The sequence below is a fragment of the Hevea brasiliensis genome, chromosome 4 (genome assembly GCF_030052815.1).
Source record: "Hevea brasiliensis isolate MT/VB/25A 57/8 chromosome 4, ASM3005281v1, whole genome shotgun sequence".
In the NCBI taxonomy this organism is placed as follows: Eukaryota; Viridiplantae; Streptophyta; class Magnoliopsida; order Malpighiales; family Euphorbiaceae; genus Hevea; species Hevea brasiliensis.
In genome coordinates, this window is record NC_079496.1 from 113,459,611 (window position 1) to 113,531,699 (window position 72,089).

Here is a 72,089-nt window from a genome sequence, read left to right on the forward strand (position 1 = left end):
CATCTATTTAATAAATTTGACTCAATACAAACAAAGAAAAAGATCAAGTCGTCCTAAGTCGTGCGAAAATCCGTGAGTCTCCCCTGTACCTAGGACCTACCCAACTGCAAAGGGCTAAAAACGCACTTCTATATTCACAATCCATATATCTACAGTTCACTCATATCACACAGCCCCTCCTGGGCCCATCAAATCAATCACCCATCACACTACGAAAAATTTCATTTTAGTCCTTATTATTGATAATTTTTGCAAAAACTTCTCAAATAAGCTCTAAAAATTATAAAACTACTTGCGGTCCTTAGAAATATTACTAAGCTATTGCAAAAAGAATCGTAATTTTCTAAGCTACCACGAATATTTTATGGATTTTCAATCCTATTTAAGCACTAGAAAATTACGAAAAAGAAAGGTTCGGGTTTACCTTTGTCGATTCCGACTTCGGGAACGCGCTCGGGATGCTTGACAATGGTGGGGTAGCCAAAACCTCGATCCAATTCGGAGACTTTTCCGAGCTGGTAGTGCGGCCGAAATTCACAGTCCAGGACAACCGCCGAATTTCCGCGAATTGAGGATACCTACACGAAGCCCAATAATAATATATAAAAAATCAGGGGTGTTACATTCTTCCCCCCTTACAGAAAATTCGTCCTCGAATTTTACACAAGGCAGAATAAAAGCACATGATTATACATTGAACAGATAAGGGTACTTGCTACACATGTCCCGTTCTAACTCCCAGGTGCACTCTTCCACTGACTGACTCCTCCACAAAACCTTAACCATAGGGATCTGTTTTGATCTCAGCTGTCTCACTTGGTAGTCCACTATGGCTACAGGCTGCTCCTCAAATGTCAAGTTCTCTTTTAGCTCTATCACATCCGGCTGCAGTACATGAGAAGGATCGGGAATGTATTTCCTGAGCATGGAGATGTGAAACACGGGATGAACGTGAGAGAGGTTGGGTGGTAGCTCCAACCGGTAGGCAACTGCTCCAACTCTATCAGTAACCTCAAAAGGTCCAATATACCGAGGTGCCAACTTGCCCTTCTTTCCAAATCTCATGACTCCCTTCATTGGAGAAACCTTCAGGAATACATAGTCGCCCACTGCAAACTCCACATCCCTCCGTCTGAGGTCTGCATAACTTTTACGCCTCTTGAAAATTTTTTGATCGTTCCGATTAAAGGAACTATCTACGAAGTGTCTTGCACTAGGTTTACATCATGCACCTTCGCTTCCCATTTCTGTCCAACACAGAGGAGACCTACACTTTCTTCCATATAGTGCCTCATAGGCGCCATTCCTATCTTTGGAGTGATAAGCTGTTGTTGTAGGCAAACTCCACCAAAGCTAGCTGATCATCCCATTGACCTCCAAAATCCAAAACACTCATGCGAAGCATGTCTTCCAGTGTTTATATTGTCCTTTCGGACTGTCCGTCTGTCTGAGGGTGGAAAGCCGTACTAAAGTTCAACTGTGTGCCAAGTGCCTCCTGCAACTTTCTCCAAAACCGAGAAGTGAACTGGGGCCCTCTGTCAGATATTATGGGCCGGAACTCCATGCAATCGACTATTTCTCGAATGTAGAGCGGACATCTTGTGCCACAATGTATGTAGTCTTCTGAGTAAGAAGTGAGCTGATTTGGTCAAGCGGTCTACAATTACCCATATCGAATCATATCCTCGCGTGGTACGAGGCAACCGATCCACAAAATCCATAGTGATCGTTTTCCACTTCCATTGCAGGATAGGGAGCTCTTGCAACTTCCCTGACGGTCTCTAGTGTTCAAACTTCACCTTCTGACAAGTCAAGCACTTGGACACAAAGTCTGCTATGTCTCTCTTCATGCCATTCCACCAATAGCTATCTTTCACATCATGGTACATCTTGGTGGAACCTGGGTGGACACTGTACAGTGTGTAGTGTGCCTCTCGCATGATTTCATTCCTGAGGTTGTCCACATCGGGCACACATATCCTAGAACCTTGCACTAGGGCACCATCATTGGCAAATCCGAACTCACCACCTTCACCTTGCTGTACTCTTTCTATAATCTTCATCAATTGTTGGTCTCTGTGCTGGGAAACTCTAACTCTGTCCCTCAAGTCTAGCCTCACTGAAAAGTGAGCCAACGTATCCCTCATCTGAAAGATCTAGGATTAAACCTTGATCTATCAACTCATGTACCTCCTGAATCAACAGTCTCTTCTCTGCTGAAATGTGCGCCAAACTGCCAGAAAATTTTCTGCTTAAAGCATCTGCTACTACATTGGCCTTCCCAGGGTGGTACTGGATGATGCAATCATAGTCTTTCAGAAGCTCCATCCATCTCCTCTGTCTCAAGTTTAAATCCCTCTGTTGGAAGATGTACTTTAAACTCTTGTGGTCGGTGTATATCTCGCACACTTCACCATACAGGTAGTGTCTCCAGATTTTAAGTGCAAAGACTACAGCCGCCATTTCCAAATCATGGGTGGGATAGTTCTGCTCATGCCTCTTCAGCTGCCTTGAAGCATAAGCCACTACTTTTCCATTCCGCATCAAAACACACCCTAGGCCAACTCTAGAGGCATCACAGTACACGGTGTATCCTTCACCGCTCATAGGTAGTGTTAACACAGGGGCAGTGGTTAGACACTCCTTATCCTCATCATTATAACTGACTCTATCAAGCTCTCTTCCTGTCCTTTGCATCTTATCCACTTCCCTTTTCCTATTTTTGGTATTGTTGGTATCATTTCAACCTGCTGTACTTATTCCTTAATTTTAGTCCTATCTCATCCTTACACCTTTTCCTTCAAAGATGTCTATCCCATCATCAACTTTAACTTTCTTTTTATTTCTTAGTCTTATCTTGAATACTAGTTTCATTACTTCAAGAATTCTAACCCTATGATTTACTCCTACCAGCACATTCTTCACCTTATGTAACACTTATAATTACCCATAGAAAAATTTTTTTTTTCTTGTATCCCCTTTTTTCCAACTTAACTATCAGAACATTATCATTCCCTATCAGCCTTAGTAGGAAATTGCTTATCCTGGATGAATATGAGCCCCATAAACTATAAGTTCCATCTGAACTAACACGGCTGTAGGAAATATGTGTCATGCCTTAATTCCAAACAAGATACTTCACGTGTTCATTCTCCTTAATATAATTATATATACTGCCCATAGCTTTCTAAACTTCAACCTCAAATTACCCATTAGCAACAATTTCATCTATTGAATCTCAACCATAAATAGTACTTCCTCCAGCTCATAGTTTAAAACAGTTGCAAGCCTTAGTAGCTAACTCAATTTAACTCCTGTCATTACTCTGTTCGTCCTTTCATACTTAATACTAGGTATGCACTTACTGTCATTCTCATATCAGGAAATTATGTATGAATTCGTGCCTACTAAACTCTCAATAACTAGGTCTCCTTGACTCAGTTTTTGTTCCTTATATAACCTTCTAGAACCAAAAGCACAAGCTAAACTTGAAAAGAAAGAAAATATCCTCTTATATTCAACTACACCCGATTGTCATATTATAACGTTTCACCTAAGTTTCTTGGTCTTTATCTCCAAATTTCATTATCTCCTAGCACAATTATGCTCTACCTATAAGTTATCATCTGCATAAACCCTTTCTGCATACAATTTTGCTTCTTGAAATAATATTATAAAATTTATTAAGTTTACTTATACTCGACCTATGATTAATATCTATCATCGTTTTTATTGTGCCCTTAACTTTTGTTGATTCCTGAAAGATTTCTCTCACTAATAAATTCTTCCAACACTAATTCCACCCTTATCTAGGGTCATTAATTTGATCCCTTAGACTGACTTTTATTCAACTTACTGCTTACTAACTTCTCTTTCTCTACCTATTTAGGTAGTCCGCAATACCATCGCACACCTTCTAACATTTACTCATTATTATTGTATTCCATACCTCCATCACTTTTCTCACTAATGTGATCCCATTTTGGGTTTTCCATCCTTGTCATTCTCCTTGCCAAGAATAACACTTAGCCTATCCTATATCTTAACTTTGTTTCTTTTATTATGCGCTCTTTAGGTTGTCCTTTCATTTATTTCCTTTGTCTTACCCAAAATAGAACTTGACTATTCTATCCCTGGTTCCATTCTTCTTCCTAACATAATAGCTGTACTTGCTAACTATATCTTTCAGAGTCTCTATCGCGTTATCATATGTCTGTGCTACTCAAATTTGGTCCTTTGACCACTCTAGCTAGTACTTCCACTAGCATTTAGATTATATTGCATCTGCAATCAATTGCCCAAACTTTCATTCTGCACTTTCTTTATCCATTGGCCTTCTGTGATTTATCTTCGCTAATTTATTACTCTTAACACTATTATAATTAGATTATACTATTGTTTTGAATAATTTGAAATTAGAAAGGAACTCAAAGAAATTACTGATCATACTTTTATTGTATGATCTCTATTCTTATCCTTTAACTTACATAATACCCTTAATACCTCGAGAACTGATTCTGCAGTAATTTTATTTATTATTATTTTTATTATTATTATTATTATTATTATTTTCCATGTTTACTCAATTCCAAAACTTAAGATTTCGGGCACCCAAACCCGTCATCCAATTCAAAGGATTTACATCCATCGTGATCTGATTATATATGATTCCTATAATGGAACTTGTATCCTCTCCAGGATACCCGAGCCAACTACTCTCTACCACACTCTACAGTCCCATCTGAGACACTATTCCATAAGTCATCATTATCGTTAATAACCTTGATCCATTACGAAAGATATGACTATATCCTAACTTGTCGCAACAAAGGTACTACATCTACCACCTTGCGTAACCATGTCAAGTTAATGACTCTTTTATCATATCATAGCTCTATAAATCATTAATTCATAGTTTCGACCTTCTCTAGGTAGTAGAGTTGTACTTTATTCCATACTGATACACACAAGGTATACTATTCTCACTCTATAAGTGTCACCTTTACTTTGCAACTAGTCCGAAACCTCTGGTCTGATGGCAACTCTTGATGAAACTCTAGCTCATGCTGGGGTAACTGAGTCACTGACTCTAGTTATCACCCAACTGTGACCTTTCAATATTCTAACTCTAAACTCTTAGCCAGGAGTTCCCAACTCCTCTGCAAATATAGAACTATGTTCGCATAAGCGTACCAAAGCGAAGCCATCTCAAACACCCTCATTATGGAGCACCACGGGGATGCACGCAGCTCTACACAATAATCTCATGTCGGTACTGTAATCTGCAGCTTACAGAGCAGACATCGAGAATATTGTATAGTTACTACGATACGTCCTGACAGACTAGGTCTCCTAATTTCTTATCTCTCCTGAATCTTCTATTATCACAAACTTATTACATGGGTCATCTACGATGGTTGCCGATGATGGTATCCTCATCCTTATCTAGGGCAACTGTACTTTTAAGACTCACTTTTATGTACTCGTGTCTTACAGGAAATGGGCACACCATTTAAACCCATACTGACAAAAATATAACATTTCTTGGAGTACGTATCCTCATGATAGATCTCACATGTCTACTAACTCTATTTCACATTTCTGTGTACTCCACGAAAATCAAGACACTAACTGAGGTAATCTTATATTTCCCGAGGTATAACGTAGAATCTAGAAACAAAGAATTACAGGAAAAGACGAAACAGAATCCTATACTCCGCATGTGACTCCTAGTAGACTCTTCCCAACACTTAGATAATTTTTCCCTATGAATCTGGAGCCTAAGCTCTGATACCACATTTGTCACGACCCAACCTATGGGCCGGACCGGCACTAGGACCTGGGCCAGCCTAAAGCCCCCGAGGCCCGTAGTAAGCCTAACTGTTCATTTACCCAATGCTGAGGCCCATTTGGGCCCAATTTCAAGAAAACAAACGGACAGAGTCCGGCCATAAAATGGACTTACCAACGGGGAGTTTTTGACTCACCCGACCTGTAAACACAATAAACAATCCATTGGGGAGCTCAGCTCACCCTCCACATACTCATCAACATAATAATAAATGGGAGCTCAGCTCCCTCATCCAATCCATCAAAACAGACTTAAAATATTAAGTTTACAGGTCCAACATGATAATAATATTACAGACCAAATTCAAATAATTACTGCTAACACATGCGGAAATTCTAGGAGTAAATAAAATTACACAAATATCGATAAACAACCTGCGAAGTATAAAAGCAGGTTAACCCAGAATAAAATATCCTCCTGCGGCCTGTAAAAATTTTTGAACAGGAGTGAGCGTTCGACTCAGAGAGTAAAATATCAATTTTAACCATAATCTCTATAACTATCTAAAACTAATGCACCCTGTAGAGTGAAATGCAACATCCACATCATTTTCACATCATAACATCAAAAAGGAAATTTGGAGCACTCACACACCCTGTAGTATCAATCATAACATATGGGGCCGATCCCTATACGACTCTCTTAAATCCAACTGGTGCCGGTAATTACTCAAGCTCGGACTTCCACTTAATAACCAAATCGAGGGTCCCAGATTACTCAAGCCGTGACTACCCCTCGAAGGATCGGGTCCCAATTACTCAAGCGTGTCGCCCGTCCTATCCATAGTCCACACCACATCACACGCACGCCAACGCACGCACACTGCTCCAAATTACCACAACAACATTCATGGCACATTAACAGTTATGAATGCAACATAATTCGTGCCTAGAGTTTAACTACATAAATATATGCATATAAGTGATGCATGGGCATGCTGAACATATAATAATATCGAAATTACAATTAAAATTAATATTTTACTCACAAACTTGACGACAAATTACTGTGGCGGCTGGGCGGAGGAAGAAGGCTGTCCCGGCTCACCTGACAATTACATTACATCTATTTAATAAATTTGACTCAATACAAACAAAGAAAAAGATCAAGTACGTCCTAAGTCGTGCCGAAAATCCGGCAGAGTCTCCCCTGTACCTAGGACCTACCCAACCTGCAAAAGGGCTAAAAAACGCACTTCTATATTCACAATCCATATATCAACAGTTCAATCATATCACACAGCCTCTCCTGGGCCCATCAAATCAATCACCCATCACAATACGCAAAATTTCAATTTAGTCCTTATTATTGATCATTTTTGCAAAAACTGCTCAAATAAGCTCTAAAAATTATAAAACTCTGCCCCGCGGTCCTTAGAAATATTACTAAGCTATTGCAAAAAGAATCGTAATTTTCTAAGCTACCTGAATATTTTATGGATTTTCAATCCTATTTAAGCACTAGAAAATTACGAAAAGAAAGGTTGGGTTTACCTTTGCGATTCGACTTGAGCAACGCTCGGGATGCTGACAATGGTGGGGTAGCCAAAACCTCGATCCAATTCGGAGACTTTTCCAGTGGTAGTGCATGCGGCGTAAATTCACAGATCCGGACAACTGTCGAATTTCCGCGAATTGAGGATACCTACACGAAGCCCAATAATAATATATAAAAAATCAGGGGTGTTACATGCATGCCTTTGGATTTAAAATTCAACTAAAAATAAACAATTCTATCATATAATTATTGAATTTATTGTTCAAGAAATTGAGAGTTTACACGATATTAAAAATATCAACTTTATAATAATACCCTATTAAAGAGTTAAAGTGTCATAAAACAATTGCATTTTAAGTTTTGAGAGTTTGGATGTGCATAGGGATATTTTTAAATTAATTATTTCTTTAAAATAATAGTTTATAATTATTATAATAAATAATAACTTAAAATTTTGTCTCCATATGAATAAAATAAAAAAATATAATTTTTTATGCTACAAAAAATTATATTTTTTTGGCTTTTATATTTTATTTATTTTCATAAGTAATGGTAAAATTAAATTTAAATGTTAAATTTGGAAGAAAATTTTAGACATTAATAAAATTAATCACTAAAATTAAAATATTTAACAATTAGACTTAAATGAATTTTAGAAAAAAAAAATCTGAAGGTGCTTTTCAATAATATATATATATATATATATAAACAATACTTGAAAACGACAGAATGTATACCAAGCTATAACATTATTACAATATGAATTGGTCTGCACACGGCACCCTAAGTTGAGTGTGTAATTACAACCTTAACAATTGGACAACAAAGAAAAAGGGTACAAATGAGAGGCATCAGAATTTAATAAAAAAACAACTTGGTTGTTAAGAGCGACTTTTCAATAGAGAAAAATTATTGTTACTTGGTATATTATGAACATAAGATATAAATATGTGAAATTCATATATTTAATAAGTGAATTTCACTTGACGAACTGAAGTTAGATAAAAAAAATCTATAAATAAAAGAATGCATTAATGATAATATGTGTATATATCATTAATAAAAATTTAATTATACTCGAGCAGTTTTAATATAGTGGTGAACGTGCACTACACCTCATGAATTGATCAAATATTCGAGTCAACAATTTAGAAATTATCTCACTTTGCACATCTAATACTCGGGGGGATTAATTTTTTGTCAATCATAAAACGAGTCGGAGACGGAAAATACCCTGCTCAATGCATCTAAAAAAATAAAAATATTATCACTATTATTAGAGATATTTGAAGGTCAAATTATTGGTGGCCCGTGTAGAAGACATATAGTTAAGGCTGCAATAATTAAGTCAATTTCTTGGTTGTCCTGAGTGTTCTGTTTAGCAAACTTTGCATGCTAGGCATGGCAACCATGTTGTTGTTGTGATTAATAAATAAGTTGGTGGATTCATATATATACGCTTTAAGACACTGGCAATTCCAAGCTTGATTTTTCTTTTCAGGGTGGGCACTATTGCTTTAATGGCCGGCTTTTACAATTTCCAGCTGCAATAATAATGTCTACCTGGGCCACTCTTACCTCCACAACATGCAAATCCTCAATAAGAATGTGGAATACACACTTGTGTTATTCTTTTTTGATGGCAATGCACCGTTAAGAGTGAACCCATGATTAAGAGGGTAGGGCTATTTACAGGCCTACTTATGGGATCTATGAAGGAAATTAGAAAAACTAGAATTGCCCAAGGGCATCAGAAGAGGGTTGAAGCCCAGTCAAGATTGGGCTGTTAAATAGCCCATTCTGGAATTCAACTAAGCTATTTTTTTTTTCATAGATAAAAGAGATTTCATTAATATAATGAGAGAAGATGAAGTCTAAAAGTTAAAAGAACATCAATCTACTCATAGATTTATACTCATCAACGAAGTTTAAAGGAGTATATACGTGGGAGAGACAATCTCAAGGACACCCCTTATGAAGATTTGTATATAAGTTTTTTTTTGTTTTTTAATCTTTGCATATAAAGATGTTGTAGAAATATGAGAATCACATTGATCTTCGATCAAAATTGAACTAAAAATTCTCTATCATATGCAAACTAATAGCATCATGTATGTTTATCTTAATATTCATAATTACTTAAAAGGTGGCTAAGAAATTGTAGAAATAATTATTCTTTCAAATTAAGAAATCTTGCTTAGATGATAAAATAAAACCGATATAAAACCATCTCCATTAAATAAAGAGAAAAATAAATAAATCCATAAAAGAATTCATAAATGTAATAGAATTAATTAAGGAAAAAACAACTACAAAAACCAATAAAAGGAACAAAGTGCTTTTGCTGGGCCAAAAAAGTCCGGCAGTAACCCTTGAGAGTATAGAAAAGTGAGAGCTTGCAAAAACGAGAGGAGAAAGAGTGCTTTTTATTAACACATTTTTTTAACGTAAGAATATATAAAAAAAATATATTTTTTAAAAAAATATTTTTCATGAAATTAACAGAATCTTAATTAAAGGGTTTTAGAATATATATCCAATTGAGTTTACATGCACACAATGATGTACAAGCAAGATAAGAGTTAAAAATATTATATTAAATAAATTTATTGAAATATTAAAAATTAAATTTAAATTTAACATTTTTAAATAATATATATTTAAAATATTATATTTATATATAAATTATTAAATTATATAATTTACTAGTTTGATTAATATAATATGATGTATTTGATATCATTGTATGTTTTTTATTTTCTAAAAATTGAAAACTACTTTCAGTTTTTTGTTGTATTTTTTTTACGAACAAAAATATTTTAGTTTTTTTACAATGCATATTTATTTAAAAAAAATAATATCTATATTTTGAAAAACTTAAACTCTAATTTTTTAAAATAAAATATTTATTAAAACCTTAAACTCTAAAAATTATATACTCTAATATTAAATGTACAAATATTAAACTACTGAAAAATAAAGAAATATTTAAGAAAAAAAAATTCAATTATCAATTATGTTCATAATATTTAATAAAATGCTAACTAGAATATAATTATTTAATACATTTAACCTAAATAGTGGAAGTAAGTTAGAAAAAATGATAATAAACTAAAATAAAAATTCACTTTTGCTTGTTTTTCCTTTACCCTTTTTAACTGAACAGATTCTTAATTTTTTTACTCAAGAAAAGGATAAATTGTCCATTATGATTAGGAAACAGTGACCGATGAGGTGAAACTCAAATATTCTTGTAAAATGTGTAATAATACTTTTCAGATTCTTTAAATTGTCTACTAACATGTCCGCAAATGTGTTTCTATTCATCAATCTCTTCAATCAAGATAGCACCCTAACACTCATTACTGGCATCAGTTTAGAGTATTCTTTTATTTGGACGGGAAATCTTTAAAGGGGGTGGATGCTGAGCTATCTGTTCTTGAATAGCTGTGGTTTACTCATCTCTTCAAGGAGATGCCTGTTTCTTTAGCATCTTTGAAAACTGACTGGTATACTTAGAGACACGAGAAATAAAGTTTCTCAAATAATTGATAATACCAAGAAATTGTTAAATTTGCTTTATCGTCAAATTTTTATCAGGAAACTTGAGCAATTATTGAGCAATATACGGACCATCCTGATATTTACAATTTTTAAATTTCATGCCAAAAAACTCAATATCAGAATGAGCCATATAGCTCTTTTCTCTGAAAGCATTATACCATAATGATGGATCAAGTACTGAAATTGACCCATGAGTTTTTTATGGATCTGAACATCTTTTGAAAAAAAGTAGAATGTTATCGATATAGACAAGTGTACTATACAAAATACGTTTAAAATTGAGTTTAAATTAAAATTTATAAACTAATTTAAAAAAATAAAAATAACTAAATTGAAATTCTCAAATAATAGGTGAAATTGAACTTTAAGCTAGGAGATAAAGAAATCAGGACAGACAGTAATTAACTAACGAGATGGGTACTTGTGATAAGCTTATTGCCATATATTAGTGCCTTTGACATTAAGTTTCAGAGGTTTGTACTATTTTATTATTTGGGTATTTTGTAACAAAATCATCTCAAATTTACTCTTCTGATATGGACAGATATTAATAAATAATGGGCAGGCTCAATCCAATACATCAGCAAAAATTGTTATAATACGGGGTTCGAAGCCTGGACTTCCAGGTTGTTGTAAGATACCATAGCCACTGGACTTTCTCCACGCCAGCGCAATTGAGTTTTTTAATATTAAAGATATATCAGCGAGAGATTCCCATGTGTGTTTCCAGAATATTGTTTTTCCATCAGAAAACTTCACGTGACTAAGCATTGTTGTCTCACTCAAGGTAGGTGGCATTCTCAATCCCATCTAGATCATGAGAAAGATTCAAGCCCCCAACAATATAAGAAAAGCTAAGTTCTTGCAGAGCTCGCTGGCTGCACCAGATTTTCCATTTATTGGACATGGCCGATTATGATGCAGAAAAAATGTGGGAAGGCGCAGTTAGTGCCAAGCTAACCAGCTGCAGGGCCGATCAGATATGGCCTCTCTTGGAGGACTTCTTCAACTTCGGCAAGTGTCTTCCAGGAACAATAGATACATGTTATGGAATTGAAGGCATCTCAGGTCAGCCAGGCTGCATCAGATACTGTGCCAAGACATCCATCTCTGATGATGGTTCAGGAGAAATGACAACAATATGGGCAAATGAGAAGCTGCTTGCCATTGACCCCGATCGAAGGTGTTTGAGCTACTCGCTCCAGGAAAACAGTATAGGGTTTAAATCGCATATGGCTACAATCAAATTATTGCCTCTTGGAAGCCAAGAGCAAGAAGGGTGTGAAGTAGTCTGGTCCTTCACTCTGAAACCAATTGAAGGACAGACTATTGACCATATAGTTTCTTTGTATGATTCTTGTATACAAGCTATGGCAAAGCACATAGAGGACGCTCTCCAGGTTAAAAGCAATGAATAAATGTCTCCAAGTCTACAAATTCATTTCGTGTATGGGGTCTATAGTTTCTTTATAGTCAACTCATCATTCATGTTTTCGGTTCCAATCTAATTGCCAATCTAGATGCTAAGAAAATTTTTAATTATGATATCCAAACACTATGAATTTAGAGTATATTTCCGATTAAGAGATCATAAATTCAGAACCTTCCTATCCAAAGCATCAACAGAAATTCAATGATTTCAACCTTGTTACAATTTCAGTTTCTCAAGGATTCTATGGGAGGTTAAAAAAATCTGGCCGTGAGCCAGAACCTGTGAGGTAACCATTAATTTCAAGCAAAAAGATCATAGATGAACAATAACATACGACTATAAACAGCTACAAATGAATTATACAATCATTTACTCCTGATATAATGACACATCTATGGTAAAATTGTGGCAGTTTCCAGGGCCTTTGTCAGCTCAGGTTTTCGGTCAGCACATTAATCATCCATGAACGGAGGTCACCTGTACAAGGCCTGCCCATTGGAAGGGGCATCCCACCAAAAAAAAAAAAAAAGCATCAAGGATGAAGCAATTTATTCACCATTGGTCGAAAGCACAAGCATGGGATGTCCTTGGGGCCAAAAGTATGTGCTTGAAAATGCTTCATGCTCTCTTCTGTGTTTACAAAACTAAAAAATCTACAAGGTATCTTCGATTTCATCTGGTACATGAAGCTTTTCAATAGCAGTCTGCTGGAAATATAAAAGAAATTAAAATGTTGAACAGAATATAACACTGCACTAAAATAAAAGCCAAAAAAAGAAGCACATTCCATAATAAATGCAACCATAATAACTAGGATAAATTTTAACAACTGTCCCATAACTTATATAGTTGTAACACTACAGTCCTTTAACTTTAAAATGTAACATAAAACCTCCTAAACTTTTAAATTTTGCACAGCAAAATCTCTCTGATTTTCAATTACTGATTTTTCAATTAGAAATTGATGTGAATAACTCTCGCATGGTGTTTAGTCAACATTTCTCTCTCCTCTCTTATACAAAGTGTAAAATTATTCTCTTTATACGAGAAAAATTATTCTATCTATAGAGAGAAGAATGATTCAATTTACATATGGCCTGAGAGAAAAAAGAGAAATAATGACTAAGCTCCATGCTGGAACTGTCCAGGTCATAGTTAAAATGAAAAACTAGTAATTGGAGATTAGAGGGATAGGGTTTTATGTTACATTTTCAAGTTGAGAGACTGTAATGTTACAATTAGATAAGTTCAGGGACAGTTGTCAAAATTTATCCATAATAACTGCATATAAAGCGTCACCCAGTTTAGTTTAATGCAGAGACAAATACACAGGGTAAACATTTTCCAACCTAAAAATTTCATGCTCTGACCAACACATTCCTTAAAAAATAAAGACCAGGACCAGTTTCTAAGTAAGCTACATATGCTTCAATAAATAATTTCAATTACACTAAGAATTGAATTGAAATAAGCCAATCACCTTAATTGTAGCAACATCAGTTGCAGAAGGTTTCAAATCCAAAGCAAGACCAAAATGAAGCATTGCCTTGTCATGCATATTACGCCTCTTATAGATCTTACCCATCAAAGCATATACACTGCTTTCACGAGGGGCATACTCTTTGAGCTCTTCTAGAACTTCAAGAGCTTCATCAAAACTTTCCAAGCTCACAAGTATATTAGCCTTTTGATACAAGGGAAGAGGATTCTTCTTATCAGCTAAAATTGCCCTCTCCATCATCTCCAGAGCTTCCTCATTTTTCTGTCATATAATATAAAAATAATTTCAGACAGCTGCAGATGATCATTAGTTACGTATTCCAAAATATAAAAACTAATATACCAAGTGGCAGGACCTTTAAAGCGTGCAAAGCTGTCCCAAGATAAGACATTATAACAGAAGAATGTGGACTTATTTGGAAAGCCATCCGGAAGTGAAGCTCAGAAAACTCAAACTTCTCTTGCCGAAGATAAAGCATCCCCAGCCCATACCAGGAGTTATAATGTCTAGCATCAATCCGTAAAGCACTCAGGTAACTCTTAATTCCATTCTCAAAATCCTCCAAAGCTACATATCTGCAGCAGAAATTTAATTGTCAGAAAATATATAATAAACACAAATCAAATGTTAAAACACATAAAATTCTACCCTTCAAAAATTTCACAGATTAGTTGGATCATGATTGTTTGGGGAGTGGAAGAGAAAGTGACTTACTCATGACCACAAAGAGTGTGTGCATATGCAAATCTTGAATTAAGCTGCACAGCCCGCTGAAAACTTTTTAGAGCAGTTTCGTGGTCTTTTTGCAGACTATAGCAATTTCCCATGGCACACCTGCATGTCCATTCAAAGACCAAAAAAAAAAAAAAAAAAAATCAACAAAAAATGATGATCATTAAACTTCTACAAGTTGCACAATGAAGTCACTGATGCAGCCAGTCAACAAGCAGTACTGAAGCTAGTAATATTGAACATGGGTTTTTGAGATAGGAGGGATTTACTTGACATGACCTACCAAGATTGAGGAGCTAAGCGGTCAGTTGATATCAGTTCTTGAGCCAAGTAACTTAACTTCATGTCCTCCTTTAAATGCTGCAACAAATGTAAGAACAGTTTCTGATGAAGCAAGTAATTGATACACAGGAAATAGCAGTACTCCCAGCATCAAGCATCAAACTGAAGATAACTGCTTAAAGAGAGTTTTATAGGATAAAAAATTCATTATCATCTGGATTTTCAATGGTTGGCAGAGACCACACAGCAGGTATCCCCTTACAGTATAAGAATGTCACATCAGTGACAAGCTATAGCGGTGCAGCAGGGAAGGTACAGGAGAGGAGAAAGGGGGTGGGGTTGGGGATTGGTGGCAGCAAGCATTAAGCCAAAGTAAATACAACATGCTGTGTTAAGCATGTTTTGTTCGCTATAGTTAAGGCACAAGGAATGACCACTGTGAACCAATTTCAATTAGAGTACTGACTTTATTGTCTTCCCCTGAACGAGGCAGAGATAGAATCAAAATAACAACAGCTATACTAACATAAGCTCTTGAGGAAAAAGGATAAACAGAACTCACATATAGAACGGTAGAATATATATCAGATCCTTCTAAACTGTAAGGCGATGCTTGACGGGCAAGACTGAAAAAACTAGCAGATTCTAGATAATCTACTAACTCGAAATATGCTTTTCCAACCTGCATATGAACATGCCAATTAACATGTCAAGCAACACATCACATGCAGATAAGATGACATTATAGTACTAAAATCATTTGGGGAAGCAATGAATGAAAATGGAGGGAGAGAAGAAAATGAAGAAGCTGTAGCAGTGGTTCCATCATGATGTTATAACAAAATAATAAAATGGAGAAACAGAATTGAGTTCTAAAGAAATCAAAAAGAAAAGGACAACAATCTATTAAATTACAGAAAGGTAATTGATTTGAACAAAGTTTCATGTTTTTACACAAAAAATATCCAGGGGAATAGAACAGGATTAAAGCATAACAGCTGTTATAACCTGGGAAAGAACCCAGCCTGTATTATAATGCTTGTGCGGTAGTTTCATATAGATATCCAGTGCATCCTGTGATAGCAAGAAGCAGCTGAGACAATCATAAGCCCAGGAAATAAGATTACTAACTAATGTTTTTTCAGCAACCGATATTTTATACCTGGCACCTGTACAAGCAGGAAAGTCTGTAGCCATCCCCAAGTATTCTCAAGAGGCCTAATATTTCTGAAGCACCGCTTAAAACCCTTGAGGCACTCATGATAGCTCCACTAACTGGCATAGATGCTCCTTCAGTTTCAAGAGATCTAGCATCACCAAAGGGTGATGAAGTATAATTTGTTATTGTAACATTAGCATGTGAATCATCAAACGTCTCATTGTGTATCCCTTAACAAAGATAAAATTTAAATTCTTTTTAAAAACTTGGATAAATAGTAATTGAGAAGTTACAAGCAAGAAAGGAGTATTATGGAAGGAAAAAATAAAAATAACAGTTACAAAAGCAAGGAGATCCTATGAAATTAGTGCATTGAAGATTGAACAAACACAAATAAAACAAGCTAGGAATACAAATCATATCTATTTAAGAATATAAATCTTAACTCAACACAACTAAGCCTTTATCCCAAAAAATATAAATCTTATACTAATTAGGAATATATAAATCTACTAATTAGGAATATGAACTTTCCATAACACCAGGCAATGCAAAGTACTCAACTCATACTGAAAGGATCAGCCAGTCATTCTTTAATTTCCATGTTAGTTTATATTGATTGCTTAGTTGGCCAGCTAAACTTAGACATGCAACTTACAGTGCATGAAACATCAGAGAAAAGCCATCTTCTGTAGTACTTGAGAGGGTTTTGTGCAGGTGTGAATTAAATTAACTAGGGGTCTAGGATGACTTATGGTCACCACAAACAAAACTCATTTTCTCATCCTATTACAATTTTGCCAAAGAAATTTCCAGCCTTCTTCAATAATAATACAGAAGCATAAATCCTCAAATTGGTGAAATGCAAGGAGAATCATTACCTTCATCCCAATTTTCATTGCTCCACGACTGTCCTTTACGAATTGTCACAGATCTCAGTGCCATAGAGCTTAATTTAGAACCACCAAGATATTTAGAAGAGTTGCTAATTCCATTCGCTGCCACTAATGTGGCATTTGCATTTGAGTTCGCCCCTGCTTCAGCCGCAATTCTTGTACTTCGTCTAGCGCCAGAATCAGAAAACAACCTCCCAGAAATCTGAAAACAAGTTAGGGAAACTTAAATAGAGATATGGAAAGGAAAAAGAAAAGAAAAGTCAAATTAATCACAAGTTTCACAAACTAGATATAGATGGTTAGCACAGGATTCTTCCCACTCAAGAAACACCAACATTCTAACAGTTTGCACAAACTTCTAGTTTTGTGCCTTATGCATTATCTCAAAGCATGAGAGACAAGATATGCAACATTATGCTATTTGGAATTCAAAAAATTATTAAAATTTCTAATCAAGGCAAACATATTAAAAACATAAAAACTTAGGATCAGAAGATATATTGGAAGGGGGCAGAGAAATGTGCAAGTTTTAACCTTCCGTAATTTCCCCTCATCAACAAATTTCCTTCGAGGGGCTTGAATATTAGAGTTCACAATTGACTTCGGAGAGTTATCAGTAATGAGCATGCTAGTATTTGGAGCATTTAGCTGTGCATTCCTACATAAAGGTGGTGGCACAACACCTGAAAACTGCAAAATGTTGGTTCAGTCAAATGAATATAAGCCTTTGAAAACAAAACCAAACTAAAGAAATCAAAGTCTATGACATACTGTTGTCCAAATTAATAAAAGATTGGGCATTCTCTATAAAGATTAGAAGCAAGTTGGTCATTGTTTCAATGCAAAGGATAACATACTAACTTGACCTAGAGTAAACATTGAAAACAAAATGCAAATCTCTGTAAGCCTACCATTAACCCATGATTTGACATAATTCATTCTGTCATACCTGTGTGGCCATTGTTGAAGGAGTATTATATAATGGTAAGTTTGGAAGACCACCATTAGTAGGTTGATAGACAGCTCCTAATGTTGCAGCTCCAGGAATACCTTTAAGGTTATCGCCTTGAGTGCGCTTCAACTGCCTTGGACTAAGATCTTCTGAGCCAAAGTTTCTAGTGGAGAGTAAACTGCAGTCCTCATTGGAGATATGCATGTTTTGGGAAGCTGATGCATGGTTTATGTTCTGCTTTTGAATGCAAAGAGCAGCCGAATCACCAAAAAATGCAGTTGCCTCTTCAGCAGCACCTAGAACATTCAAAAAGGGAAGGCTTTTACTTAAATCAATTAGAATATAAATAAAACATGATAGAATTTTACTTAAATTACATGGGGAAAAAACATATATGCACTAAGAAAATGAAACTATATTTCTCAACTAGAAAGACTTTTCTGATTCAGAATGCTGGACACAGGACAGAAAAGAGAATAGAGCCATGTGGTGTTTGTTGAACAGACCTAATACACACAGCTCCTCGTATGCAGCCCACAGTAAAGGATCTATAGCCAAAGCCTGCTTGAAGTTATGAATGGCACTTTTCCGTCTATCAGTATAACTGAGCCAAATAAACTTTTGATGGATGAGGATCTGATATATCAATATATGACATTATGATCTAAAAAGTGATAGCATATGAATATATCACTAAATAAAATAAATAAATAAATAACGATTGTCAACAATTAAACTGGTTCAGATATTCAAACATGATGCTATGCCCATAACATTTTGTTTGACAAAGGGATAAAGAAACAGCTAAGAAAAGAACTTTTGCTTTATAAGGTTTTGCAGGATGCTGGATGCACTATTGTTCTATAGCTTCTAAAAAGAAAACAAATAGTTCAACAACAATGAGATCTCAGTGACCAGTAAAAATCTTAAGTAGCAACACTGGCTGAAGAAATATTTCAGAGGCAACAAAAAGGAAAAGTGCTGTGTTACTTATCTTTCTTCCTTTTCTTTTTTGTGTTACATGTAAATACAAGTCTACAAATTAAAGAGGAAGTTTAAGCCACCTTCAGAAAGAAAATGGATGCAGTAACAAGGACAACCCAATAAGGGTGTCTATAACTTGCACTTAAACTCTAGAATTATGGGGGTTATAACACTTCTCTATAAGAATAGAGTGAAAAACCTGTGAATAAGCCCAAGAAGGTAATGCCCAGCTGCATTATTTGGAACCTGCACAGAAAAGAGACACAAAAATGAGCAAGTGTTGCTCATCTAGGAAAGGATGTCAGCAAGCACAAACTAAAACCACGCATAGGGCAATAATAAATTTCAAGGCTTCAAACATATCGAGATCTTAAATTCATACCATGGACTTCTTGTGAAAACAATTAAACTATGCGGAATTTTTTTATCTTTATATAAATTTATTAGACAATTTAAAAATTAAATTAAAGATCTTTAATTCCTTTTGAGGAAAGTACAGTTTACAAATGGGAAATGACACGAATGTTTTCTGTATGAACAATCTCATATATACCTCAGCATTAGGCTCATTAGCAGGACATAATGCTGTTTCAGCTTCATTTAGGAGATTCATCTGAAAGCATGATATCGCAAACAAGTAGCGGGATTGAGCCTTTTGTGTGCCTTCAAGTAATAACGGACAAAGAAGAAGAAAGATGCATAAATAAGCAACACTTATATGAATAAATTCCAAAAAAAAAAAAACCGATAAATCCAAACAGGAAAAATCAATGATTTGATGCAGCCAAGATCACTGGAAGTCACCAAAAAGCTGAAAAATGGTAACAAGAAAAACTTATATCACCTTTTAGAATATGATATGCAGAGCAAGCTTGATTATTTTGCAAATAGCATCCAGCCAACAATTGTAAATTTGTCTGCACATGAGAGAAATTAATCATTGAGTCAGACAAACTAAGTAGAATGAAAAGCAAAACAAATGAGAGAGGTTTTCTTGTATAGAAATAGAACAGCGTCTTTCCTTATGATAACATAATCATTCAGCAAAAATAAGGACTAAAATACACAAAGAGCACAAATATTTGATGAATAATATTAGTGTAATATATTAGTAGATGTCATTCCCAAAATGAGTCACAAATGAACATTTAAAATCAACTAAAAAATAAAATTCAATTTTGCTTGGTTATCTTCCGAAAGTTACATTACCAAGCTTGCTTAATGCTGCAGTGAAGTAAGCATCCTGTCAAGAAAATCATCCAGGGAAACTTCTGTGGTTTCTCAACTCACCCAAAATTTTATAACTTAAAAGAGTTAGTCAACTCTAATAAACACAAAATTAGTGCAGTAAAATGTCAAATTAATGATAAAATAATTGCAACTGAATGTGAAAAAAGCACATAGTGCAGTGCCTCTGCTTAGCTACAACGAAACCTTTTTTTTTTTGGTTGGGGAGGGGGGGGCGGTGGCGGTGGTGTTAATGACCAAACAAATCAAACCTTTGGTTGAATTTATAATTACCGCCAATCTTTTTAACTTTGCCAATTATACACATTGATTTCAAATTTCAAAAAAGCATGACACAAAATTCTCATATTGCTAATTAGACATGTTCTATAAAAAAATTTTCATATGTTCATTTGATATTTAAAGTGTTCCCTTGTAAAAAAAATATTGTTTAAAATTTAAATTAAAATAGTAGGAAAAGAAAAATAATGATCTTTTCATTGCATTTTCTACCCTTAAATACGCTTAATCAAACTTTTATAAATAAAATATATATATCACCTCAACAAATTGGGAGTTTTTGCCCTATACTCCTCAAGTTACATGTTTGGCTATAAACAACACCAATGTGAAAGACTTTGTATATATAATTGATTAAAAAGACTGGCTATCATTGCAAATTTTACCAAAGATTTGAATATTTTCGGTTCTTACACTTTTCTTTTTCCCTAAATTTCCAAACAACAAAGGGCCACTTAGAATCCATGTTTGGATTGAGGGATTTGCCCCATGGATTTGGATCTGGACTACATACATTGTTTGGATATTCTAAATAATTTAGATTTGGTCCAAGGTAATGCATTCATGATAAGCCTAAAACTTCAAGATTTAAAATAACTACTTTTACTTTGTTATTTCAAATCTCACTACAATAAAATGTATGATATCACAACTTCTAAACCCTCTCATAGAAATTCTTTTTATTAGCCAAATAAAAGATTTTTAAATTTATGAATTTCAAATTCTAAATTTAAATCTAACATTTGAAATCCAAAAAATCCAAATAACCTTAGTCCCTTTGATGTCATACTTGTCCTGAAATTTTGACTTCCTAGCTGTAAAGGGATCTAGCCATGCTTCTAGTCTTCTACAGCCATTACTATAAATAAATATGACCAGCGTTTGCAATAGTTTCTGTTCTTCATAAATCTAAAAGAGGGAAGTTTAAACAAGCTAACTACGATGCTTGTGCTACAAATGAAAAATGCTTCATAACAAAATGAAAATTTTCTAAATTAATTACCAGCATAAATAGCCAAATTTATTAAAAACGCTGCAGAAACCAATCTTATTGGTTAAAAATTATGCTCCTTTTTTGTTTTGCAGATAAACAGTAAGAATAAGAAGCACAAGAAGTGAAAATACGCATCTGTCAACTGTTCATTAGGGGAAAATTTCCGTTTTATTTTCCTGCGGTTTCTCAGTGGCCAAACATAATGCCCCCAAAAAATGTTTGATTAAAAAAAAAAAAGAAACAGGAAAATTTGAATTTTCAAGGGGAATAGTACCTCAGAGGGGAACTCGGCACAGAGACGCTCGCACATGAAAATGGCGTTCCGGTACATGAAATGGCGGAGACTGTTGTTTACACAGTCTACCAGTATCGCTTCCATGGCTTCGATTCAGAGAGACACACACACACGGAGACAGCAACAAACGTATTTTTTTCTTGGGGGTTCTCTAGGTTCAAAATAGAGCGGCACGTGGTCCTCTTTTGTTTCAAATCATTCTCACGTGACTTCTTTGTTTGAGAAGAAAGACGGCAGTTCGTTTTATGATGGGGCAAAAATTACCTAATATTCTTAATATCTAAATTTGTATCAAACCTTATTACTATTACCTTAAAAATACTTAATCTGTTTAAATTTATATATTTTAATTAATAATTTATATAAAATTTTTTTTATTAATAATTTATATTTTAAAAATTTAATGTTATTATCAATATTTAAATTTTATTTATTTAAAATATAATATATATATATATATATATATAAATTTATAAATATTATTATAAAAAATATATACATTTTATATTTAATTAATTATTTATATAAATAATTTAAATAATTGATACCTAATATATAAAATTTAACTTGATCAAAACTTAATATGATATAATAAATTTAAATATATACTACTCAAATATGTTCTAATAAAATTCAATTGGATAAGATACTATTTTATTTACCCATTTATTTATCATGTATTTTTTTAAAATTACTATTTTATTTTTAATTTTTATCAATATTAATACTTTTATCCATTATTTTAATAAATATATTAAAACAATCTCTAAAATTTAATTTTGTCTCCTTATTTAATTTTTATATATTTCATAATTTAAAATAAATTAAATTATTATTTCATTTTAAAATTTTACTATTATTAATATTTTTTTTCCTTCCCTTTTTCAGATTTCCCTTAGTTTTCACCTCGCTTTTTCTTGTCCCTCTCTTTCTTAGTTTCCCACTCATTACTTCTATTTTTATAAGACAGAGAGAACAATGAAAGAACAAATACTGTAGATAAGATAAAATAAAAATTCATGAATTTAGTTATTAACCATTATCGTCTAAACTGGTTAATTGAAAATATACTACTCTTCCAATCCCTTACTAAAAAAACCATTATCATGTTCAAATTATTCATTTGAATTGCCAACTTATCCAAACACAATAACTTAATTAACATATAGTATGATAAATTTTATATGAATTTCATCATAATTAATAATCAAAATTTATTTGTGCTAGAGCAATGGTAAAAACTTCTTTCAGCAAAATAAAAGTAATGAACTTCAGTTCCAAGTTCTAACTAGTTGCCAAACTATAAGCAGGAATTTTGGCTAGTTTTCGCCGCTTCATTCCTACTCTAATCCTTTCAACCTCTTGCCACAAGCCTCTACTAGCGTATATGTTAGACAAAACCACATAAACCCCATCATTCCAAGGTTCCAGCTCCTGTAAATGCTTAGCCACCCACTCTCCCATCTTCACATCCCCATATTTCTCACAGGCACCCATCAAACACCCCCATATTACCACATTCGGCTTCATTGGCATCCCCTCCACAATCTCTCTAGCCTCTTTAAGCAGCCCCACTCGGCCAAGAAGATCCACCATGCACCCATAGTGCTGCATCTGCGGCATTATACCATAAACATTCCTCATCATATCAAAGAAATACCTTCCCTCCTGTACCTTACCACCGTGGACACAAGCACTTAGCACTCCCACAAAAGTCACATGGTTAGGCCTCACATCGGCTTCTCTCATGTAATGAAAACACTCCAGAGCTTCATTGACATGCCCATGCATTGCATAACCTACAATCATGGACGTCCAAGATGACACATTTTTTTGGCCAATCCTAGAAAACACCCTACCCGCTAAGTCCATTCTACCACATTTTCCATACATGTCAACAAGCGAATTCAGCATCAAAATATCCGGTTTCCCAAAATTCTTGGCATGAAAAACATATTTATGCAACTGAATAGCCAAGTCCAAATCCCCTAAATTCCCACAAGCAGATGTTACACTAACCATGGTCACATCATCTGGCTCCAATCCACATCTCCTCATCTCCAAAAACAGCTCAATCGCTTCCTTGGCACGCCCACCTTGAGCTAGGCCTCCTATAATAGCATTCCAAGAACCCAACTTTCTTTCATGATTTTCCTCAAACAACTTATAAGCATTGTTAAATTCCCCAGACTTTGCATACAAGCTGATAAGACCACTCTCGCAATATTCATTCGATTGAAGGCCAAGCCTTATGGCAACGGAATGAAGCTGCCTACCAATATCAATAGCGAAAAGCTGGCACGTAGCTTTTAAGATGATGGGAAGAGTATAACAATCAGGCGAGACACTGGCTCGAGACATAGAGACATAGACTTTCAGTGCTTGGGCAGGAGCATCTAGTCTGGTATACGATCTTATTATGTTATTCCAATGAAATGGGGCGGTATAGAAGTCGAGCATCTGAGTAAGGATAACATGGGCATAAATTTGGTTCAGTTCCGGTAAGCTGGTGCAGTTTGATAACTGGGTTGCTATGGCTTGCGCTGGGTCCTGAGTTGAATGTGGCGATGGAGGTGGGGTTTTTAGATATTGTATACCAGAAGGTAAAGTGCTAAAAGCAAGACTGTGGCTAAGATGATGGGAAATAATTCGGTGTTTGAAGGCGGAGGATTTAGCGAAGCCGGGAAGAAGAAGACGGTGGAAGCCGTTCATAAGTCTGGTTGTCAGATCTTTGAGTTCTCGGCGTCGTATAGATTTCCCACTTCAATTTAGCCAAGCCCAAAAGACGGATTTTAGGCCCAGTCATGAGCCGAAATGATCTCAAACATCTTCCTCCTCACGAAATCTGACATGCAATGCAAAAGCACTTTCGCAGAGAGAATCAAGCAGGAAATAGTCAAATACATTTTCCAGCGAAGAGTATTCTTTAATGGATGCCGATAACCAACCACCGAGGGACTTGAATCCCGTGACTGATGGTCAAACGGATGAAATCGATCCGTCAAGCACGGTTCTCAATCTCACCAGCTTCCAGCTCCATAATCTCGACTCAGTTGAGATATATTTTTCCTTTTTTTTTTGGCAGGAGCTGGTGCTGAGGGATAATAAACTAAAGAAAATACCTGATGTTAGCATATTCAAGAGTCTATAGGTTTTTTATGTTTCTTTCAATGAAATTGGATCCTCGCATGGATTGTCTAACGTCTCCAGTACTCTGAAGGAACTCTACGTATCAAAAAATGAAGTTACTAACATGGAGGAGATTGACCAACTTTATCAGTTGCAAATTCTTGAACTTGGTTCCCACAGATTAAGGATCAGCACTCATATATCTTAACAATGTCTTATTTATTCAAAATTAAGAATTGCAGGCACAGGCTTCTTTCTGTCCAACTGCCCTTTTCTTTGGTTGGTCAACTGTCCATTTGTATTGTGTGAAGAATGGTATGACACACACATGGTACTGCTATACCCTCTTGCTCTTGCAACTGTGTCCAGGCCAATGGAAAAGTGGGAGATGTTTGTTGGAGCATGCTCTTATTCTAAAAGCAATCATGTCGGTGCTTTAGGTAATGGAGAATCTGCGAAATTTAACAAATTTACAAGAGCTGAGCTGTGGCTGGGACGCAATCGTATCAAAACAGCTAACTTATGTGGTCTGAAATGCATCAAGAAGCTTGCAAAGCAATCGCTTAACTTATATGAAAGGATTTGAGGTATTTTGGAAGACTGTGCTCTTCGTAACAAGAAAAACTCCCTTGGTATTTTGTCACATAAAAATTGAAATCTAAATGTCGTTTTTCCACTTTTCACCTTTCCCTTCCATTTTCCTGAACTGCAGGAATGTGTTGCTTTAGAAGAACTATGTTTGAGCCACAACAGTATCACCAAAATGGAAGGCCTATCAACCTTGGTCAACCTCCGTGTATTGGATATATCATCCAACAAGCTAACTTCAGTTGATGACATTCAAAACCTGACCCGGTAAATATGGCCCTTGCACTCTTGGGATTATGTATAATGTATTCCTAATGACCACATGCTAAATCATAGCTGATTTATAATTTCATGATTATTGATACATTAGGGATTTTTCATCTAACCTTCTTTTGTCCCTCTGTTTTCTGATAAAAGCATGTCCATACTAAAGGTAAGTAAACAGAAATTAGTACTTTTTCCTTGCTTGCACATTACTGATAGCATAGTTCAACAGATATTACTATTTTTTTTTCTTTGGTTGCATATAAGCATAGATTGATGTCGATTGAAAGGAAATCTGAATTCATAATATTTTCTTGTTATTTATCTGCCTTTATCATTCATGGCACATATTTAACAATATCACTTGTACTCTGTGACAGTACTCATGCACTTCAATTGATGATAAAAATCATAGTAGTCATTTGGTTTGACATGTTAAAATGTTTGATTGATTGCTTGAAAAGGGAAAATTGTTGTGCTTACGCAATTCAACTGGGATGGTATAATCATAATAGTCTTCTGATATTGCTGTTCAGCATTCCGATTTCTGATTCTCCTTTTATTGCAGGCAAGATCTCCAAACTATGCCATCACTTTGAGACAGAGTTTTCCTAATCTTCAGCAAATTGATTCCAACGTATTTGCTTAGAAGTTCATGGTTCCAAGTTCCTTTTGTCAGGACGGTTGTATCCAGAAAGTTCAGACTCTCAACTAGTGGTACTTAGTCACGTTCCTGTTCTCTTTAATTGAACTAACACATCATTGCCTTTAATATGTTCTCACAAAACTGTTTTGCAGATCATATTCTGGTACAAGATAGTAAGGACGCCATTGATGCAAAAGCTATGCATTGCTTCAACTGGGGATGCATTTTGTAATGTACATGCCCTAGGAATTGACTCTTGCATCTATAGATCTACAGCCAACTTTTGTTTTTTCTTCATCAAAGTAATATTTAATGCATGAATATCAAGTTACTGTTGTTTCTCATTTTTTTTAGCATCAGGTATCATAGCAGCTGAATTTAATAGAGTAATAAGAATTTTTAATCTTCAAAGAGTTTTCATTCCATAATCTTCTGTGTAAGCTTGTTTTTATCTTTCGGGGAATTGTTGTCTTGATGACAGACATTTCATTTGCAACACAGTCAATTTCTCTGAGTTTCAGTGGTCTTTGCACCGGATTCATATCAACATCCAACACTAGCAAGAAGCTTTTTCCCAAAAAATATGACGAACAGTAAGTTGGCTTGAAATATGCAAATGGATAAATATTATGAGCCACTGGGTGAATATTCTTATGAAAAGAATGGTTATTTAATGGCATAAAGAACTTGTGCACCATACGCATGTTCTTTCTGAAATGGAATTCTTTTGTTAATTGTTATTTCAATAGCGCTCATATATAACAAGAAGAAAGGGTCAGTTAGCTTATGCTCCAGTTAATTTCAGAACCAAGAGAGAAATTTCAATCAACTGACTTCAGTTGTAACATTTTCAGCACCCAATAGACAATACCTTTAAAACAGCTAGTTTCTCTAGACACCCTTGGCGCAGATCATTTGAATTAAAGCTTTAGCAACATCGACCTTACTTGTCAGAGTATGTAGGAGATGCAGCTGCTCCATATCCCTAAAAGGCCCCAGAGCCTCGAGTCACTTGCTCATTAATCATTTATAGCTCATCAAATTTAGGGCTGTGTGGTCCAATTATATGTTTTTATCAACGTTCAGTTCATAAAAAAGAAAAGAAAAGAAAAGAAAAGAAAAATCCTGCAGCATGAAATTCAGCTGGTAATGCAGCCTAATGCAACTCCATAGTAATAGATCTACCCAACTCCCGACGATCAAAAGTAGCCCATTATGACAACAGCAATCAAATATGAAAGTGTTAATAAGAATTAACTTACAAAACATGTGAAAGCGGGATTATTTCATTCCAATTCTACAGAAACTAAACACGGCACAAATATCTTCACATCGAATAAGCTTCAGGTGATAACGCTATAGAAAAAAAGGGCAACACTACAATACAGGGGAAAAGAAAAGGACAACCTGAAATCAGCATATCTAGCGGCCCCTCTCAAATCCAATGCGGGTTCTACCTGAGCCTCCTTCATATCCATCTCGCAATGAAGATCCAGCACTGGCTCTCATTGTTCCACCCGTACCAACTTTGTCCATAGCTTTCTTACCTTTCTTTACTTCTGTCAAGAACTGATCCAGACCAAATGGATCTGCTTCTTCTGCATCCTTTTCAAACTCAACTGGCCTGTCTCGTGGACCTGTTTTCTCAGAAGTACCAGCAAAAGCCTTGTCAGGTTTGAACCTTTCTGTCTTCAAGATCTTATCTAACTGCTCATCAGCACCTCCATACACATCGGCATCAACATCTTTCTTAGGCCTGTACAGAGTTGAAAGTGTAGGCTGAGCTGTAAAGAGGCCCTTGTCATACACATTATATTGATCATCTGTTGCAAACCCAGAGTCCATCCCTTTCTCTTGGTTGAACAACCTCTGGTCATACATGACCTCTCCTCTGCCAGCACCCGTAGAAGCCATACCAAGAGCAACCTTCTCACTGATATCACGATCTCTATCTCTTGTGATTTTGCTTTTCTTACCCATGGCAGCATCTTTTGCCTCCAACCTTCTTTCCCTCTCCCTCTCTCGACGTCGCTCCTCACGAATTTTCTCCCGTTGCAGCCGCTCTTCCCTTTCCTCTCTCATCTCTTTGGGGACATCCTTCTCCCTTTCTCTTATACGCTCATAATCCCCTATCATATCAACATCATCCATTGCACTCTTATCAGATGGGATTGGGGCAGATGCTGGTGGCACTGCACCAGTTCTTTCAGAACGAGCTTTCTGAGCTAATGCCCGCAGTTCCTGCTCTTTCCTTTCCTTCTCTTTCATCATCATCTCTTTTTGAACCTTTGATCTCATAGCTACAGCTTCTCTAGCCTTCTGCTCTGCAACATAGAGTGCCTCTGATAGCTTTGCAAAATTATCATTAATCTGAACATCCTGCAGACCCCTTCCATCAGCTGCTAAACGTTTATCAAGAGGAATTGTGTAACCCTTAGGGTTCTTCCAATTTGAGATACAAGGAGGGATTTTCCAATCCTGTTGATCTTTCACAGTCACAGGCCTAGGTGGGGAGTGCATGACTGGCACAGGTGGAGAACCAGAAGCCTTGGGAACCCTCTTATGCTTGAACTTAGGTGGCTCAAGTGGGTCCACAGGCATCTCCACCATTCTGATGATTCTCTCTTTTGCCCCTGAATTGAATGCTGCTGATTGCTGAGATGGCTTATACTTAATATACTTTGACTCCGAAGACTGTTTGGGCACATTCTTTGGTTGTGCTGCACTTAATCTCACATTCACAATCTTTTCGAGTGCAGCTTTAGTTTCCTGTGTTGTCTCCTCAATCTCTTTCTGCAAATCCTCATCCTCATCTCTCTCCTCATCATTCCTCAAAATCTTTGGAATCAAATCCTTATGTTGTGAATAAACAATTTTCTTTGCGTTCTCATTTTGCTTCACAATGGCATCATATGCCACATTGCCATGGGCATCAACAGTCAAAGGTAGAATCTTTGACCCTGGTTTTGCAGATTTACCTCTACCCATATCAAGAGGGTATTGCGCAATATGAATCTCAGGGAATGCACCCCCATCCCCAAAATCCTCCACTCTGCGGGGAACAAAACCTTTACGCTCCAAGTAGGGAGGCACAAGTTTATGATTGACAACCGTGGTTTGCTCTGCCTCAGATGAGTTGAATCGTTGTCTAAACCATGGGTCATTTGAATGATCATAATAAGTTGTAGTGGTTGACTTAACTGGAGGAAGGAGGTCCCTTAGAGCCGCCATTATTAATGGATCCTCAGGCAACTGCAACACAAATTGAAGGCCCTGTTTCAAGTAGTTTGCAAACTGCCTAAGAGAAAAACCAAATCCCATCAGCAAAAACCAGGCACTCAATCAGTTTACATGAGTTGATGCATACTACATTAATGCATATAACACATAAATAAAGTACATCCACCTGCAAATTACAATATAAAAAACTGAAATTTTACTAACTTTGCCAGTTCATCTTTTAATCATGGCATTGTCAGCTGTGCAAGATTGAATAAAAGATACTGTAAGAGTATATAATTAGAACACCCGCTAAAAGAAAAAAGTTGTCCAAAATCGATATAACAATATTAGTTCCTAAAGAATTTATATAATTACGTTGCAGTAAAGAGCCCCCATGTCAGACCTACGTACCTTTGTATTCATTGCACCAATATTATCCAACTGACATTTTTAAAATTTGGTTAAATCAGTTTAAATATATAGAGCGCGTTTTGTTTGACTTATAAGTTCATCAAATCTACTTATAAGTAAAAAATATAAGTAAATTATGGTTTGATTTGGCTTATAAGTTAAAAAAACTATTTAAAATAAGTCAGAATTACTTATTTTAAAACTACTATTTGACCGTAAAAGACTATATTATCCTAATAATTTTTTAAAATATCAACATTATCCTCATTTTTAACAATGATAACACTTACGCTCTGTTTGGACGGGGTGATGGAAGGGTAATTAATAGAGAGGTAAGGGAGAGTAAGGAGAAAGAAGGGTAAGAAGGATTACAATAAAAAAAATTTCATGTTTGGAAAGTGATGAATTAATGGAAAGGTAAGAAGAGGTAATTTATATTCTTTATGTTTGGAAAGAGGTGAAAGAAGGGTAAATAATTATTAAAATTATAAAAATACATTTTTCTATTAGATAAAATTTATTCTTTATTTTTTTTAATATGTAAATTAAGACCTTTTATTTTTAGTTTAGTGACATATAATTTGTATTTTTTATTATCTTTTTATGTCAGACCATGGCATGTACTATTTCACAATTCAACTTAGATATCTATAAAATAATACAAATAAGGATTGAATAAAGAATGAATTATTTAGAAAATTAAGGCCTTTTATTTTTAATTTAGTGACCCATAATTTACATTTTGGATTATCTTTTTATGTCAGACCAGACCATGGCAAGTACTATTTCAACATTCAACTTAGATATCTATAAAGTAATACAAAAAAGAATTGAATAAAGAATGAATTATTAAACAAAAAAAAATTTGACAATTGGAGCATAAGATTTAATAACTGAAATTAAATAGAAAGATAAAACTAACATTTTTCCTGCAAGAATTCAAAATCTACGAGAGCGAAGAAATTATATATGGCCACTTGAGAGAGAAAACATTTATTTGTATTGATAAATTAGATTTATTTTTAATGGGTATAATTGAATTTTTAATAAAAAATTAAAGACACAATAGAAAAATAAAAAATAAAATAATTTTCATCGAGAAAAAATTGAAATTTGAGGGGCAAGGAAGGATAAGCCTTACACTTACTTACCCTTACCCTTACCCTTCGTTAGCTTAACCCTTTTCAAACATACTTACCCTTGAAATAATTACTTACCCTTTCTTACCTTTATTAACCCTTCCCTTGCCCCTATCGAAGCAGAGCCTTAATTAAATTCATATCTTTTTAGTGTTTTCAATAAATTAAATTCATTTTAAGAAACTTTTAACCAAACACTTACTCTACTTAAATGTTATTTTTAAATAATTTTACCAAACAATTAATTATAAGTAACACGCTTCTATTCCTTTTTTAAAGAATTTTACAGCAACTTCTTTTACATGCTACTTTGCTATAAATTTTACAAATTGTGTTTTAGATTGGATATTTCAACGATATAAAGACTTAAAAAATTTTTGAGAAAATCTCAGACTTAACAGAGTTTATGAAAAAATAATAAATACCCATGAGTTAATTAGTTGATGATGAATATTAGTTCAAACCCATAACGCCCCAGTACGTGAATTCCGAGAGAAAAACATAAGCAAGGTGAAGACAAAGACTGAATTCAGCGTGTTCAAGCAGAGTGAATTTCGAGAGATATATATATGAGCAGAAAGAGACTCCATTGAGAATAAAAGATGAGGACACAGATTTCAAAATTAAACCACATGCCAGCACACTACACAAAATCTTCTCAGCAAACAACCATCAAAGGTCAAAACACACAAAATTTAGAAAGAGAACCCACAAACATGCAAAGCCAAAACTGAGCTGAAAAGCTCAAAATATAATTTTCCCAGACAAAATGTTGAAATTTGCTCATAATAAATCCCAACTTCCTAATATCATGAGACTCAACAAACAAAAACGCTTTCTCTTGTTATTTGTTCACGGGTTTTCTGATATTCAAACCTGCAATTCTGCGATCCTGAAAGAGAGGACGGAACAGCCGAGCAGCAGCTGCGCGTGCAACAAGATTAAGGGGCGGCGGCGATAATAATAGAGTTAAAGGGTTGGAGGAAGTGCGAAGGCAGAGATTCAGTCGAAGGCACGAGGCCGAGAGACAGAGGAAGAGAGTGAATACGGCAATGGCCGATGAGATACAGAAAGAGGCGATAGGTGCGGGCTTGATGTTGCGATAGACGGATGCGAATGTGACTTAGGTTTTAGGTTACGAAAATAACTGATCGGTATGGTCTAGACGCGGCAACGGCCAGTTCCGGTCCAGTTTAGGGCCGGAACCATTGATTCAGCTGGTCTCACGGTTTGAATCAATTTTGATTTACAATAATTTTAATTCATAATAGTTTTTGCCCATAATAATTTTGGTTCGATATGATTTTGATACTTTTTTTTCATTCTGCCTTAGTTTTAATATGAAAACAACAAGTAAGACACGTATGAAAATCATCATACCTAAGTTTAAACTCAAATCAGATTAATATTCTAAAACTCTAATCCATCTCAAACTGAATTATTATTATCCAAAAAATTTAAACTTATTTAATTTCATCTACATAAAAATATTTTTTATTAATAATTTATATTTTAAAATTTATTAATTTTATAAAATATTTATATTTTATTTTATTTAAAATATATATTATAAAATTTATAAATATTATTATAAAAATATATATTTTATATTTTATTAAATATTTATATGATAAGTTTGAATATCAAATATTTAATATGTAAAATTTAAATTTAATTTAAATTTATTATAAATATTATTTTTTAAATTTAAATTTATCTAAATTTCAATCATGTGCCATCTAAATTTATTTTAGTAAGATTTGATCTAATTAAATACCCATAAAAATCTAGTTCATTGTCACCATAAATAAAATTAACTGAATCCAATATAATTTAAAAAAATAATAATAATTTTGAATTGGGCTGATTTTGATTCGAAATCACATATTCAAAACTTCGGTTATGAGCATATTCTGGTTCGAGCTCTATGTGGGGAGACTGAAACCAAAATTGACCCATTATAACCTGATTTCAGGCCAATTCATGAACCGAGTCGTTGACTTTAGGGGTGGCCACGGTTCGGTTTCAAATCGTCAAAATCGTCATTCTACGGTTTGGTTCAGTTCATACTTTTAGAAAGTTCCAAACCGGACCACACCGGTGATTTAAATAAAAAAATTCAATAAATACTTCACTTTACTCCTAATTCATTTATATATATATATATATATATATATATATATATATATATATATATATAATTAATTCTCTACACAATTATTCTCTACACTCTCTTTAATTCTTAATACTCTTTCAATTTCTCTCAAATTTTCTAAATAATTATTTTCTACACTCCTTTTAATTCTCAGTACTTTCACAATTCCCCTACTTTATTATTTTTATGCTCACTGAAATTTTTAATACTATCTCAATTACTCTGTTATTATTTTATATCTTCAATAAAATTTTCAATACCTTCTATTTTGATTTTTTTTTCTTTTATGTTTTTTAATTATCAATTATCATATAATTTTTTAAAAAATGGCAAGTAATACTCAATTCAACTAAGCTTTTATTCCAAAAATTTATTGGGATCGGCTATATGGATTCTCTTTCTCCACTCTAAATGATTTTGGGTTAAATCCTCGGAAATGTGTAATGCTTCTAAGTCACGTTGTACTATTCTCCTCAAAGTCAGTTTAGGTCTACCTATTATTTTCTTTCTATCCTCAACCCAATATGCTCTACTTGTCTAATTGGAGCTTTCCTATATCTATACTTCACATGACCAAACTACCTTAATTTCCTTTTTCTCAACTTATAACTGAAAATTTTAATTACTCTAAATCCTTAAGGGATATATAAGGGATATATAGGTAAAATTAAGTTCATGCACATTTTTCTAATTTTTTTTAAAATTAATTTTATCTCTAATTTTTTAATAAGTTCAAGCCTTTACTTATTAAATTTTTCTTAAAAATAAGTTATTTTATTTTGATTGAAAGATTTTTAAGAAAAATTAAAATATTTTTTACAAATATAACTTAAATTATAAATCAATAAAATTTTCCTATAATTTTTTCCTTTAAGTTGCTCTTAAACCGCTTTCAAACCGTCTTGAACTGTCATTTTTTTTAAATCAAGAACCGCCTTCCAAACTTGGTTCAGTTCATGATTTCATTGAACTCCTAGTTGACTTGGTATGATCCCAAAATTGATCGGGATGATTCCAACCCAATCACAATTCGAACTGGCCCGAGACTGGGTCCAGGGTGATCCCATTTAATAATAATAATAGTAATAATAATTTTAAAAAGAATGCTGCATGTGTGATATTTCTATAATTAACAAAAAAATTTTACAAATTTAGGACTGAATATTTATAGTATATATAATGATAAAATTAAATTAAGTATTAATTTTGTTTTTAAAATTTATTATAATCATTTTAATTATAAAAAAACTTATTTTTAATTAACTTAAAAATCTTTACTTTATAAAAAGCTTACATTAATATATAGTTTTTTTTGTATAACTTATTCTATTATAATGCACGTAATTTTGTAATTAAATACAAAAATGTGCCTATACTTTTTATTATGTTATAATTAACTTATAAATTCTTTTATTTATAAATTTATCAATTTTAATTAAATTATATATACTTCATATCAATTCATTTATTTATTTTATGTTTTATTATAATTATATTGAAAATATAAATATATAAACATAGGAATGAAGGGAGAGAAACTATGGGCATGAAAAAGAGAGTAATATTTATTTTATATTTATTATTTCTAGTTTTTGAGTGAGAAGTCAATAGCTCTATTAAGTCTACTCTGTCTTCTCCAGCACTTCCATAGCTTCTAAAGTTTTTTTTTTTTTAACTCGCTTTCTTAAGGATATAAGAGTAACGATAAAGTTAAATATTTATATTAAAATATCTACATAAATAATAAATATATAAAAATAAAAAGACACTTAAAAAAGATTGATACTAAATATTTTATTTCATGATGTTATTACGTAATATTTTTTATTATATTATTACGTAGTTTTTATATTAAATTTTATATATTTTTAATTATTTAATTATTTTAAATTATAATTAAATTATTAATTCTCTAACAATAATATAAGTTATAAGTTATTTAATATTTACTCTCATAATACATAAGTTAAATATATTAATATACATTAACTACATGTATTTATATATTTATATTTATTACCTATATATATATATTGTATGTAGATAAATTGATATAGTATTTAATGTAACAGTTGATTGATGAGTGGATTGTCCTTTGATCTCATAACGGCATCAGTTAAATTTATTTGAAATTAAATGGAAAATTATGAGTCTATTGATAAAATCAAGGATTCAATTTTTTCCTGTTTCTTGCCAGCTCCGCCTCATCATGAGGAACCAATGACAAACATGGTAAATAAGTTATTGCCACGTGGAAGGCCACGTACTTTACGACCAATCAATCTCGTTTGCCAATAACATCTTGCCACGTACAAACAAAAGAGTACAGAATTATCAATTAAGGAAAAACCTGAGATCATTTTGTAATTTCATATGTTAGAGGGACAATTTTGTAGTTCCCGCAAATCAACTATTCTAAAACCCTCACTCCTGACTCGCGCACTTCCTCCTCTTGCTCCACCAAAGTCTTCTCTTCCTGTCGACGACCTAGAAAAGCCTTCCACTGAGCACAACTCTACTCCCTCCCTGTCTCTCAATGGCGGACCCTGAGAACGCCAAAGAGGCAACGACCTTGCGATACGCTTTTGGCAATGTTCTCTCCTTCTTCATTCTTCTCTTGATCGGAGTTCTCGCTTTCTGGATCCGTCTTTTCTCTGTAAGTTCATCGAATTCTGTAGATCCGAACCCTCACTTTCGATAGTTGCTGGTTATCTGATTTGGAAATGAAGGAAAACGATATGATTGATGCATTCTTTCGCTTAACTCATCCAAATGATCAGTCAACTGAATAAAACATTTGAATTTTTGTTTCGAAAGGTTGCTTGACTTAGCAGGGTAGTTCTTTCTTTTTTTTTTAATTTATTCTTAAATTTTTTTTTGAAGTTGTAATTATCTGAACATATAAAAATTTGCCTCTTATGTTCTAATTGCTGAGAAAATCTATAAAAAGCAAACAAAATAAAATGCTGGAATCAAGGGAGATAGATTTTTTTTTAAAATAAAGCAAACAAAAAAAGTTGACTTAACTTGACCAGATAGGGAGGTAGAATTGAGTATCCCCTTGGCACCTTCTCTAATTTCAATTTTCTGGGAGAATTGAAATTACCTCGAGTGGCTGTGTGCCGTTTCAGCAATCAAAATTGCTTTTTTAATTAAGTTAGGTAGCTTACATTGTTAGTTCTTCTGACCTCACAGGCTTGTTGATTGATTTTCAGGTGATAAAGTACGAGAGTGTTATTCATGAGTTTGATCCCTATTTCAATTACAGAGTCACTCAGGTTCAATTTTTTCCTCGCAGTTATTGCTGTGCAAAGATACAAGCACACATTGACCTTTATATTCTTAATTCCACTGTTTCCTTCACCTTATACTTCAAAATAATGATATATAAACTGTTTTGTGATTTCAGTTTTTAACAAAGAATGGGATATATGACTTTTGGAATTGGTTTGATGACCGAACCTGGTAATTGATATATTTTTGTGATTGATAAATTCCCATGAGAGAGTTTTTTTTTTTTTAAATAATTTTTATATGATTTTCTAAGTTGACTGCTTTAATTGTTTCACTTAAGGTACCCTCTTGGTAGAGTAATTGGTGGAACTGTTTACCCTGGTTTAACCTTGACGGCAGGCACAATATGGTGGTGAGTATCTTAGAGTTAATTGCAAGGGATGTTCAACCAATTAAAACATTTGAAGTGGCATATATTATTGATTGTTTGTTGGCTAACTTCTTGAGCCATTACTGTCTGATATCAGGATATTGAATTCTTTGAATATTCCTTTGTCTGTTGAGACTGTTTGTGTTTTCACTGCACCAATCTTCTCTGCATTTGCTTCATGGGCCACTTATCTTTTGACCAAGGTTTGTATATGCTGTAGCTTTCTTATCTAATTGAATATTGAAGTTGAATTTGCTGATTATGTGCAATTGCGTTTTGATAGGAAGTTAAAGGTGCTGGCGCTGGTCTGACTGCAGCGGCTCTTTTGGCCATGGTAAATCATACAACGGGTATTCCTAATTTTATAAGTATATAATGTTTCCATGTAATTATATTAAGGTTTTTTTTTTTTTTTTTTTTTTTTGAGCAGCTGCAATGAGGCATCACTTAGTTTGTGGACCTAGTTTGTGCAATTAGGTTAGTGGGTATGTGGACCTAGTTTGAACATCCAATTGGGTTAGAGTCTTGGTGTAAACTGCAATAACAGCCAGAGATGGAAGCTACACTTAGTTTGATATGTCGCATGCACAAAGTTGTGCAGTTACCCTTTTTCTGTTTTAAATAAAAAATGCTTAAAAACATGGTACAGAATATGCATGGATGGGATGGCCTTCTATATAAGATCTGCCATTCACTGTACTGATGCTCAGTACACATAAACATGACAATATCAAGAAGTTAACTTCTCACCTTTGTTTGCAGGTTCCATCATATATATCTCGATCAGTGGCTGGCAGCTATGATAATGAAGCTGTAGCTATATTTGCTTTAATATTCACTTTCTATCTTTATATAAAGGTTAGTTGCTGACAAAAGGATGCAAATTCAACTCATTCTTTTGAGAAATGCTTATGTAGTGATAATGAGATCTAGTCTAATGTACTGGTCAGTGGTTTTACTAACTGAAAACATTTATCATGGACTGTTTATTGGCTTAAGATAATTTGTTTCCATCTTTGATTCTTCGCTCAATTTGATTTTGTATCATGCGCAGACATTGAATACAGGATCCCTCTTTTATGCGACTTTAAATGCCTTGGCATACTTCTACATGGTAGGTCTTGTGCTAGTGTTGCTTGGCTTCTTATGGTGCCTTATTGCATTTATCCTTATTGTTTTACTGTTTTGACTTTCAGGTTTGCTCATGGGGAGGGTACACCTTTATAATTAATCTTATTCCAATGCATGTGCTTCTGTGCATTGTGACTGGTCGGTACTCATCCCGGTTATACATTGCATATGCTCCCCTTGTAAGCATCTATGGCACTCATGTAGTTTGTGGTCATTGTAAAAGGAATAACAAATGTTCTGTTATGATTATTGAAACAAGAAGTATGCATGTAATGTTGCTAATCTTGGAAAATGAGTAGAGTAATAGCCCAAAAAATTGGTTTTCTTGAGAGTATAAAGGTCTAGATGTATATGGTTAAAGTCCTCTCATTATGTTCTTGTGGTATATGTATTATCGTGCTAGTGATATTGAATTACATGCGGGTGGATTGTATTTTTGCTTTTGTAGTTTACATGTATTATAGTAATAAAAATGCATTCTTTCTTTGTAGGTTTCAATATCCTTATCGTGCTTTACATATGTTGCACAAATGATGCAAAATATTTTCTTTACTGAATGGAGTCACTGTGATTAGTTGTCATGGATAAATTATTCTCGACATTTAAGCCATTAGGCCCAGAACCTTGGGAATTTCTTTTCAAGAATATGATTTTTTTTTTCTCTGTCGATTGTCTTGCATTATTGTTGAATGAAACTTTCTTTGATTAGAAGGTCTGTTAGTCATAGGATTAAAGTCGGATGGTTGAAGTGGAGACGTGCAACGGGAGTTTTATGTGATCGCAAGATTCCTAATAAGTTGAAAGGAAAATTTTACCGTACAGCTACGACTGGCCATGTTATATGGTAGTGAGTGTTGGACATTGAAAGAGTCGTATGTGTCTAAGATAAGAGTTGCGGAGATGAGAATGTTAAGGTAGATGAGTAACCATACTAGACTAGATAAAGTCATTAACGAGAGTATTAGAGAAAAGGTAGGAGTGGTGCTAACTGAGGATAAGTTGAAAGAAGGGAGATTGAGGTGGTTTGATCATGTGAAGCGTAGACATATGGAGGCTCCAGTCAGACAAGTAGAGCATATTAGGTTAGATGATAGAAAGAAAAGAAGGGGTAGACCTAAACTGACCTGGATGAGAGTAGTACAACATAACCTAGAAGCGTTACACCTTTCCGAGGATTTAACCCAAAATCGTTTAGAGTGGAGAAAGAGAATCCATACAACCGACTCCAAATTTTTGGGATAAATGTTTAGTTGAGTTGAGTTGAGTTGAGAAACTTTCTTTGATTAGAAGGTCTGCTTTGTCTCCACCTGAATGAAATTACTTGGCTTTTGTTGAAACTGTGGCTTCTTAATGCAGGTGGTCTTGGGAACATTACTTGCTGCTTTGGTGCCTGTTGTTGGTTTTAATGCAGTCATGACATCAGAACATTTTGCTTCATTTTTGGTGAGCTTCCCTGCCTCTTATTTGGAACACAATTCACTCCAATATCTTGTGCTTTCTATATCTGCAAATGAATTAAGCTAACCCAAGCTTTGACATTTTAGGCTTGGCTCATTTGTAATATTTTAGTTTGACTTGTCTGTTAACTGAGCTAAAATTGAGCCAGGGGCTTTCTCAAATAAATTTAAGTTATAAACAGAACTTAACTGCAAATTTATTCAGAACATATGAATATACTTAACCACGCTTTTCTTTTCTTTTATATATATATATATATATCACTTTATTGGTACATTTAAACATACATGAAACTTAAAGTTATAATCAAATTATTAATAAGTCATAACAAGTTGGCTCATGAACTCAAACAGATGTAGCTATACTTGATTTAAGCCTTAGTGATTTCTTAAACAAGCTTTAAAAGTAAGTTTGATTATAGCTCATTAATAATCTTAATGAATGAATTCAAGGAAGCTTTTATTGAGTTGAATTCTAAGTAGCATACAAGCAAATTGGCTCATTCACAGTCCAATTAGTTACTCATGCAATGCCTTCTAAAGATATAAACGAAGCAATTTCCACGGCTTATTGATTGTAGTATGTCATATTTTTAAGGTTCTTTAAAGCCATTGAAGCCATTAATGTGGGGGGCTATAGCTCATTTTTAAGAGAATGGCATATGTGTTCTTGGAAGTACTAGTAATTATATGTACACAAGAAATGGTTTTCTAGCTAGAGTTCTTTTCCCTATACGTGAAATTGTTCTCTTATCATTTAACTTTTATTTTGTTTAGGCCTTCTCTACTTGTTACTAATTGCATTTCTGCGCAGGTTTTCATTATCATCCATGTGGTGGCTTTTGTGTATTATATTAAAGGGATTCTCTCTCCAAAAATGTTTAAAGTAGCTGTTACGCTTGTTGTATCTGTTGGCCTGTAAGGTTCCATCGTCATCTGTTTTTCTTTAGCATGGTCATTACTGAGGCAACATAGAGTATAATGAATAGTGTGTTATTCTGGTCTTATGCTACTTTATCACAAAACATGAGAAATGTTAAACCTGGGCATTATGTTTTCCTCAGGGTAGTCTGTTGTGCTGTGATGGCAATTTTAATAGCACTGGTAGCATCCAGCCCGACAAAGGGATGGAGTGGACGAAGTTTAAGTCTGCTTGATCCGTAAGTACCTGGATTCATCATTCGTTTCAATCTTTTTTTGTGGTCAATTTTAGTTGTAGTAAAGCGGCAAGTTAATAATTTAACTTGGTTTCAATAACCTGTCTGACGTACTCAGACAGTGTTTTTGTCTTTTACTCTCTCTCTTACTTTCTGAGGCGGGAGGGGGTGGTGGTCTAGATTTGACTTTGAGTCAGCCTAAACATCTCCCTTTCTCTCTGTATTGCTTTGACATGCTAGGAAACCATATAACATATTTGTACACATCTTGCATCACATGCCCTGATGTGAAACATTTATAGTGACTTAAATATGTTTGTCCATTGATTTAATTATTAGATAATGAATTTTTCCAAAATGATTTCTTATGCAATGTTCACTCCATTTCTATTTTCATTGCATTGTGACAGAACCTATGCAAGCAAGTATATACCGATTATTGCCAGTGTTAGCGAACATCAGCCCCCTACATGGCCATCTTACTTTATGGACATTAATGTTTTGGCCTTCTTGGTTCCAGCTGGGATTATTGTAAGCTACATTTTTTCTACATAATTTTACCTTTTCACTAGAACATTATGCTTTAAACTTGTCTCATTATGGTTCTTTTTTTTTTTGGTAGGCATGCTTTCTTCCTTTATCTGATGCAAGCTCTTTTGTTGTCCTTTACATTGTGACATCTGTATATTTTTCTGGAGTCATGGTAAGTAAAATCTTGGCACATCTAATATCACTTAGTATTTCTACTCCTCAGGGTGTGATCATTGAATCTTGATCATAATGCAGGTCCGTCTGATGCTTGTACTTGCTCCAGCGGCATGTGTCATGTCTGGAATTGCCCTTTCTGAATCTTTTAGTGTTTTCACACGATCAATTAAATTTCAGCTACATGGATTATCAGGGAGTTCCCAAGTTGATGTAAGCGTGTCTTTTTCATTATACTGATGGCTTTTGTTTTTCAACCATTTATTAAGTTTTTCAACTGTAGAACTAAGATGTATTTAATGCTTTGGACTGTAAGTCAGGGGATGCTAGTTCAAGTACTGTTGTGGCACAAAATGATGCAGGAAAGGCTGAGAAAACTGAAGATACAGCAAAAGAACGGCCTTCAAAAAAGAGCAAGAAGAAAGAAAAAGGGATTGTGGATAAACCATCCCTAAAAGCCAAAATTGAAAGAAGGCTTCTTGTTTTACCTTTTGAGGCGTCTATCTTCGCTATTCTACTACTTGTGTTGCTTGGTGCCTTCTACGTGGTACGTAGACTCTATCTTTTGCTTACCCCATTATGCTTTGAGATTTCAAAAATTTATATTCTTGAAAGTTTGTGATATTGCCTTATGGATGATATGGTGTTACTTTTGAATGATTCGTGATATTGGCTTATGTATGATATGGTGTTGTCCTATTACATCTTCACATGATAATCAGTTGATTCAGTTCTAAAAGACTAACATATCCATCTATTGTAGCATCCATTATAAAAGACAGCTAAATATGCATAGTCATCCATATTATGAGCCTCTCAAGTATAAGGACCAAGGTCTGATGCAGCAGGGCTGTTTGTAGCAGCTCTTTTCCTAGGCTGCGCATTATCATTTGTTTAATCATTTATTCATATGGCATTATCATTGTATTCTCTCGATTTTCTTTTCATTTGAAGCTTCTTAGCTGGAGAAGATGAAGCCACCTGAGACCCGAACAACAAATTTTTGGAAAATCTCATGGAATGATTACTGCAAACTGTGACGCTCTTTGGGAAACCAGTTCCACGTTAATTCCTATTCCTTTGATGCCTTCTCTCTCTCTGTCTCTCCTGTAAAGTCGATCATTATTTTATTTGTTATGTGTTTGATGAATGTGCTATGAACATTTGGCAATAAGCAATTTCATGTACATTCATTTTCCTGAATTGATCATTCTGAAAGTGTCCCCAGTGCCCCCATATACCAGTATACATTTAATTGAAGCAGTTAATGGCATTCCCTGGGAAATTTGCAACTCAAATTTTATTTTGCTTGTACTTTTGTTTTTTCTTGAATGAAACATGCCTTTTGTCCATGAGCTCCTTTTATTTAAATACTTGCACTTCATTATGACTAAAAGGACCTCTGACCTTTGTCCTTGTAGGTTCATTGTGTCTGGGCTGCAGCAGAAGCCTATTCAGCACCCTCCATTGTTTTAACATCTTATTCACATGATGGTGGTCTACATGTTTTTGATGATTTTAGAGAGGCCTATGCATGGTTAAGCCACAATACAGAGGTGGATGATAAAGTGAGTTTCTTTCATTTTCTTCCTTAGTTCTAAGTTCTAACCATTAGATTAACATGATGGTTTCCATATGCTGATAGATGTTAAAAATATTACATTTCAAGAAAATAATATCTGATTTTAGAGTTTTTTTTTTTTTTTAATTTTATTTATGATACCTCTATTTTTTCATTTTTCAAAGAAGGAATTTTTTTTTTCAACTGCTTGACAATTAACAACTGATGCCTAAATTAAATGGCAGCTTGTCATCTTTCAGCTGTTTTGTGGGCAGAAAATGCCTTTATCTATGATAACATGATTGATATCAGTCTAGTGAGTAAATTTTTTTGTGATTACTATTTGTAGGTGCGATATTTTATTATAATAAGCTATTTGGGAGCTTGTTTCTGTTGGGTATTTTAAACTTGTTAACATGTTTGGTCTTCGATCCTTGTAGGTTGCATCATGGTGGGACTATGGTTATCAAACGACTGCTATGGCTAACCGAACTGTTATTGTTGACAATAACACTTGGAATAACACGCATATTGCAACTGTTGGCACTGCCATGTCTTCTCCTGAAAAGGCAGCCTGGGAAATCTTTAACTCCCTGGACGTAAAATATGTGCTAGTTGTCTTTGGAGGTTTGTTTTCTTTGCCTTTTGCTTAGATCAGCACTCTTCATAAATTAAATAAATAAATAATAAAAATGGGGGGAACATTTGAAAAGGTTCTGATGAATTGCTGGGCTGATTAGGTCTTGTTGGCTACCCCAGTGACGACATAAATAAGTTCCTGTGGATGGTCCGAATAGGAGGGGGTGTGTTCCCTCATATCAAAGAGCCTGATTACCTGGTAAGTTCTTATATCTAGCTGCTTTTGATTGAAGGTCTGTTCTTTTGGATTCTTGTCAATAAGATAATGCTGCCATGCTGCATCAAACTTAAATCATTTGGCATGTGTGATATATCTGTCTTGCGGCCAAGACTATGAGATGCTTAAGCTTCATCAATAATCTATCTGGTCAATTATGTTATTGACTACTTCGTTCCCTATTTTTCTTTCCATAGAGAGATGGCCAGTATCGGATTGATTCTCAGGCTACACCAACCATGCTAAACTGTCTTATGTACAAACTCTCGTATTACAGGTTTGATTTTGCTTTGAACCTATTTATTTAAATGCGAAGAGCATGTCTGGTTTCAATGAAAAGTTATTTTTGCTGCATTTTTCTCCTACAGGTTTGTAGAAACTGATGGTAGAGGCTTTGATAGAGTAAGGCAAACAGAAATTGGGAAGAAAAATTTCAAACTTACCCATTTTGAGGAGGTCAGATATTCCTAATTTAGATTTTGGCAAAATTGCATAACATTAGCAGTAGACTATTTATAGTTACGCTGCCCAAAATTTGGGAGTTGCAACATTGTAGCGCCAAAAAGATTAAACTAGTGCATGCAATCAATGCCTACTTTTTTGGGCTATACTGCATGGTTGTTTTAAGGTTTTAGGCACTTTCGTATTAAATTTTGGCCTTGATGAAAAATCTATATGCCAGCTGAGAGGATTTATGTTTTTGTCAATTTAGGTATTTACAACTCACCATTGGATGGTCCGCATTTACAAATTGAAACCTCCTAGGAACAGGATCCGAGGGAAGACCAAAAAACCAAGATCGGTATGTATGAGAGATGGATGTTGGGAATTGGGACTACATTTGATTTGGCCTAATCACCTACTTTAATTGCTCTTACTTCTTTTCTTAGCAGAAAACAAGCTCAACAACTAGAACAAAAAGAAGTGCAGCTACTAAGAGGAATCCGTGGCATTAGGTATCATTTTACACATTAGGTATCAGTTTACAGGTTAATGTTCTTAGATGACTGTATTTCATATATAATTTGCACTCGAGCATTTGGAGAGGGATCACGCAGGCATATATTCTGTAGTCAAAGATTTTGCTTTCTTTTTAAAATCTTGTATTTTCTCTCAACGTTTTGCTGCAACAACTACACATGATTTTTGGATTAATAGCTTTTAATTTACTGAGCAATGCCAAATTAGATCATATCTACAACCCATTGCTGCCCAAAGATGATCCCAGTTTTGTCCTCCATTACAGATTTCGGTTAGGATTCTACTCCATTTTTTTTTAAAGCCTCGATAAATATTCGAACTTGAGATTGGTCTTAAAAAACTTTCAATTGAACAAAAATTCTCGAGCAAGCATATTGAAAAAAATATATATATCTTTCAAAAAAAGGGTACGTGCCCGAAACTGATGTAAATGGGTGGGTAGAGAATACCTATAAGCGTAAGACAAGTTTCTGTAAAACTTGGCAAAATAACCTGTAACTTTGAGTGAAGGGTTGCCTCCTCACAGAAGGGGAAATAACATAATTTCTAAATCACATTCCCATGAATTAAGTTGATCCCTTAAAACAAAACTATAAGATACAAACGCTTTCATAGCTTGATGATGCTCTAGTCCTATTGAGCTAAAATTCATTGATCATAATATTGGAAATTAAAGCGTCAGCTTTATAAGGAGGCCTATATCATACTTGACAATTGGTCTACGCGATAAATGATTACAAATGAAAAATTGGGAATACTCAACTCAATTAAATTTTTATTTAAAAAATTTAGGGTTGATTATATGAATTATCTTTCTCCACTCTAAATGATTTTAGGTTAAATCCTCGAAAATGAAAATAATATAATTAAATAAAATAGAAAAATATGCTCAGTAATAATGAAAAAGGAGGAAGAATTTATTAAATCTTATAATACTTGAAAATATACTTCAGCGTTATATGATTTCTAGCAGTCATCAGGCCCAGACCAAATGATTAGTATTTAGTCTAGGCCTGGTTTTGAACTTCAGTCTTGTACAAGCCCTTGGGTTCACTCCCTTTAAAAACCTTCATATCCTATTTTTATTTGGTTGCTGTGCGTTTAAGATATTATTCATTTTCCCAGTTCAATTTTACTCCTCTTACTGATTACCTTTTTCAACAACAAACAGTGTTCTTTTTCTGGGAGTTCTTACTTGTTAAAGGGGATGGAGCTATTGAGATATGAAGTTTGACTTCTTGCACCAGGAGACATGCGTGAAATGAAGTGATCAGAGGAGCTTTAATCCCACCAAATAAATAATTGTTAGGTGTTTTAATGCACTGGGATCTCACTTCTCACCAAACAAGAAATACAAAGAAATAGAATATAATCTTCTATGATAGGTCAACTAATCATTATATTGATAGAAGTTATTTCTTGGATCTTTTTGGCAAATTATCATTTGTGGCTATGGATACTTCCCAAGAGATTTGCCTATTGTACAACTTATACTATTGATTTATATGAATTTTTTTTTGTGAAAATCGCATTAATTAGTTGTCTAAATTGAACAATCACATCAATCGGCTAAGCATTTTCCGCATCCCAAATGATTTTCTTTGGTTCACAAATGGGTGGCCCAGCTTTGGCAATTGGATGGATCATCCTTCCAAAGTTTGCCTGCTTAGCCCAAGCAATTCTTGGATTGGGACAGCTTCATATTTTTGGTTTTTGAAGAAACTCTTGGGGGTTGGGCGGTGACCCTTATCGGTAAATAATACTTGGCTCCTCGTGTAGGTCAAGAGTCACTATCTCTGCGCTCAGTTTTTGAAGAGGACGAGAATTTTCCATTATGAAATTCTTGTCTATCCCTATTTCATTGTAAATTTAATATGCACAAATATATAAGAATTATTTATTTAATAGATAATTTTTTTCATATATTTTATATCTTCAACATATGATGGACTGAATATTAATAAAATAAATATTTGACCACTAAATTATTAATTTAATATGTACTCAACTTTAATCAATGTTTATTAAAAACAAAACTCAATTACAGTACACTTGCCCTTGTACTTATATGTCCAGAGAAGACTCCAAAAGACAAAACTCTTAAAGCAGAGGAGAAAAATACAACAGGTCTTGTGTAGAGGTAGACATGGGCTTGGTCTGATTTTTGAGTTAACATTGAAATCAAATTGCTACTTCTAGTTTAATAGATTGGGGATCTGATATCGGATTAAAAGGCACCTCTCAATATTGATTTTAGTTTAATTTCAACTGAATTTCACTTTAATTCATCAAATTTGATTAGATTCAGTCTAATTTGATTAAATTTGATGGTTAAAAAGAGTGAAAAATCTTATTTTAATCCAAAATTATACTGAATCAGTCAATATCAATTTGATCAAATTCAAACCGGTTCTTATCAAATCTAAATTTAATTTATTTTAATCCGATTTTAATTTTAACTTGTTGGATTCCAATACAATTTGACTTTATTTTACTTCAAATTTAGACCCATGAAACTGGAGAATGCCAAGTGCACTGTGATGTTGATTCTTCATTTGCCACGGCTCTGGGTTCATTTTGAACTAGAACTGAATTCTGAGTTCGCTCGGATGAACAATCGCTGTCTGTTAATCTTACGCTAGATTTTTGGATTGCGATGGAATTGCCGATTCAATTTTTAAGCAATAAAAGCAAAGAGTTCCGCTGGTGTGGTTTATGGGATACCCACGTGCGACCACCCATCTGTCCCTAGCAGTGCAGATTCTGGAGCCGTCGCAAATCCACGGAGGCCCCACCGTTTTTTCCTTCCAGTTGGTGTTGCACCGCCAGAACAGTGTCTGTATTACCGTCAACTTTGACCGATTGAAATGACCATGCAGAATCCAACGGTTCATGCCACGTTTCATTATTCTTGATCAACCAATAAAATCATTATTATTTTGTTTTATGTCATAAATCTTTCAGGTCGGCACACTTCTATAGGTTCAACTGTGGACCCTAAGAGAGAGACGTATCATATAAAAATGCCTTTATTTTTGTGCCAAATAATATATTGTTTTTAATTTTATTTTATTTTGATTAGAATAAGAAAATAAATAAATAAATAAAAAGGAATTTTGGTTCCATGTTTAGTAGGTGACAAGGTCCATCAAAAGTTCTCTATGGAGGACATTTTTAGGTTCAGATTCCGTACTTAAGAATATATATATATATATTTATATATTTTTAATATTTTTTTATTTGGCCATCATCAAACTTAAACTCTAGATTTTAGTGTTTATAATTTTAAATATAAATTTAATATCATTAAATTAAAATTTATTAATTAAGAATATATGCTATTTTATTATATCAATAATATGTATTTGCTAATTAGATAGTAGTCTTGTTAAATCAACGTGAGATAATATATTTTTCTCAAATTAAGGTGTGAATATTTAGAGCATAAAATTTATAAGTAAATATATCTTTGAATGGCCTAACATTGAAATAAAGTATACTTTAATATCATATAAAGAAATTGACTAATCTAATTTTATTAAAAAATTAACTTAAGGAAATGAAATTTGCTTAAGTCATATATATAATTCAAACACTTCTTCTCAAATTAATATAGAATAATTTATATATTTAATAGATAAATTTAATAATATACCTTATTTCTTAAATTTATTGTAAACCTCATCTGGCCAACACTAATCGATAAGCACTCTACCAGAGGCCATAGAAGGAGAGAATAGTAGGTTGCTTTCTTTAGGCAGACAAAAATGATCTTTTCCTTGAAAGGGCAAACTTTATCTTCAACTTTTTTAATTTGGAATCTCTCAAACATCATGGTGGGTTAACCCTAGCTCCTAGTCAATGGAAACACGACATGTAGACAAAAGAAAAAAGGAGTAATAAGGTAATCCATCATATTCATATCATTGGTGGGTTAATTGGATTAAGCATAAATCATATTTATATTAATTGCTAATATAAATAACTAAGAGTTAATGGTGGTTTTAATCATTGAGAAAGGGCTCTAGAGCATGCAATGCAATCTCTATCAAACTCCATTATTAAAAGCAGCATATAGAATAGCAAGTCCACATCATTTCCACTTAAGAAAAAGGTTCATAATCTTGATTTTGTGTTCATCTTTTTGACGCTAAAAATAAACAATGAAAATGATATATTCAAGTAGCCGACGAAACCAATAAGCTAAAAACAGTGAGGTTTTTTTCCCTTCCTCTTCCACAGGATTTTCTTCCCTGTCAGACAAACTTCACTTTGTCTGCCAGATTGGCCAATGCTCTACAGGTTCCATAAAAAAAAAAAAATAAAATAAAATAAAAACTTTTTTTCTTTTTAATTTCTCCATCATGCATGAAGGACCAGTTTCGTCTTACAAGTTATGATTACGTTCACATAGCTTTAGCAACTGGGTATATTTTTATATATTTTTTGAGTATATATATATATATTTTATATTAGATGGAGATACAACGTCTGAATACATTTTATGCAAGCTATGATTTAGAAATTTTTAGAAATAGTTGGTGATAAAAAAATTATTTTTATTTTTTAAAAAATATTAAAATAAATTATTTATTATCAATAATTATATTTAACTATTTATCGTAAAAGATATAAATGAATAGATATAATTATTTTAAGAGATATGAAATGAATTATTATATCTATTTTAAAAGTTGCAAGTAAACAAATGTAATTATTTTAATAGATATAAAGTGAATTGTCATATTTATTTGAAAATGTATAAATATTTTATAAATAACAATTTTAAATCAAAATTTTAATTCTTTTTTTTTTTCTATTTCTTCTCTTCATTTCTATTTATAATTAATATCATTATTTTTTAATTTATTTTAACTTTATTGTCTTGGAGAAATCTATCTAAACTACCCAAAAGCAATATAGTGGGGGTGCATAATTTACTTAAGGAGAGTGCAACACCATCAAAACCTGTTATTACTGTCGTTTCTAACAATAATTGGATATTTTTTTTATATATTTTTTAGATGTATATATTATTCCATGGAAACATATCATAGGGTAGGGGATTAATCATATCCATCTGAATGATGTCTCTTTAATGGAAAGTATAAATGGAACATCAACTTTCTGAGATGATTCTCTTTTTGAGGAAAATGCAACGTAATGCAGTGGAACAACCAAAACCCCCTCCATGGATGGATTGAAATATTACCTTGCCTTCACAATCTTTTTTTTTTTATATTCAAATATTTTATTATTATTTTTTTAAGTTTACGTGTTTTATTAATAATTAATTAAAATTATGAGAATAATAAATATGTGAGGTGGGGTTTCATGGCCGAAAATCTTGAAAAGTGATAAATTAAAATCTCCTACCGTCTGGTCTGGTGGCCAATGAGAATTTAGTATGGAAGATGAAGCGTTGACGCGGGTTCAACACGACTGCACGTGCTGTGACCTCGGCATGCCGACAGTCGCTTTTCGTTGGTCAGTGTTTTCCACTCCCTGCTTTGCTGTATTTACGTTACTTTTTTTAAGATGAAAGCGATTGCTATGATGTTCCTCCGCCAACGGAACGGCCTCTCCTTTCTCCTTCAAACCCTGCAGCTCACGTGACTCTCTCGTTTCTAAATAATTATATAAATTATTAAATTAAATATTTGTTTTAATATAAATATTTAATTTAATAATTATAAAATTCTATTGCATGCAATTTCTAAATTATTGAACCCTCAAATCCATAATTCTCTCAACCCTGGTCCCCCCCCTTCTTATGCTAGCATATTTTGACCTCTGATTTCAACTTACACATTCTAAAATATTTATAATAAAATTTAAAATAATTTAAATTTAAATAACTTATAAATTAAAATTTTATTTAATGATCAATTCAATGATTATATGACTTAATTTAAAATTAAAATGTTTAAATTAATTTAATTAATTCAAATTTTGAGTTAAATTGACTTGAAAATGATTCAAAATCTTTTCATGATATCAATCATACCAGCAGGGGCAGAATTAGAAATTGATTATAAATTGAAAAGGCAAATAGTAATTTTTTTTAAATAAAGTTATAGGTAATATTTTAATTTTAAAAATTTTGAGGGTAATTAGTAATTTTTTTAAAAATATATATATACTAAATTCACACCCTTCCATATTTCAAGCTTCGCAAATAATTTTATATAATTTAAATAAGGACCAGGTCCGATTAAGGTTCGAACTCAAAATTTTATAATCCTATAAACTATTTAAATACTATTAAGTTAAAATTTATTGATATCAAGAATTGAATCTCTAACTGCTTAGATGTTTTTTTGTAGGCGAGATTATTTTATTAATATGATGAAAATTGTGATAATTTTTTTATTATCTAATTTTATGTAAAAGTATATTTTTTGACCAATTAATTGACCATAAATATGCAAGAATTACAGAGTCATAAAGGAAATCAAGTGAGATGATGACTATATATATGGACCAAGAGAAAAGTAGAAAACCCCAGAAAAGTTTATACAATTCTCTGGTCCCTCAACACCGCTTCTTTGTTTTTGCAGTGAAGTGACAAAAATCATCCAAAGAACAAACACGTTTTTGGTTCTTGTTAAATTATGCCCTCATCAGCACTTGAAAACTATTAATTAATTAACAAGTGCATCATGATCATGCATGGAAAGGAAAGGCCAATCTTTTTTTCAAGTTTTCAATTATTGGAGGAATCTTGTGTTCCTCTTTCAGGCTCTAAATCATTCCCTTTAGTCCATGTCAATGTTTCAATAGTAGATTCTTCCATTCCATGCATATGTCTAAATTTCAATCCTTTTCTCTCCAGCTAGCCGCCTGCCTTCCTCTCATTTTCTTTTTCGTACTCTTTTCTTTTCCTTTCCTCTTATCATTTTAATTATATGCCCACAAATTATCATCATTATTTACCTTTACTTATTGGTCGGCAGTAGTTATTCCCTTTTAATAAAAAATTTTTTTATCTAAACTTGATTTAATTTTTTTAATTCAATTTTCTGGCTCCATGTTTGAATATGCCAATAACTAGATGTCATTAGTGAGAGATGAATTGTGGTTGAAAAGGGTACGTAGATGGTGCAAGACACAAAAGAGAGATTGCGATTGCTAAATAATAAAAGTTTCCCATCCAGTTGGTGATAAATGACAAACTAGGCTCTTAATTAGGATTTGAAAGCATCATGAAATCAAAGAAGCTTATCCCTCTTAGCAGTGATGAAAACTATCAGGCTAATAAGGAAGAGATAAGTGGAAACCAATAAAAATACTTAAAACTAAAAAAAAGAGCAATAATGCAATTAGCTTTGCATGATTGTAGCATTTCCACTGGCTCCTAGTCAAAAACAAAAATTGCTATGATTAAAAGTTAATTAATGATTCTATTATCTTTGGAAACAACTATTTTCCTCTTCTGGTGGGGCGATGCCAAAGATTAAAGTTGTTTCTTTCTATGTTTTAGTATGGGGTGGCGAGCCAAAAGTTGAAGTTGTGGATCCCAATTTAATTACCAAAACTTCTGGGTAGATTAATTAACAATTTTCATCCACCATTCCACGCTTACATACGTGCATATCATTTTCTTGAAAGTCGCCAAGTGTTTATCTATGCGAGACACTTATTCTATAACATAAACACTGGTTTAAATTAATGCTTGGCCTGATTATAGCTCCCTCGGTGATAAAGCTTTTCCTCCATAGACTGTAGACTAGGGATGGTAGTTACGGGTTTTGGCTGGAATTGGATGCGCTCGAACTCTAATAAAATAAGTTTTGAGTAATTTTTAAATGAGTTTGAGGCGATTCGGATTTGAAAATTTATATGCATCAGGCAATATCTTGTACACCTATCATCCGAACCTATTTAACTAATAAATTAACGGATAATAGGTATCTGCGATAGGAGTTGCAATTTTAGACACTATCCGTGAACACGATATGAAAATATAGGATTTAGGTTAGACTTATTTATGTTCGTGTCGAATTTGTATTGACTCATATATAACACGGGTATAATCGTGTCGTGTCACAGGTTAACTCGTTAATCCGACTTGACACATTTATGACATGGTTTAATATTCGTGTCATGTGTTGACTTGTAACCCATTAACTCATTTGACCCGTTATGACCCATAAACCTATTTATATAGCGTGTTAAGTGGGTTAAGTCATGTCAAACAATAATAAATGGGTCATTTCGTGTTAAATGAGTCGTGTTGTATTTAATACACCTAATATAATTTAATATTATCGCAAGAGTTTTTGCGGTTGCCTGGACGAACTCTCACCGAAATGGGAAGGGTGAGGAGTCGCCACTTTAATTTTGAGGGTAATTAAAGAAAACCATTTGTAAAGGTAAATTAAAAAGAAACCACTTCGAAAACAGAGATTCTAGGTTCGGGGTCCGTATACGGGTGGGGAAGGTGTTAGGCACCCCACCTCGTCCCTCAACGAGGGTAAGCAGATTTATCATTATGCTCTTTATAAATTAAAATTGGTAATTGAGGGGTTGGAGTGACGATGTTAATCCTTCATAAGGATAAAAGGAATATTTGATATTTCACTATTCAAGGCTGCCCAAGAATATGAGTACATGAGATGACCCTCAGTGAGTAGGTATCGAGTAGCAGATTTTTGTTTAGGGGTTACTCTGTGTATTGAAGTTGTGGTATTTTAACTCGGGTTTTAGTTAAGAGAATTCGGGTAAGGACTCTCTCCCGATCCCTTGATGTATTAATTTAAGTGAGAAGTTTCAGATAAGAACTCTCCTCTGATCTCCACATATATTTTTTTTAAGGTTTTGGTTGAGAATCGAGTAAGAACTCTCCCCCGATCTCTTAAAGTATTCTGTTTAGAGTTTTAAGCGAGGGATCTAGGATAAGAACTCTCCTCCGATCTCCATATATTTTATTGAAATTTTGAACGAGAATCGGGTAAGAACTCTCCCCCGATCTCTTAAAGTATTCTGTTTAGAGTTTTAAGCGAGGGATCTCGGATAAGAACTCTCCTCCGATCTCTCTATATTTTATTGAAATTTTGGACGAGAATCGGATAAGAACTCTCCCCCGATCTCTTAAAGTTTTAAGAGAGGGATCTCGGATAAGAACTCTCCTCCGATCTCCCTATATTTTATTGAAATTTTGGATGAGAATCGGGTAAGAACTCTCCCTCGATCTCTTAAAGTATTCTGTTTAAAGTTTTAAGCGAGGGATCTCGGATAAGAACTCTCCTCCGATCTCCCTATATTTTATTGAAATTTTGGACGAGAATCGGGTAAGAACTCTCCCCCCGATCTCTTAAAGTATTATGTTTAAAGCTTTTAAATGTGATTTTGGATAAGAACTCTCCTCTGATCTCTTTAATATATTGCGTTTAAGAATTAAGCTGAGCTCGGGTAAGAACTCTTTCCCGAGCTCTTAACGTTTGCTAGAATGGCGTTTTGTAAGGACTTTGAGACTAAGAATTCAAGTAAAGGGTCTCTCTTGACCCCTCATTTTTAGGGGGTGGGGTACCAAAAACACAAGAAGTTCGGGTAAAGCTTTTCCTAGCCTTCAGGACCCTATAACTAGATAGTAGATGAAAGACTGAACTCTTTGCCGATCTTCCATCTGATTATTTTATTAGAACTCTTCGACTAGCAATATCTGATGTCTATTGTCGCTAGCTCGGGGTCCGATCTCATCTTAATCCCCGATCTATAGTACTTTTGCCTAGTTTTGTTTCTGAGGCCCGATCTCATAGCTTGTTTATTTGACCTATTCTTATTGCTGATCTATTCGACCTTTTGCTACGCCTATCTTTTGTCATTTTTTATTCATTCAGGCCTGAAGCTCTCATGTTAAGATACTTCTACCAATATCTTTTAGATTATCTACAAATTGTCCATGATCTGAACGTCTAGTCTCGAAGGAAATGAAAACTAAGAGGAGATAAATAGAGTTTACGAATGAATAGAAAAAGAAGACTCGGGAAATGACTATTGGCCTGGACAATCTACTTTGGGATTTGAGTGCGACTGAATATAAAAGAAATTTTAAGAATAAAAAAGGAGAAAATAAAGCACGAGTATTCGAAAAAATGACAGTCTAGACACTTACCTGTGAGAAGTTGAGGAGACTAATGAGCTAACTCCAGTATCTACAAATCTTGTAGAGGTGAAAGCTGACAGCCAAAAAACTAATACTTATTCGAAGTAGCGGGAACCAGGTCGGAATGAAGTTGAACTTGGAGAGTAATGTACTAATATTAGGGTGATGAGAATGAAACTGAACAAAGAAAATAGCGTTAGAGAGCAATGAACAAGCACTGAAAATGAAAATTTCAGGGTTCAAAACTCCTTCGATGAAGATACTTAAGAAAACTGGTTTCTAAAGTTTCTCAAAAGGTCAAAATGGCAAAGTAGCAAGATTAAATCAAGTTTCAGAGTCTTTCCACTATAATCACCACCACCTTTTTTTGTCCATCATTTCTACAGTATTGCATGCAGGTATTTATAGGGAACGGGTGCTCATCATGGAGGGTCAGGATCTGATCAGGGGAGACGAAGGGTTTAGATTCAAAAGGACACAATCCGATGCCTGAGAATTAAAGAGAATCAAAATGGAGGGTTGAGATTTTATTCAGAATATCTGTCCTTTCTTCTTTTAATACAACAGCTCAGGGTCTTGCCTTACAACATGAAATCCGAAGGATGGGAATAAAAAACGCCAAACCTGTTGTCTACTTTTTGATCCAAGGGCTCCGAGTCCATCCTTACAATTGTGATCATCGATGGAGATCAAAATATACAGAACTGCCATAACTATTTTGGCGTCAACTAGGTAGGCGTTTCTGCAAATGAGGCGTGCGGTGAAGATTTGATCATGCCTGCAACGCTTTAACTAACTCGGCTCTGATTATAAAGAGAGTTATTTAAAAGCTATTCAATCTCTCCGTGCTCTTCGATCTCTATTTCTTCCGATCTCCCTATTATGACCCTCTCCTTTTCTGATCTCTCTAGTCTCAAGTCCCTTCTCATTTCTCGATCTCTCCATTCTAGATCTTTCTTCCTTATCTAACTTGCATTGGTCAATGCAATTAATTCTTCAGTTACCAATGCATCCGCTTCGGTTTCTGTATGCAATAAATGCCCAGCCCCCTCTATATATTCACCAACGGGGGAATCCCCTTCACACTTCACTTTTCTCCTTCAGTTTTTTTCAATGCTCTTTTTCTCCAATTCAAGCTTCTTTGGTAAAAAAAAATTCTGATTATGGCCGCTTTTGATCTTTTCCCGACAGTTTTCTTCGCCCTTCGCCTGAAAGTTTATGACCCCGGCAATCGGAGAACCATAAGGACGTTATCTGATGATAGTGATAGAACCGAACTAATTTACCGATCAAGATCGAAAGTGACGAACGTGCCGATCTCTAAACGGTCTACCAATGTAATGGGTGGACCAATCTCGGACAAGAGGACTGTTAATTTTAATCTTAATGTCGATGACCGCCTTTTGAAGTTCATTTGGCCCCTCACCACATCGGGCGTCCCGACTGCAGCTCAGTTCTGGTCGATGACATCGGCGATGACCCGCTCAATATCATGAGAGTCATAGTCATCCTATCTGAGCTGCACATCTATCCAATACTTGTGGCTAGCTTTCTGATCAAATACATCTTTTGATTCAGCCACAAGACTAGGCTTTGACATAGGCCATTATTAGGTAAGATGTAGTGCTGATCTTTAGAGATCGCCCAAATGATGTAATCTGATCTTTAAAGATTTCCCCAATGATGTAATCCGATCTCTTGAGATCGCCCAGATGATGTAATCCGATCTTTTAGAAATGAAATGAAATTTTATTAGAAAGTTTTTATTTTATTGTTGCATTAGTTATTTTTCCGATCTTTGATATGCATGTCCGATCTGATCCCTAAACGAATCGCCATTAGCTGATCCATGGTTTTGGAAGTTTGTTAGATTCGAAGACCTTGGCTAACCGATCTCATTTATTCGATTTTTATTATGTTTCTGGAACCTTCTTGCGACGTGTCGAGGAAGCGGTCGGTTCCACTAACCGATGCGTTGCTTGGGACTTAGCGAGTATTTAATGCTCAGACGGGTATAAATAGGGGTGAGGAGCGTCAGTCATTTTCTTATGTCATTTTTAGAACCTCTCTAGCAATCCTAGCGTTTTCTCTCATTTTCTCAAGTTTTTCCAGTACCGATCACATTCCGGTAAGGATTTTAATTCTTTTCTTGGTTAAATTCTTTTGTTTTCCTGAAAATGAGTGGGGCTGAGGGTCAGAGAGCTACGAGCCCGCCTTTCGTCCATGTTTTGTGGACCTCGGAAGAGGGCGATGTGATTAGATCAGGCTGTCGAACCAGCACGGCTATCGTTCCGGTTACTAGTTCGGCTACCAGACCGAGGCGAGGAGCGTCTTTGAGATGAGAAAATCTGCTAGTTGATGAGTTGCCTTCGGTCCTGAGAGAAATCGATCTCCAATCTATAAGCCAAGAGTACAATCTACGGATCGACTCTTTCGAGCTGATCAAGTGCTATGGCGACCTTCGAGCCGATCACTTCTTTGATGAAGGCGATCTCCTCATAGTATACGAAGAATAGCTGAAGGCCGTGAAGGAGCGGAAGTGTGAAAAACAGAAGTTTATATCATTGAATTCAAAAATTTTCACCTAGGGTCACATGCATCATGCAAGATTTATTTTTATCTATTTGATTTCAATGATAAACAACATATTAAAACTCTTTTAATATGTTTTTGGATCTGTATTTGCCATTTAAGATTTTTAAATTAATCAGATTAATTTTAGAACCCTAGATTAAATCAAGAATAAACACACTAACTTCTTGATGCACTGTAGTGTATTTGCGCCTTTGAGATGTGTCACGACCCAACCTATGGGCCGGACCGGCACTAGGACCTGGGCTAGCCTAAAGCCCCCGAGGCCCGTAGTAAGCCTAACTGTTCATTTACCCAATGCTGAGGCCCATTTGGGCCCAATTTCAAGAAAACAAACGGACAGAGTCCGGCCATAAAATGGACTTACCAACGGGGAGTTTTTGACTCACCCGACCTATAAACACAATAAACAATCCATTGGGGAGCTCAGCTCACCCTCCACATACTCATCAACATAATAATAAATGGGAGCTCAGCTCCCTCATCCAATCCATCAAAACAGACTTAAAATATTAAGTTTACAGGTCCAACATGATAATAATATTACAGACCAAATTCAAATAATTACTGCTAACACATGCGGAAATTCTAGGAGTAAATAAAATTACACAAATATCGATAAACAACCTGTGAAGTATAAAAGCAGGTTAACCCAGAATAAAATATCCTCCTGCGGCCTGTAAAAATTTTTGAACAGGAGTGAGCGTTCGACTCAGAGAGTAAAATATCAATTTTAACCATAATCTCTATAACTATCTATAACTAATGCACCCTGTAGAGTGAAATGCAACATCAACATCATATTCACATCATAGCATCAAAAAGGTAATTTGGAGCACTCACACACCCTGTAGCATCAATCATAATATATTGGGAGCTGATCCCCTATACAGCTCTCTTAAATCCAACCTGGTGCCAGCGAAGAACTCAAGCCGGACTTTCGCTTAATAAACCAAATCGAGGGTCCCAGCGAAGAACTCAAGCCGTGACTACCCCTCAAGGAACGGTCCCAAGAACTCAAGCCGTGACTACCCCGTCCTATCCATAGTCCACACCACATCACACGCACGCCAACGCACGCACACTGCTCCAAATTACCACAACAACACTCATGGCACATTAACAGTTATGAATGCAACATAATTCGTGCCTAGAGTTTAACTACATAAATATATGCATATAAGTGATGCATGGGCATGCTGAACATATAATAATATTGAAATTACAATTAAAATTAATATTTTACTCACAAACTTGACGACAAATTACTGTGGCGGCTGGGCGGAGGAAGAAGGCTGTCCCGGCTCACCTGACAATTACATTACATCTATTTAATAAATTTGACTCAATACAAACAAAGAAAAGATCAAGTACGTCCTAAGTCGTGCCGAAAATCCGCAGAGTCTCCCTATACCTAGGACCTACCCAACCCGCAAAAGGGCTAAAAACGCACTTCTATACTCACAATCCATACATCAGTTCAATCATATCACACAGCCCCTCCTGGGCCCATCAAATCAGTCATTCATCACAATACGCAAAATTTCAATTTTGTCCTTATTATAGATCATTTTTGCAAAAATTGCTCAAACAAGCTCTAAAAATTATAAAACTTTGCCCCGCGGTCCTTAGCAATATTACTAAGCTATTGCAAAAAGAATCGTAATTTTCTAAGCTACCACGAATATTTTATGGATTTTTAATCCTATTTAAGCACTAGAAAATTACGAAAAAGCAAGGTTCGGGTTTACCTTTGCCGATTCTGACTTCGGGAACGCGCTCGGGACGTCTGACAATGGGGGGCTAGCCAAAGCCTCGGTCCAATTCGGAGACTTTTTCCAGAACGTCCGTTCGACCAAATTTGCGAACGGTCAACTGTCGAATTTTCGCGAATCGAGGATACCTACACGAAGCCCATAACACGGGGGTTAGTACATAAATTTTTCAGAATTTTCTAAGCTCATTTAATGGTCGAAAATACACTGCGAAGTTCCGTGGGACCCACCGAAAAACGGTGTCGGAAAAATTCAAAATTTATGTCGTTGCGAAGCTCTCGACGAATGGAGAGTGCTGGTGGCCTCGGTTTCCTTGTGGGATTCACGGTTTTCGAGAAATCTAGCCCAAAAGTCGAAATGGGCTAAAATCTTCCCGAGCAAAAATCGGACAATCCGCTCGATGGATTTCGGCGTTCTTGGTGTCTATGGAAAGCTCTCGCCGAGTAGATGATTTTGGACACAAGACCCGGTCCAATCGGTGGCCGGATCGGATTGGTGGAGAAGTCGGCGCGCAGGCGTTTTCACGCTGCTTTTTCCCGGCCGTCGGGCGGCCGACTGGCCAAGGGCGCGCTCGTCGCTGGCCGGTCGACGCACGACCGGCCGGGGCGAGAGGAGAGAGAAACGAGAGAAAAGGGAGAGAGCCATCGCGCGCGGGAGAAGAAAAAGGAAGAAGGAAAAGGGCGGTCCGATTCGGCCCGATCCGATCCGGTTCGATTCGGCTCGATTCGAATACAAAATTTTGAATTTTTACTCGCCTCGGGACCAAAACGAGGTCCAAAATTCAAAAATTCCATAAAACTCGAAACAATCCGTAGACTCCAAATATATTTTTAGTTTTGCCACGTGGTCTTTAAATTAATTTTTAAAAATCATCAAAGTTTATATTTTCGGAAAATCGAACCCGATTTTTAAAATCCGAAAAATCTCAGAAAAATTCCAAAAATTCAAATAAAATTAAAATACCAAAAATACTCATAAATAATAAAATTTTGGGGTGTTACATTCTTCCCCCCTTACAGAAAATTCGTCCTCGAATTTTTACACAAGGCAGAATAAAGTACATGATTATACATTGAACAAATAAGGGTACTTGTTATGCATGTCCCGTTCTGACTCCCAGGTGCACTCTTCCACCGACTGACTCCTCCACAAAACCTTAACCATAGGGATCTGTTTTGATCTCAGCTGTCTCACTTGGTAGTCCACTATGGCTACAGGCTGCTCCTCAAATGTCAAATTTTCTTTTAGCTCTATCACATCCGGCTGCAGTACATGAGAAGGATCGGGAATGTATTTCCTGAGCATGGAGATGTGAAACACGAGATGAATGTGAGAGAGGTTGGGTGGTAGCTCCAACCGGTAGGCAACTGCTCCAATTCTATCCGTAACCTCAAAAGGTCCAATATACCGAGGTGCCAACTTGCCCTTCTTTCCAAATCTCATGACTCCCTTCATTGGAGAAACCTTCAGGAATACATAGTCGCCCACTGCAAACTCCACATCCCTCCGTCTGGGGTCTGCATAACTCTTCTGTCTGCTGAAAGCTGTCTTCAGTCGTTCCCTGATTAAGGGAACCATCTCTGAAGTGTACTGCACCAGGTCTACATCGTGCACCTTCCCTTCCCCCATTTCTGTCCAACACAGAGGAGACCTACACTTTCTTCCATATAGTGCCTCATAGGGTGCCATCCCTATGCTGGAGTGGTAACTGTTGTTGTAGGCAAACTCCACCAAAGCTAGCTGCTCATCCGATTGACCTCCAAAATCCAAGACACTCATGCGAAGCATGTCTTCCAGTGTTTGGATTGTCCTTTCGGACTGTCCGTCTGTCTGAGGGTGAAAGGCTATACTAAAGTTCAACTGTGTGCCAAGTGCCTCCTGCAACTTTCTCCAAAACCGAGAAGTGAACTGGGGCCCTCTGTCAGATATTATGGAAGCCGGAACTCCATGCAATCTGACTATTTCTCGAATGTAGAGCCGGGCATACTGTGCCACAGAGTATGTAGTCTTCTGTAAGAAGTGAGCTGATTTGGTCAAGCGGTCTACAATTACCCATATCGAATCATATCCTCGCGTGGTACGAGGCAACCTTGATCCACAAAATCCATAGTGATCATTTCCCACTTCCATTCTGGGATAGGGAGCTCTTGCAGCTTCCCTGACGGTCTCTGGTGTTCAAACTTCACCTTCTGACAAGTCAAGCACTTGGACACAAAGTCTGCAATGTCTCTCTTCATGCCATTCCACCAATAGCTATCTTTCACATCATGGTACATCTTGGTGGAACCTGGGTGGACACTGTACAGTGTGTAGTGTGCCTCTCGCATGATTTCATTCCTGAGGTTGTCCACATCGGGCACACATATCCTAGAACCTTGTACTAGGGCACCATCATTGGCAAATCCAAACTCACCACCTTCACCTTGCTGTACTCTTTCTATGATCTTCATCAATTGTTGGTCTCTGTGCTGGGAAACTCTAACTCTGTCCCTCATGTCTGGCCTCACTGAAAAGTGAGCCAACAATACCCCCTCATCTGAAAGATCTAGGATTAAACCTTGATCCATCAACTCATGTACCTCCTGAATCAATGGTCTCTTCTCTACTGAAATGTGAGCCAAACTGCCAGAAGATTTTCTGCTCAAGGCATCTGCTACAACATTGGCCTTCCCAGGGTGGTACTGGATGGTGCAATCATAGTCTTTCAGAAGCTCCATCCATCTCCTCTGTCTCAAGTTTAAGTCCCTCTGTTGGAAGATGTACTTTAAACTCTTGTGGTCGGTGTATATCTCGCACACTTCGCCATACAGGTAGTGTCTCCAGATTTTCAGTGCAAAGATTACAGCCGCCATTTCCAAATCATGGGTGGGGTAGTTCTGCTCATGCCTCTTCAGCTGCCTTGAAGCATAAGCCACTACCTTTCCATTCTGCATCAAAACACACCCTAGGCCAACTCTGGAGGCGTCACAATACACGGTGTATCCTTCACCACTCACAGGTAGTGTCAACACAGGGGCAGTGGTTAGACACTCCTTGAGCTTCTGGAAACTCACCTCACAGTCATCTGTCCAAATGAATGGAACATTCTTCCTGGTCAACTTAGTTAAGGGAGCCGCTATCCTGGAGAAATCTTGTACAAAACGCCTATAGTAGCCAGCTAAACCCAGAAAACTTCGCACCTCAGTGACTGTTGTAGGCCTAAGCCAATCAGTTACAGCTTCAATTTTCTTGGGATCCACTTGAATACCGTCTCTAGAAACCACGTGTCCCAAGAATGAGATGCTTTCTAGCCAAAATTCACATTTCGAAAATTTGGCGTATAGCTGGTGCTCCCTCAAAGTCTGCAACACCATCCTCAAGTGCCACACGTGTTCTTCCTCGGTCCGAGAGTATACCAGAATGTCATCTATGAATACGATGATAAAACGGTCTAAAAATGGCTTGAACACCCTATTCATCAGTCCATGAAGGCTGCTGGTGCATTAGTGAGTCCAAAAGACATCACCAGGAACTCATAATGACCATATCTTGTCCTAAACGCCATTTTGGACACGTCCTCATCCCTGATTCTCAACTGATGGTAGCCTGATCGCAGGTCTATCTTGGAAAAGAATCTAGCTCCTTGGAGCTGATCAAACAAATCATCGATCCGAGGAAGTGGATACTTGTTCTTCACAGTCACCTTGTTCAGCTGTCTGTAGTCGATACACAACCTCAATGACCCATCCTTCTTTCTCACAAATAGAACAGGAGCACCCCAGGGTGAAGTGCTCGGACGTATGAAATCCTTGTCCAAAAGCTCCTGTAGTTGCTCCTTCAGCTCTTTCAATTCTGCTGGTGCCATCCTGTAAGGTGGCATGGATATGGGGTTTGTACCCGGCACAACATCAATGCAAAACTCTATTTCCCTTCCTGGTGGCAACCCTGGAAGCTCCTCAGGGAAGACATCCATGAATTCTCTGACAACAGGAACATTTTCCATGCGGACATCTTCTACAGATGTATCTCTCACCAATGCCAAATACCCTTGGCATCCACGCCTCAACATTTTTCTGGCACTAATCGCTGACACCAAATTATATGGAGCCACGCTCCTGTCACCATCAAAGCTAAACTCTTCCACACCAGGTATGTGGAAGTATACCTTTTTGTTCCTGCAGTCTAAGGTGGCATAATGAGTTGCCAACCAGTCCATCCCCAGGATTACATCGAAATCCATTACCGTAGAGGAACCAAGTCTGGGGAGGATCTTTCCATCCACTACCACTGGCTACTGGAAATACCATGTCTACATCTATGTTGTCACTAAGTGGGGTAGCTCGACAAAGGGCACTCTAAAGTTGTAGGGTTTCTACCCAACCTCATGGCAAACACAGGGAGACAAATGAGTGCGTAGCACCGGATCTATCAAAACACGAGCCTCATAAGAATGGACTGGAAGAATACCGCCACAACCGCATTTGAAGCTTGAGCATCCCGTGGGTCGTGGTGAAAACCCGAGCTTGACCCCTACCCCGAGTGGCGTAACCGACATCGACTTCTACCTCTGACCGCCTCCAAATCCACGCCCCTTGTCCTCGGCCTGTTGGCCATCGAATCGACGCCGCCATGTTGGAATCGCCGGATACAATCAAGCCGAGGAACATTCGCAACGTAACCCTGTGACCCCATCCGTGGCTCATCAAAACGGGCATTCTCTAGCAAAGTGACCCGATTGGCCACACCAAGCATACTCGATCCCATCAAACAAGGTCCTGAATGTCCTCTTCCACACTGTGCACAAGGTGCCAAGGAGGATCTGAGCTGCACCAATCGCTGTACCCGAATCGTGACCACCGCTGGATCCGCACTGCAATCCTCGTGGTTTGTGTCTAAAACCACTTTTCTTGTTCCTACTCTTTCCTCTGTAATTACTCTGGCCACCATTTTCCAGAGAACCCATGGAAGGGACACCTGAGGAACCCTCGCTCGCTTTTTCTTTGCTCTTTTTTGTCATCCACGGATAATCGATCTCAATCATGCAGCTCGATCAACCACCATATCAAAAGAATGATCATACATCATGGCCATGTTTGCATATCTCCTGTCAAGCCCCTTTAGGAATCTTTTCACCTTCATAGTCTCTGTAGATACTGCTGTAGGGGCATATCTGCTCAATTCCAGAAATTCTGTAGCATATTCATCTACAGACCTGCCATTCTGTCTTAAGGCCTCAAAGGCCCACTGCTTCTGATCTCTGAAACTTTCTGGCACAAACCGGTTGATAAAAAGTTCCACAAACTGAGCCCATGTCAAACCCTCCATCCGGGGTAACACGTAGTCATTCATCCATTGCCTAGGCATGGGCCCCATGACGTGCTGCATACACTCTATCAATCTTCTATCAGTCAACTGTAATTCTGTTCCTGCCTGTCTGCAGGAATCCAAAAACCGATATGCATCGTCTGACACATCATAGGTACCAGGCACCAACTTCTTGAAATTTATGATCTGTTTGTAAGATTCCTCTCTTGGTGTGGTGGACTGCTGCTGTGGAGGGTGGACCATATTCTGCGCCATCTTGTCGTGGGTTCTCTGCGAACCCGGCTAGAGTAGGCGCCATGGGGTCCATAGGACCTGTGCCATGAAAGCGTTCTGAGCGTGGGTAGCTGCTCTTCTACTTGAGCGGCTCTAGGCCTCCTACCCGCCTCCTCGGGCGGCGCCTCATCTGTCTTGGACGCCTCATCTGTCGACACCTCGAGCACATCGGCTCTGGTGCGATGGCGGCTCTCCACCTTCTACGCATTTTCACTGAAATTCAAAGATTAGCCCACAAAATTCAAAACTGCACATTACACAGCTCTATAGACTCATATTTATACATAACATATAGAGCAGAAACTAGAAGCAAAGATGACAATGCAAGACGAATGTGGACCCTATATTTCCGCATGTGACTCCTAGTTGACTCTTCCCAACACTTTAGACAACATTCCCTAAGAATCTGGAGCCTAAGCTCTGATACCACATTTGTCACGACCCAACCTATGGGCCGGACCGGCACTAGGACCTGGGCCAGCCTAAAGCCCCCGAGGCCCGTAGTAAGCCTAACTGTTCATTTACCCAATGCTGAGGCCCTTTTGGGCACAATTTCAAGAAAACAAGCGGACAGATGCGGCCATAAAATGGACTTACCAACGGGAGTTTTGACTCACCCGACCTGTAAACACAATATACAATCCCTTGGGGAGCTCAGCTCACCCTCCACATACTCATCAACATAATAATAATTGGGAGATCAGCTCCCTCATCCAATCCATCAAAACAGACTTAAAATATTAAGTTTACATGTCCAACATGATAATAATTTTACAGACCAATTTCATATAATTCTTCTAACACATGCGGAAATTCTAGGAGTAAATAAAATTACACAAATATCGATAAACAACTTTGTGAAGTATAAGCGAGTTAACCTGAATAAAATATCCTCCTGCGGCTGTAAAAATTTTTGAGCAGAGTGAGCGTTCGACTCGAGTTATATATCAATTTTAACCATAATCTCTTTTACTATCTATAACTAATGCACACTGTAGAGTGAAATGCAACATCAACATCATATTCACATCATAGCATCAAAAAGGTAATTTGGAGCACTCACACACCCTGTAGCATCAATCATAATATATTGGGAGCCGATCCCTATCTGACTCTCTTAAATCCAACACAGTGCCGTGAAGAACTCAAGCAGGACTTTCGCTTAATAAACCAAATCGAGGGTCCCAGCGAAGAACTCAAGCCGTGACTACCCCTCGAAGGATCGGGTCCCAGCGAATAACTCAAGCCGTGACTACCCGTCCTATCCATAGTCCACACCACATCACACGCACGCCAACGCACGCTTTGCTCCAAATTACCACAACAACACTCATGGCACATTATGATTATGAATGCAACATAATTCGTGCCTAGAGTTTAACTACATAAATATATGCATATAAGTGATGCATGGGCATCTTGAACATATAATAATATTGAAATTACAATTAAAATTAATATTTTACTCACAAACTTGACGACAAATTCTTGTGGCGGTGGGCGGAGGAAGAAGGTCATCGCTCACGACAATTACATTACATCTATTTAATAAATTTGACTCAATACAAACAAAGAAAAGATCAAAATCGTCCTAAGTCGTGCGAAAATCCAGCGAGTCTCCCTATACCTAGGACCTACCCAACCTGCAAAGGGCTAAAAACGCACTTCTATACTCACAATCCATACATCAACAGTTCAATCATATCACACGGCCCCTCCCGCCCATCAAATCGATCATTCATCACAATACTCAAAATATCAAATTAGTCCTTATTATAGATCATTTTTGCAAAAATTGCTCAAACAAGCTCTAAAAATTATAAAACTTTGCCGCGGTCCTTAGCAATATTACTAAGCTATTGCAAAAGAATCGTAATTTTCTAAGCTACCACGAATATTTTATAGATTTTTAATCCTATTTAAGCACTAGAAAATTACGAAAAAGCAAGGTTGGGTTTACCTTTGCCGATTCCGACTTGAGAGCAGCGCTCGGGGCGTCGACAATGGGGGCTAGCCAAAGCCTCGGTCCAATTCGGAGACTTTTTCGTAGCAGTGCATGCGGCGAAATTTGCAGACCCGGTCAACTGTCGAATTTCCACGAATCGAGGATACCTACACGAAGCCCATAACATGGGGGTTAGTACATAAATTTTTCAGAATTTTCTAAGCTCATTTAATGGTCGAAAATACACTGCGAAGTTCCGTGGGACCCACCGAAAAACGGTGTCGGAAAAATTCGAAATTTATGTCGTTGCGAAGCTCTCGACGAATGGAGCGTGCTGGTGGCCTCGGTTTCCTTGTGGGATTCACGGTTTTCGAGAAATCTAGCCTAAAAGTCGAAATGGGCTAAAATATTCCCGAGAAAAAATCGGACAATCCGCTAGATGGATTTCGGCGTTCTTCGTGTCTATGGAAAGCTCTCGCCGAGTAGATGATTTTGGACACAAGACTCGGTCCAATCGGTGGCCGGATCGGCCGGATTTGGTCGGAGAAGTCGAAGCGGCCGGCCCATGGGTGAGCGGCGGCGCTGGCCGGGTCAATGGCGGTGAGGCGAGGAGAGAGAACCGAGAGAGAAAAGGGCGAGAGCCCTCGCGCGCGGGAGAAGAAAAAGAAAGAAGGAAAAGGGCCGGTCCGATTCGACCGGTCCGATCCGGCTCGATTCGGTCAGGTTCGATTCGAATAAAATTTTGAATTTTTACTCTGCCTCGGGACCGAAAACGAGGTCCAAAAATTCCGAAAAAAATTCCATAAAACTCAGAAAAATACGTAGACTCCAAATATATTTTTAGTTTTGCCACGTGGTCTTTAAATTAATTTTTAAAAATCATCAAAGTTTATATTTTCAGAAAATCGAACCCGATTTTTAAAATCCGAAAAAATCTCAGAAAAATTCCAAAAATTCAAATAAAATTAAAATACCAAAAATACTCTTAAATAATAAAATTTTGGGGTGTTACAAGATGCGTCTGCAGGACACCAGATGTTATCCCTCTAGCTTGTCCACACCAAGAACACGTATGGTAGCCCTTGAACAGCTTCTAAAACTTTTTCTATTAATTAGAAAATCAAGTTCTGCCTTTTAAGAGATTAAAGATGTAAACAGGACACTAGAAACAATTTTCTAGTATTTTTAATTCAAGAGATTGATGGCTAATCTCTTTGAATTGATGAGAGATGAAGAAGAATAGATGGGGAGCCTCAAAATGGCGTGACAAAAGAGGAGTAGCTGCTGGTTGTATTTTTTCTCTTCATAACAACACTTATATAGCTAGGTTAACACATTAAATCCTTGCCACATGTCACCCTCTGATTGGTTCTAGATTTAATTGACCCAATCACATTGTGCCAAGTGTCAAACCTATATTTAATCTTAATTTTAATCATCTTACATGATTAAAAGACATTTGGCAAGTTTATGTGTAATGTCATGTGTCACAATCTCATGGTGCCACATGTTACCCTGTGAAATGACCAAAATGCCCCTGTGTCTTAATTTTGAGTTCTTAACCCAAAATAATTATTTCTCTTCTTCTAATCAATTTATATCAAATATAAATTAATTAATTAATCTCTATTAATTAATTTCTCATTAATTAAATTCATATTTAAACACTTTAAATATAAATTTAACTTATATTATACATCCAATAATCTAGATTTGGTTTCAAGTCATGCTAGGGACTTTGCAATCTAATTGCAAACCAAACCTATTTAATTAATCAATTAAACTCTTTAATTAATTAATTAAATCATATTTAATTAGGTGATAACTTGTGTATGTGTGTGACTTACTAGGCTCATCACTAATTGGCAATGAGATATGATATCAACTCTTAATATCATCAGAACTCTTTCTTACCATAAATGATTTCTCTAAATCATTTTATGCACCTCATAGACCATGGTTAACACCTAGCATAGCATGCCATGGCCACCCAATTAGTAATAAGGTTTACCTTAAATGAACCTATAATCATATGTTACCATGCATTGGAATCTCTCTATTACAAAATCCCAACTCAAGTTGGAGTCATGGTTTATGTCAAACTCCATTTGCTATGAATATTATGTTCTCTTTTAATTCCAGTTCTTGATTAAAAAGATTTTCTCATCAGAAACTCTTTTCTGATTAAATCTATCTGTCCTGGCCAAGAACTTGAAACATCAAGAACAATTAAATGAACATAGGATTTTATCTCTATTTACTTAGAGGAACAGATTCCATCTTGATCAACACCTACCTCCATATATAACTAATAGGAGCCAACACATGCCCATATACCCATACATAGTATAAGTATGAAAGTAGTATCAAACTCAAACTACCTATATACAAGATAACTGTGCTATCTCAGGTCTAAAGATTATATGCATTGATATAATTTATGACAAAACATTGACAAGAGTAAACTCTATGTGCTTGTCATAAGTGTCACTGGTTCGGCCTACTTATCATTTATAAGTGCCTATCATATTTGTTATATGGCATGAGACTCACCATTCCATCTTATTTATATCTCATATAAATAACTTGGGAACAAACATGAATACAATCTTTCTGGATAAGTCATGTCCTTATTATGAAGTATCCTCAATTGTGAACCTATTTATGATACTTTGTGCTAGAAATATTGTCACTCATATTCTTAACAACTTAAGAATAATATTTCTAACAAAATATCAATGGACCTTTTCTATTACACATAAATATCTTATGTAAACGGAAAAGTGAAAATGCCTTTTATTAATAAAAACATGTACAAGATACATACTAAATGATATGCTCTAGGGCATACTACTAATAGGCCGGACTCCGTTTTCCTTTGGACGAGTTTTACAAGGCCGTCCTAAAGTTCCACCACGTCTCGGTAGCTCAAGTGCATCCGAACTCCTGACGGACTTTAATAGCTTTCCGGGGCCTCTGCCGAGCTAAGGGACTAGAACCCACAGTTAAAGTCTTTGCCGAGCTACATAGGCTTGCCCGAAGGAAGGATGAAGAGTTCTAATTCTTTCAGGCTAAGCCGAACTGCTCCCTCTTTACCGATCTCCCTTCTTCATTGAAGAATTGGAAGGACCGCTTTTTTATATTGAGGAGCAAGATTCCGAACGGCTTTGAGGGTATCCCACGGAGTTGGCAACACTTGGTCGCTCCGATCCCAAAGAAGATCACCTTAAATAAGGAGGAAGATGCCATGGTGAAAGAATTAAAGTCTCAGGAGTCCACCCATAAATTTTCGTGTAGCCGCAAGCGAAAGAGGGAGATCTCCCGAAAAGTGCGGGCGATGAAGGGGGCCACCGTTGCTGATGCTCAAACCCCTCGACGTGAATTGGTAGAGGTGCCAAGCTCTCCTCCCCGACCTCAGGAGCAACCGATCCAAGAGGTAGAGGTCGTCGCTCCTGCTCCTCAGCAGATCGAACTTCCACCTCCCCTACCTCCTCCGATCTCTTCCACTGTGAAAGGGGAGTCCTCGGGTCCTACAGTTAGGACACTTTCCTGGGGCGCTCAACTTCTGATCCAATCACTGGAAAGGAACTGCCCTACAAGAGGGAATCCCGGCCTGGACAAAGTCATGGGAGCTTCCATCTGCTTCCAAGAAGATCGGAACAGGTTAGCAGAGGAGAGCATCGATGATATCTTAACTCAGACAATGAGCTTGGGCTTAGAGGTGATCGCTAATCAACATGTAATCAGAGAGAAGGCCCATGCCTTAAGGAGGGAGATCCTTAAGGCAATCCAGGATGCCTCAGCTGCACAGGCTCAACTCTCCTCTGCTAATGACTATATCGTCGGAATGGAAGATCGGATGAAGCATTATGAAGAGAGGATAGCGGAGGTAGAGTGGGAACTTGAAGACTCCCAGGCTGGTCGATTTGCCGATCTCGCTCATTTTGATGAAGACCTTCGGGCGAAGGAAGAGGAGCTCCGAGCCAAGGAGGAGGAACTTTGAGCCAAGGATGAGGAGCTCCAAGCTAAGGAAGAGGAGAGCACCACAAAAGAGGCCGGGGCTTATGTGAACGCCCATAATGACCTTCTGGCTGAGCTGAAGAAGCGGTATCCTGAAGAAGACTTCTCTTGGATGAATGAGCTCGCCCTAAAAGTCAAAGAGGAGAGCGACGAGGAGCCAGAGAGAGAGAGAGAGAGGGAGAGAATTAGAGAGTGGAGGATGTACCTAGGGAGTAGGCTGGGGGCGACCCACCTGCTAAGTGACTTGTAAATTTTTACTTTGAAATGAATTGAAGTCCTCTTTTTGTTCAATTTCTTGATGAGATCGGAAAGTGTCCAAATTATATGAGTACTTGATTGTTTGAACGTATTAGAACATTAATCTTGAAAGCAACCATTAACTCAAGTATAAGAAATCGGAAAAACATTACACGTAAGCATGAGATCGGACTAAGCCATTTCCAAACCGGGTAAAACTTTAGAATATTGGAATTGGAAAGACTTGATTTGAATTCTTAAGATCGGGATCGTCATTAGACCGGACAGAAACCTTAACTTCATTTTAAGGAATATCTGGGACATTCAAGTGAGAAGCCCGATCATAACATTAGCCAAATGAAGTTCCACAATATTTGTAAAGAGAGATCGGAGGCAAGACTAGATGTTCCAGAGACCCAACATTGATTTGAACCCATCTGATAAGAGATCGGAAAATAATTAACTAAGTGCGGGATCGGTTTATTTCCTAGTCGAGCAATCGATGAGTTCGAAAAAGTCATTTGTGATCGAAGGACATCGGCTGAGAGCAGCTTATAAAGTCGATTTTAAAATCCCTTGACTTCAGAGGTCGGCCAAAATATGGTGTCGACAAATATTAATTATGTCATGTCGTGTCGTATAACTCGTATAATAGAAGCGTCGTGTTCATGTTTAAATTTTTAACATGATTTATTAATCGTGTCATATTCATATATATCGTAATTATATTCATGTCGCGTATTGACACAACATGAATACGACCCATCAATCTGAATTATCACCCCTAATCTGCGAGTATGCTAACTTATTTGTTTAATAGATTAATTTGTTTATTTAAAACACTTAATAACTTCATTATAAAATAGAAAAAAAAAATCATGACAAAATAAATCCTTTTGAAGAAGGAAACAAGACCAGATATATCAACAAGAATAAATTAATGACAAATACAATTTTTTCCCAAAGAGATACAAATTTGAAAGTTATTGGAAAAAACACGAGGTGTACTCTTGAAAATGCAATTCACAGTCTACAATTGTGGGGAAAAACATGCAATTAGGACACATGTTCAGGCCAAAACCGCTCCAACCCATGACATTTCT

General features: G+C 35.9%; 5 protein-coding genes and 1 long non-coding RNA gene across 14 annotated transcripts; 2 read left to right on the top strand and 4 right to left on the bottom strand.

Annotated features, from left to right (window-relative positions):
- Positions 1-6,053: 6,053 nt before the first annotated feature.
- On the bottom strand, positions 6,054-7,078 carry LOC131179084 (uncharacterized). The gene is made up of 2 exons (XR_009148080.1): positions 6,840-7,078; positions 6,054-6,275 (listed from the first exon to the last, which is right to left on the bottom strand). It is a non-coding gene; the product is annotated as an uncharacterized LOC131179084 (long non-coding RNA).
- A 4,611-nt stretch (positions 7,079-11,689) lies between these two features.
- LOC110641770 (uncharacterized) lies at positions 11,690-12,353 on the top strand. Its single transcript, XM_021793607.2, has one exon. It carries the CDS (start codon positions 11,818-11,820, stop codon positions 12,328-12,330), a length of 513 nt encoding a protein of 170 aa, XP_021649299.2. The 5' UTR covers positions 11,690-11,817; the 3' UTR covers positions 12,331-12,353.
- Positions 12,354-12,485: 132 nt separating this feature from the next.
- LOC110641776 (cell division cycle protein 27 homolog B-like) lies at positions 12,486-21,828 on the bottom strand. 7 transcript variants are annotated; one of them, XM_058146023.1, is made up of 16 exons: positions 21,646-21,828; positions 19,695-19,767; positions 19,404-19,513; positions 19,050-19,096; positions 18,373-18,470; positions 17,864-18,162; positions 17,449-17,604; positions 16,900-17,116; positions 16,022-16,149; positions 15,868-15,933; positions 15,422-15,541; positions 14,861-14,937; positions 14,560-14,679; positions 14,201-14,420; positions 13,825-14,106; positions 12,486-13,051 (listed from the first exon to the last, which is right to left on the bottom strand). In XM_058146023.1, the coding sequence occupies exons 1-16, from the start codon at positions 21,748-21,750 to the stop codon at positions 12,998-13,000; spliced, it is 2,172 nt and encodes a 723-aa protein (XP_058002006.1). In that variant the 5' UTR covers positions 21,751-21,828; the 3' UTR covers positions 12,486-12,997. The 7 variants fall into 7 exon arrangements, with proteins under 7 accessions (XP_058002006.1, XP_021649310.2, XP_058002004.1 ...); XM_021793618.2 differs by having other exon boundaries at positions 13,825-14,093; positions 14,188-14,420; positions 16,022-16,248; XM_058146021.1 differs by having other exon boundaries at positions 16,022-16,248; positions 21,646-21,827.
- A 1,016-nt stretch (positions 21,829-22,844) lies between these two features.
- On the bottom strand, positions 22,845-25,394 carry LOC110641762 (pentatricopeptide repeat-containing protein At1g77170, mitochondrial). Its single transcript, XM_021793597.2, has one exon. It carries the CDS (start codon positions 24,376-24,378, stop codon positions 22,951-22,953), a length of 1,428 nt encoding a protein of 475 aa, XP_021649289.2. The 5' UTR covers positions 24,379-25,394; the 3' UTR covers positions 22,845-22,950.
- Positions 25,395-27,551: 2,157 nt separating this feature from the next.
- Positions 27,552-32,196, bottom strand: LOC110641769 (SNW/SKI-interacting protein). Of its 2 annotated transcripts, none has more exons than XM_021793606.2 (2): positions 31,942-32,196; positions 27,552-29,587 (listed from the first exon to the last, which is right to left on the bottom strand). In XM_021793606.2, exon 2 carries the CDS (start codon positions 29,522-29,524, stop codon positions 27,716-27,718), a length of 1,809 nt encoding a protein of 602 aa, XP_021649298.2. In that variant the 5' UTR covers positions 29,525-29,587; positions 31,942-32,196; the 3' UTR covers positions 27,552-27,715. The 2 variants fall into 2 exon arrangements, with proteins under 2 accessions (XP_021649298.2, XP_021649297.2); XM_021793605.2 differs by having other exon boundaries at positions 27,552-29,591; positions 31,942-32,195.
- Positions 32,197-35,623: 3,427 nt separating this feature from the next.
- Positions 35,624-44,952, top strand: LOC110641775 (dolichyl-diphosphooligosaccharide--protein glycosyltransferase subunit STT3A). Of its 2 annotated transcripts, none has more exons than XM_021793616.2 (23): positions 35,624-35,876; positions 36,436-36,498; positions 36,630-36,685; positions 36,795-36,866; positions 36,982-37,087; positions 37,168-37,218; positions 37,647-37,742; positions 37,939-37,998; positions 38,081-38,194; positions 39,372-39,458; positions 40,287-40,390; positions 40,537-40,632; positions 41,040-41,160; positions 41,252-41,332; positions 41,416-41,547; positions 41,651-41,881; positions 42,756-42,902; positions 43,336-43,522; positions 43,636-43,733; positions 43,949-44,028; positions 44,120-44,207; positions 44,464-44,553; positions 44,642-44,952. In XM_021793616.2, the coding sequence occupies exons 1-23, from the start codon at positions 35,757-35,759 to the stop codon at positions 44,705-44,707; spliced, it is 2,346 nt and encodes a 781-aa protein (XP_021649308.2). In that variant the 5' UTR covers positions 35,624-35,756; the 3' UTR covers positions 44,708-44,952. The 2 variants fall into 2 exon arrangements, with proteins under 2 accessions (XP_021649308.2, XP_021649309.2); XM_021793617.2 differs by having other exon boundaries at positions 44,645-44,952.
- The last annotated feature ends 27,137 nt before the right edge of the window (positions 44,953-72,089 follow it).

Coding starts and splice junctions, on each gene's coding strand:
- LOC110641770 (XM_021793607.2), top strand. CDS start 11,818: ATGGCCGATTATGATGCAGAAAAAATGTGGGAAGGCGCAGTTAGTGCC.
- LOC110641776 (XM_021793618.2), bottom strand. CDS start 21,750: ATGGAAGCGATACTGGTAGACTGTGTAAACAACAGTCTCCGCCATTTC. Junction 18,471..19,049: donor CTTCTTGGGCTTATTCACAG/GTTTTTCACTCT, acceptor TATTTGGCTCAG/TTATACTGATAGACGGAAAA. Junction 14,421..14,559: donor CACACTCTTTGTGGTCATGA/GTAAGTCACTTT, acceptor TTTCTGCTGCAG/ATATGTAGCTTTGGAGGATT.
- LOC110641762 (XM_021793597.2), bottom strand. CDS start 24,378: ATGAACGGCTTCCACCGTCTTCTTCTTCCCGGCTTCGCTAAATCCTCC.
- LOC110641769 (XM_021793606.2), bottom strand. CDS start 29,524: ATGGCGGCTCTAAGGGACCTCCTTCCTCCAGTTAAGTCAACCACTACA.
- LOC110641775 (XM_021793616.2), top strand. CDS start 35,757: ATGGCGGACCCTGAGAACGCCAAAGAGGCAACGACCTTGCGATACGCT. Junction 37,088..37,167: donor CCACTTATCTTTTGACCAAG/GTTTGTATATGC, acceptor GCGTTTTGATAG/GAAGTTAAAGGTGCTGGCGC. Junction 41,882..42,755: donor TGCTTGGTGCCTTCTACGTG/GTACGTAGACTC, acceptor TTGTCCTTGTAG/GTTCATTGTGTCTGGGCTGC.